Source organism: Lonchura striata, chromosome 1, assembly GCF_046129695.1.
Source record: "Lonchura striata isolate bLonStr1 chromosome 1, bLonStr1.mat, whole genome shotgun sequence".
NCBI lineage: Eukaryota > Metazoa > Chordata > Aves > Passeriformes > Estrildidae > Lonchura > Lonchura striata.
Genome location: NC_134603.1, coordinates 60,651,695 through 60,723,783, shown reverse-complemented (window position 1 = coordinate 60,723,783; position 72,089 = coordinate 60,651,695). Strand labels below are relative to the sequence as shown.

Below are 72,089 nucleotides of genomic sequence, written 5' to 3'. Positions count from 1 at the left end.
TAAAGAAATTGTCTATGGCTCTATCTTTAAGCTCTTGTTCTCTCTATTTTTCTAAATTCATTGATTTTAATATACCCTCTGCTGACTTGAATGCACACTCTGGAGAATATTTTCCTTTTAAAAACAGATAGTATAGAAATTTTAAAAATATTTCTTCTGTTAAGCCCAAGCTATATATTAATGTTAACTTGAGCTGAACAACTGAAAGGATGTGCAAATTGATTTAAAAAGATACCATAATAACTTACATATATAAAAAGGCATTCACTGGTGGATTTATGTCAATAAATTTAATATGATAGTGAAGGCAACAAGAATGCTGAATGTTGAGAGCAAATTGGAATGGAAACAGTATTTCCCTTCTCTATTATGTCTTCCCTCATGAAAGATGATGAGCCAATTTCCGAAGCAATTAAAAGCTATGTTGTCAAGAATATGGCATCCCTTATGGATCTCTGGTAACTGTGCTGCTAGTCTGCCCTTTAATCATGAAATCCTCATCTTTTTAAGCTGCACCTTGCATATAGGTATCCATATTAAATGGCAGTAGTTTCAACCTTGCTATATTACATTTTTGCTCTTTAGAAAACTTCTGCTCATAAACGAATTGCATTTATTTGTTCTGATCTTGTCTTCATTATATTGGCATGTGCAGAGGCTTCATTTATGTGTGCAGGGACAACAACTGAATATATCTAGATGAACATAAATTGTATTTTCTAACTGATGGTTTTTTGGCTTATTTTGGTGGGATTCTTTTTATAATCAGCTTCTAGAGGTGTGGTACTCAAATCCAACTTCTTTATTGCAATTAAGGCCTAGCCACTTCTGCCTAGACTGCAATAATGATGTTGGTTATTCTCCTGTAATAACCCTATTTATAGGCGTCAAAATGGCACTGGTCTTTTTTTTTGAAGAGCTGACATTTGCTGACTGAACAAATAATGGACTTTCAGGATTGCATGTAGTCTGTTGCCATAATTGAAAACTGCATTAAAGATAAAAATCATTTTGTAAGTAAAGGGAAGTCTTTAGGTGTGAAGACATTTTTCATCCCTACTTTGGGAAACTGTCATTCAAGCTCTCCAAATCAGGGTTGTGCCACTCTAGGGATTGATGGCTCCTGTTCTTACTCCCTCAAGGCAAAAGGGTGAAGGCAAAGGATGGGGTCTAATGAATTCCAAGCTGAGGCCAAATTCACCTTCCTGTGAAAACTGTGGTTTAAATATTTTTCAGCAAATTGGATATCAGCCTGAACCTTTCCATATTATTTCTTGCTGTTTTACAAAAAGACATCTTAGCTGAAGCACCAAAAAGACCTGTTTCTGGACACTGAGAGTCATGTATCTCGGCTGAAAGTTGGACTGGTGTGATGAAAGGTTGTAAGTGCCTTGTCTGGTACTTAAATGTCGCCCTAATTTTTAAAGATTTTCTAAAGCCTTCTGAGTTTACATTTTTGTAACAAACTTTCTTACACAACTTTCTGTAAATAACCTATTGTTTTGCATTCCTTGATAGAGGCAGAGAAATTTGATAAACTGGTAGTTTGTCTAGTGTTGTTAGAGAGGTGGCACATCCAATCCACTGTCACCTTTAGAAAACTATAAATGTTGGAGTCAGAGAAAATAAAATTAGTCTCTTTATTGTAACAATGGCAGTAACTGGGTCGTGCTTTCTTGTGTCCTCTAGTGACACTTAAATGCCTGAGGAGGAAGTTCTAGAGGGTGTTTTGGCACGGCAAGAAGAATTTCTGCAGTAGTTATCCATGGTGTCAACATGTTCATACTTTTCTTCAGTTTGGAAATCTTCAAATCACTTTAGTCTGAACACTGGTCTTAAGATAAGGGCAGGAAAGTACAATTGAACAAAGCTGTCACAGGGGAAGCCATCTGGCATTGCTCATTGCCTTGGGGTCTGTGGTGACTATCTTTGCATGTGAATCACTCTCTCTTTTGTATAATTTTGTTATTAATATTGTTTCTGTTACTGTTTATTTCTTAACTCATTGCTGTTTCCAGTGAATTGCTCTTATCACAGCCCCTCGTTTTTTGTGCCTCCAGTTCTCAACTCCATTCTGCTGCAGCAGACGGGGCAAGGGAAGGGGGAGGGAGGGAGTGGCAAGTGGTTTGAAGACTCTCAGTGAGGGCACTGAACTGGGAAGTACTGTTCTTAAACCATGACAACTGCACAAAAATCCTGTGCACATATATCTTTGGCTGTGAGAGAGACTTATCTTCCATTTACTTGTTATTGAGGTTTTTCTCCATTAGTATTCATGAGCTAATAAAGCAAAAGACCACAGTATATATGTATCTTGAATTGCACTACTTGTTACTGCTATGGAATCCACGCAGAATTACATGAGAGGAAGAAAGGGACTTGACCAGCTTTGAATGTGTCCTTCCCACACAACAGAAACCCACAAATATGTGCAATTGATGAGTAGATAAATCAAGTGTTTTGTTGGTCACTGTATTGGCTTCACGTAAGGTGCTCTGCTTGACTGGTACTCAAGAACTTGTGCTGTAATATCTGTTAGGAGTCTGAATTTGTTTCGGACCTTCCAGGGTGCTTGGGACAGTAATTCTACAAAGAAGGAGATACCAGTCCTAGGGAATGGGACTGTTATGTCAGACTGAATGAAAGCACACAGGCTTGAGTTGACTTCTGCTGGCTCGTGGGCACATCAGGCAGGGTGATAGAAATCCTGACTCTGCCAGTGATCTTCTGGTGTTTCCTGGCAAATCACTTTATCTTTCCCTGTAGCTTCAAACAAGGAATAATGTTATCCTGGGCAAAAGTTTCACCTAGAAGAACCAGGAAGCTCATTGTAACAGAAAAGTTTGCGCCTGTGATGTTGTTATAGAAATTACCATAAGCTTTTTGCAGAAAAAAGGTTCCTTGCCTCTAAGCCATCCATTTCCTTTATGTTTTTACACAGTGGTTGATCACAGATTCAAGCTCTTTAATTTTAAAACAAGAGAGGACTGAGTGGCTTCAATGAAGATGCATTCAGTCAGAGACACAAGCGGATAGAAGTGGTGCACAACACAACTGTGTTTCTAAGAGTGTTTTTAAGAGTATTCTTTGTAGGATCAGTTTCTGCTATCAAGGAATCACTAAAAATAGAAGCTAATGATATTTAAATCTATACTTATTGATGAGATTTGTGCAAACATAAGATTGTGTTTTGTCTGTGGTTTTTTTTTTTTTTTTTGGCAAGATTGGTATTGCTCCAGAGAGAGCAATTATGCTAAGCTGTCTCGGTAAGAAACTGACTAGGTCCTGGCCTGAATTTAGGCTAACAGGAGAGAGATTACTGGGCTTCAAATTAGAAATTCCTGAACATGATGCAATAAAGCAGGAAGCTGGCAAAAGCTGCAGCTGATACCATCAGGAATGGCAGAATCACCTGGATTAGAGTATCAAGCTATTTATGGCACAACACTGGGGCCTGTGGGAAGAATAGTAAGTAGGGGTGGTTGATGTCTATTTGGGAAAGAATGAGAATGGTGAAAAAAATGAGAGTGAGAAGGGGAAAAGGGAATATAATAGGTAGCATGCTGTGATTAGTGTTGTCTGGGGATACCTGTTGGGAAGTCTTGTACTTTATCACTGTGGCCTAAACTAGGGCCATAAACCAAACTGTCCTGACCATAGCACATGCAAGAAACCTCCTTCCCTAACGAGGAGGAACAGAGGGAGCGGCATGCTTTCCTTAGGCGGCCAGGGAACACCTAAGTCAGATCAGGCATCAGGGTATGACTTTGCCTATGCCAGGCCTGAGGGCACTGGCATCCTCCTAAAGACTTTCTGCCAACACCCACGTGTGCCAGTGTAAACCCTGTGCAGTGTAATCCAGTAGCAGCTTTTGAGCTTCTTTCTTCATGCTGCTGGTAGAATGAACTTCAGGAACTATATGAGATAGTGGGAAGGACCTCTGATCACCATCTGTTTCTCAATTTGACTAAATATACTCCCCTAAAACTAAAATGGTTCATTAATGTGCCATGTTTGGAAAGCACTGGTTCATCAAAAAAGCTCTGCAAATACTCCTGATAGGAGTGAGACTTAGAAAATATGAGTAGAAGAATCAGATTTGCATTCTTAGAATGAATCTATTGCCTTCTTTCTTTAACCTCAGAAGCCATTGCAATAATCAGTAGAGTGGATGCAAATAAAACCTAGAGTAATCTGAAGCCTGGGCAAATTTGTCATCCCTGTGTTGTCCTCCCAACAAGCCAAAAGGCACAGCTTGAGAGCCAATGGCCCCAACAAACAGAGCTGGTCTTGTGGGGGACAAGTAATAGGGAGGCAACACTTCAGTTTGGAACACTAAATTATCACCAATAGCTGTAAGAGATTTCTTTTTCAGCATTGTTGATTTTTGTTATGTGAATGACCGTGTCTCTTGGAAGGGGAAGTTTCTATAATGGTAACAGGTGTCCATAAAAATGCACTTGATACCTCCTGATGAACTATGTACCTGTCCAGATGGTAGTTTCAAATAATGAGACAGAACTGTCAGCTGTAAATTAACATGCTGTTTGAAAATCTCACTGCTAACAAGGCGTTTTTCACCTGTCTGGAAATGATGGTAAATATGGGGGTGCAGCTGGGTGAAACTCCTGTTTGCCATGTGGCAACACTGTCCTGGCAGATCCTGCTAAACTCTTGGGAAGAAAGCTTGAGCTTGTGGTGACAGCAAGATAAAGTTAGGCACAAACTGATTTGGGATCTCAAATAGTTAATATTGCCAGAGATATCTCTGTTCTGAGTTACTCAAAACTAGACAGCAGAACAAAATTTTCAAGTTTGAGATGGATCATTTGAAAATTAATGCTTATCCTTGTGGATGAAACAGAATGATTTTTCCCTCTCCAAAGGACCTAGCTGGGAGTCATGAAACAGCCCTGTCTGCAGTCACCTGTAGGTTCATAAATGCTATTTACAATCAAGTATTTATAACCTTGTTGCCTAACAGGAACATTTTTCAAGACTTGGAAGATAATACTACTTTCCCTCACCCACAATGACTATGCTTGCTGATATGCCTAGATGCATGGAAAATTTATAAACTTTCACCATCCAGAATTCTGCCACCTCTGGCAAAAACTTGCTGAAATTAATTTTTAAAAAAAAATGTTTCATGTGAATTTTGATTTGTGTTCAATTTTAACAAAGTTTTTAGTTTTCCCTCTCTGCCACATTTTAAAATAAATTATAGAACTTCTCAAAATTTCACTAAGTTAAAGAACTTGACAGTTTTGTGGAGGAATTCTCCCTCCTCCTGTCTTGTTTTGTCACTGTTGTGACAGACTATAATGGCTTGTAGGATAGTGGGAGGCAACTTGGAAGAGCAGTGAACTCAGGGATATTGTGCTTATCCTCTGCGAGCTCTCAAACGATGTCCCAGTAGACTGATGGAATAGTGCTTCTTGTGAGCAAACATTTTCTCTTTTGGAGGTCAGTGTAACCATAAGGCTCCATGATGATTTGTGCAGGAGCAAGTTTTCTGGCAAGAAGGGAGAGCTACAAACTGGTTTATGCATGTCCATCTGAGAAGAATCCACTTGTCAACAGATGAAAACTGTGCCAGAGAGTGTTTGGAGCTGCCAGCTTGGTGTTTGGGGACTAACTGGTGGATTTAACTGTTGAGGTTTAAGGGATGGCTGCTCCCCAGATGTATCAATTCCCAGGGATTTTTGCTTCTGCCTGTAAAGGTAGCAAAGCAGGATTCACATCAGTTCCTTGGCTGCCCCAGGTCACTATCTAGTATTTCATAAAACTGTGTTATGTACTGGACTGACAGGCAGACCCAGGTACTCTGCCACTGTCTGTCCTGTTGGGGTAGCAATCTGTAGCAGGGAGGTACAGAAAAGAAGCATTCAACAAGCTACAGTGATATTTTTGACTCAGCTAAATAAATCTTCCAGAGTTTGTCTGCCACTCATCTTGGAAGAGGTAGAACCAAGGGAGAGCCTGGTAGTGAGTGGGGGCCAGCTGGAAACCACTTCTGGCTTCTCCTGTACCACTGGCACACTTCAGAGTACGAAGTTCCTAAAATAGATACAGGGTGTTCTTGAACATCCCTACTACACTGACCTGCATAATCTGAGAAACTTTTGCCTGAGTTTGGTTGTTGTTATGAAGTTATTTTTTTACTCTGGCTATACATATTGTTGTATCATAAATGCTTTTTTTACCCATGTGCATTCATTTTTGTAGGTGAGACTCTGTCACATCCCTTCATATGAAGGACAATTGTTAGCTCCTAAATTTTGATAGTTAGTGATTGAAATATAAAATATTTGAGTCAAGGATTGAAGTTTTTTTAGAGCAAAGCATTCTCACTGTCTTGTCTTTAAATGTATGGGTTAAAATAAAAATATCAGAGATAGAAAAAATGCATATAAATGGGGAAATGCAGGGAAAAAATATTGGAGACAGATAAGATGTTCTAATGGGCAGGTTTGGTTAGGAAAAAAATGGTTTGTTTGGGAGTTGTGTTTCAGGAGAAGGATGTAATCTGATTGGAAATTCCAAAAGAACTCAAGAGAGCTCAAAGAAGGCTCTGATAGGATGGTGAAAAGGAGAAAGGCCTTGTTCTTTTACAGATCCTTGTATTTATTCTGGCATGAGGTAAGTGGTGGTGGAATCTTAGTGATCTTCGTCCATAAGCCTGACAGGTTTTTTGTTACTTAGCTCTACTGAGTGCTTGTAGAGTGCTGCATGGTGTAGTGGAGAGCTTCAGGAGTAAGTTATGGGAGAGAATATATTTCAGTTCTGAGGGACCATCCTTAAATCCTGTGGGGACAGAAAATTATTCCATCTTTTGGATGCCAAGGAGAGGATACAGAAGCTGAAAACTAGAGATATCAGGGGAGTAATTGTGCTGATCCTTCCTGTATTCCAGAAGTTTTAGATTGGAGGAAGGTCATTGGCTGGATCTTGCCCTGTTTGGCCATGCACAGCTGTGAAGCAATAAAGTCTTGCTCTATTCTGTGTCTTCTTCTAAAAATGTAAGGTAGACCTATTTCCACCAATTCATTTTATGCAAGACACTCCATGTTTGCATAAAATGCAAATGGCTTCCTTTACCACATCTTACTTGTCATGGCAAGGGCATGAGGCTGTTCCCAGAATCTCAGGAATTTGGCATTAACAAACCTGTGATCCAGAAGAAAAGTCTTAGCTAGGGAAATGAGATATGGATGAGGGAGGCTTGAAAGGTTACTTATAAATACCAAAGCATGGCCAGATATTGCCTGCATGTCTGTGTGCATATAAAGAACTGGGAAAACCTAAGACAAGAGTCCTCTACTTGTCATACAGTGGAGGGAAAGGATGGCTTGTACTGTGGTTTCACTGTCACACAGTATCCAAAATAACCTGAAGTTTTAAGCATTGGTCATGTAAATTCCTTATCCCTCTCTAAGAGTACTCAGTGGTCCTTAGGATATTTCCTGCTGGTGTTTGCAGGCATGTCCACTTATCCCTGATGTCTGAACCACAGTTTCCCAGGATCCTTCCTGCCTTTAGGGTAGTTTCTTGGGACTTGATTGCAGTTGCATTTCCCAGAAGCGGTAGAGACCCTTCTCTGGGTGAATTGACTTCTGTGGCCTACTCATGCTCACAGAAGCATAAAACTGCAAGGGAATGGCAGTTTTGGAAAAAAAAAGCAGCAGGCTGATGAGCACTGATCAAAGAGGAGCTTGCTTAGGGCTGCAGGGCTGCCTTCAGTAGGATATAAAGTTAATTGTCATCTGGCCTAAGTTAAATGGATGACCTCATGAGCAATAGTGTGTTTAATCACAAAGCCACTAGAAACATTCTGACATGAGATGGAATTGCTTTGTCAGAATTTGTTCTAAAGGGATTGGGAACAGAAGCAGTGAGGATATAACATAATCTGCCATCAGCAGAGAATAAACCTTGCTGTGTCTCTCTCCTTCCTCACTGATTTGTTGTGAAATGGTAGAAAAAATGTGCTGCCATCTGAAAGGTACAACCTGCCTTGAAAATTTAGATCAATCCCAGTCAGTCCCTAGAAATGGGGACCATCACAAACTTCATTGCAGAACCCCACATAATGTCTGAGATCCTGAGTGATATTTTCAAAATATACCTGAATGAATTACTTACCATTTGTGTGGTGGCTGGAACTCTGAATTAGTTGAAAAACCTAATGATTATCTCCAGTAAAGAGCAAAAAAGGGGAGTAATGGGAAGAGAAGGGAAGGAAAAAGAAAGGAAAAAGGAAAGGGAAAGGAGATATAGTCTTCACAAATCTCTCAAAGAAACTACCATTTTCTTTCTATTATTCTCTTGGAAGAACTGCTCTTGAGTGACTAAGTTAAATAACACAAGCAAAAGATGATGATTCATGCTGCTTTTCCTGATAGTTTCTAGTGTTCAAAAGCCAGTATCACAGCTGCAGCTTTGAATAAATGCGTGGGGAAAGGAATAAAATTATAGTAGGTATGTTAGCGTAATGTTCCCAATGTGCTGCCTGTGTATGTGATTACCTAATATTCCTTACCAGCTGTTTCTTAACATTAGTCATAGTGATCTAAAACAACCACCCTCTCTTCATTTATCTCAGTAAACATTGTTCTTTTTTGAAGAGGTAAGCTGTTTAGGAACAAAAGTTGTTCCCTCCTCCCCTTCAGCTTTTTCGTCTGTATGTCGTAATTGTCTTGAATTGGAAACAGCTATAGCTGACCGTGTAAGTAATAAGCAGTAAGGAAATATTTAAACATGGTAATAGCTATATTTGAGTACCATTATGAATGTGTTTCCTAGTAGAGTCTAGAAAATGCAAGGCTCTGTTCTCATGCCAGGACAAAACTAAGATAAAAGGAGGAAATGTTTTAAATTTCTTGTTTAACACCACACTTCTGTTTTTTCCAAATGTAATCAAGATACCCTCTGTAATTCAGTGTTTATCTTCTCATTTGAAGCTGCTTGTACTGTGCAAACATTTTGATTTTATTTCAAATGTACTTTGTCATAATTCATAACCCCTTCATGCTAGCACTTTCATAAGTGTCTGTCCTACTTACTGATAGTGAGCAGTGCTTTATTACTGCAGAACTCCCACAAAACTCAGTGGGACATATGTTTCCAAATACACAGAGACACATTCCATGGAGACAAGTGTGGCTTGGGGTGAATAGAATCTTCTCAAGGTCTGTCTGAAGAGGAAATCACAGGAGTTCTTGTGAGACTGAGGAGAGGCAGCAAGTGGATCTCCTCACTCTGTGGCTTCAAGAGCACTCTCTAGGGAGGGTAGTGACCTTCACTGACAAGGCAAGCTGCAAACCAAAACCTCTCTGTAGCTGAAACCACAAGACTTGTTCCTTTCTCCAACAGAAGGCCAGAGTCAAGACATGAAATGAAAATGGGTCATAAGCTGATCATAAGCAACCTGGGATGGACCATGTGATCTCTAAGAGAGCTTCTTTGTTTTTGTATTACATCAGTGTGGCCAAGACTGCAATTCTGTCCAGCACTTAAAAGCAATTATTTCTCAATGGTTTGTCTAAGGAAAGACCATATTAGTCTATGTTCTAGTATGTGTTCGGTACTGAAGGGAAAGCAGAAATTTCCTAGCTGATCTTGAGCACAGAACTGACTGACAGGAATTCTTGTCATCTGTCAGCAACAAGAAACCTTTGTGCTCCTCTGCAAAAATAGAGCATTCATGAAAGAGAAATCAATTATATCTGAAAAAGTTTATGAATAAATATTTAGAAGAGGCTATTTAAAACCTCAAACAAAAAGAAACTCAAAGGACTAACCAATGTGGAGAAATAATCAAACTGGACATATATGGAGGGAAAAAAATATCCTATTTTAAAGTTAGAAAATAGTACGAATATCAAAGAAGAGTGTAGAGAAGGGCTCAGCTGGGGTTTGATTAAAGGTCAGTGAGGAGGTGTCAATAACATGTAATGTGCAATGCACATACCTCTTTGTCAACATGTATCTGGTGCAAAATCAAGGTTGATTTCTGCAAAAAAATCCCCACATTTTTTCTTTTATCTTTCTGCTAGTCTACTCAAACTGTGTCTTCTTTTTCTGTAAGCACCATGTTCCTGATCAAACTGATGGACAACACAGAAGAGGATTTTTGGAAGAAAAATCAACAGCTAAGAGAAATTAAAGTATTTTTTTTTCAGTACTTGCTGCTATGTAGTTGATAGCCAAAGCTCTTTATTGAAAGCAGTGATGAAAATGAAGACCCAGAAAATTAAGTGTGCCAATTATAGACAGTAAAGAAGCCTTCAAAAATGGAGCACATTGATCAGTGCCACACATTCTGCCCTTAAAGTTGTTTAATATATGTAGAACACGGGCATGAGGCATTGTTTCTCTTTGTACTTCCTTTTATATGTTTGCTGCAGCATCAGAAAGAGATGTGTCAGCTGAATCATATGTTGGGTTACCTGACAGAGTAAAATTCCAGACACAAAATTCAAATACTGTGTTCAAGTCTTTTTGTGTAGGTAACCAGATGCTATTTAACAAAAAGATGCCACGTAATTATTCACAGGGGAAATATTTGTAGTGAACACATAAGCAATGAAAGCATGCGTTCTCGAATAGTTTGAAAACAATGGTGTAAATGCAATTTATTTCCGAGGAAGTTGAATTCAGCATACTGCCATACCAGCTCACACTCCTGCTGTTGCCTGTACTTTGTGTTTATGAAAAGGAACAGCTGCAACATCTGCTATCATCACAGCACATTTTCAGCACAGCATTAACACACATTTATACCATTTATATGGTCTTTCTCTTCTCCTCACCTCTTTATCTGAGACTACTGCCCATCCTTCAATATAAACATGCTGTGCTTGTGTAACCCAAGCCTCCAGAAGCTGAAAGACATTAGCAATATATCTGGATCTATTGCCAAATCCTTCTTGACTGGGAACATACAGAAGACTCTGGCTGGGAGAACCTCAGCAATTAAAAACATTCAGGGTTCTTGAAAACTAGTACTTTCTTCAATTTAGTTTATCTGATTCAACAAGGATATCCCCCGAAATCAACATGTTACTATTTCTGGGGTGTCAGCAAAGACAGTAACCAATCTCCTGGATTTCCACAAAGCATGTTTTCTTCTTAAACCAGTTGAATCAAACAAGGGATTTAAAAGCTTCTTCATTTTCACTGGTTTGTTCTTTGTTTTTTAAGCTTGGTACTTATCAGGAAGGAACAGTAATCAGCCAGCTAACAAGTAACTCATACACTCAAATTTCATGGTTCTTTCACATTGTTCTCCATATTTATAAATCTGCTGTGAAATTCATCTCTAATTTTAGTAGGGCCTTGTCTGCTAGAAAGATGAAGAAATAGCAAGTGTTTGTCATCAGGCTGTTACAGATGAGAACGGAGTCTGATGACATATCTTTGGTCTCCTTTTTCACTTTCTCTCATGCAGTTTGTGGGTGTTTGGTTTTCACTCAAAGCCTGACAGTTTGATTCACGGTTTATTTGAGCTGACCAGTGCTGTGTAATATCAACCTCCATGCAACACACAGGGTCACACCTGCACATTTAGCTAGCTAGGTCAGTGTTGCTCCACATATCCTCCTTCACTACTCAAACATAACAGGAGTTCATGATCAATACAAGCATAACACAGTTAGAACCCATTCCAAAATGAAACCCCAACATTCAATGATCTATGACAAACTGCTGATGTCTCAGGTGACTGCTTCCCTCCATAAACTCTGGCAGAGTTTAATTTTTGATTGTCATTGACAGTATTGACCATCATTGATAATCATCTAAGATTGCTGTCCATGTTCACCCTACCCAGGTAAAACAGCCAATTAAGAAATTCATATTTTTCTTCCTTATATCATCTGAAGAGGGTATAGTTGAGATGTTTGAACTTGTGTTAGCTTTCAACTGGGGTTACTGGTGTTATCTGTGATTTGTCTTATTATAAATAATCATAGTATCATCTTCACAGAGTAATAGTAATACTCAGAACCTCATATTAAAATAAGATCTTGTTTTTACACTAATCTATACTATTAATATCTGCAAAACCCCTATGACTTTGGTAGTAATTTTCTGAATGAGAGAATAACAGGCTGTTAATGATATACTTCAACCTGTATATCACTGCAAGCTGTTTACTCATTTGTTACTAATTGGTGGCTTGCTACTAAACAATATTGTGTCAGGCATGGTGCATCTAGAGAAAACTCTAACATAAAAACCTTATAGAAATTATATTTCAGGGAAATCTGGGGTGCCCACAGTTACAGCTCCTTTCCTATTCAGTATCTGGAAGTATGTTCTCATCATCCCATGCTTAGATTTTTCACCATAATCCCATGTACAGCAGCAATTTCTCAAAGTCACAGTTTACGTTTAATTTAATAATGAAATGAAAGATAAATAAGGACATGAAGCTTTGTATACTTATAGATCAGGATGGAAGTTTTTGCTTACACTCATTGCTATGTACATTTCTGAACTGATCATGCTACTGTAAGAGCAAAAGCCCTTTCCTGAAGAGTTAGATAAACATCTGTCCTTGTTTCCAGAATGCATGAGGCTTAAGGGGAGAAGAGACAGTCATGGGCTCAAGCAATATTTTAAACAGGCAATAAAAATCAATAGACATTATTGAGTGATTTTAACAAATATTGGATACACAGTTTCCATGTAATAAAAGTAATATGCTGGGAGGGAAAGGCAATAGAGCTAACCTGAGACCTTTGATAACATGGCCACCCACTCAGATAAAGGAGGGGTGAAAGGCTTCTTGGGAACTATTCATGTGTGGGAAAACTTGCCTTTGCTTCCTATGCCACAAGGAGCCATTGTGCTACTTGAGCAAGGACAGTCAAAATGAAACAGAGTGAAGTTGTTCGCTGTCTGGGGGGGTGTCACATGTAGGGTCAGGCCAGAGCGTGTGCACAGCTTCTTCCCTGCCATGTGTCCCAGTGCACATGTGAAATCTCAGCCAGGTTTCTGCAGTGCTTCCAGTAGATGGTAAACTTGTTTAAACTCGACGTACACCCTTCTGTCTGCATTCAAGTTACAGTTAATAGCATGAATTATTGTTTAATCTTCTAAAGGATTTTTTATCATTTTACAGAATGATTGCCACGTGAAATACAGGCAATAAACTATTAATGCTGTCCATGCAGTAGCTGGGAACAGCACTCCTTTAGTTCAAGAAGTTGCAGGATGAAATTCTGTGCCTAGTGTTATACAAAGAGATCAGAACACATGGCACCTGTTGGCCTGAATAACCTATGAAACACCTCAATAAATGTAGCACCTTATACACTAAAAAGACAAATCTCAAACCCAGACACTGAATTTTTTGTCTTTGTTTAATAGCATACAAGAATAAAGAAATGAGAACAAGGATGACAAAAGTAATGACACTGAAAGTAAAACATATAAGAACAAGAGACAATAAAAAGTTATGAGAACATATTAATCACACACAGTCTCACCATCTGTTGACTGCATATATATACCCCATCCTACTACTCCATATGCTACTTGAAGATAAATACATATAATGATGGATAACAAGCAAAAAATAGCACACAAAAGGTCTAACATACACATAGTAAATAAGCATATGGCATAATGACCCCATTTTGGTGTATCTGTGTGACCTCTCAGAATACACAAGCAAGGAAAGGAACTGATCAGCAATTGAGCAAATGTGGCATTACAGAGATCTAATGACTTTAGTCATTGAAGACTCAAAAAACCTCATCCATGGAAGAAGGCTAAACTGAACAAACAGGCTAGGAACATTAAATAATGGGACATAATTCCAACACAGAGCTCTGCCCAGTTTCTGTCACTCCTCTTCCATCATCCTCTCACTCTCTTCCATACACATCCAAATATGAGTGACTTTCGCTGCTCACAAATCCTATTTTGCTCTGTCAGTGGGTGTCGTCAGTGATGGAGTCTCCCATTTAAGGAACTAGAAATCTTTGAAGGTACTTTTCTGTGGAGTGTGGAGCAGAGGAGAGGTGGAGAGTCTGTGCTTCCTCTTTTCCTGAACAGCTGTTCCCTGTGCAAGGTAGAACATTCCTCAGCTAAGAGCAGGGTCCTCTTGCATCAGAGAACAAGGTTGGCCTGTGTAGATCAAGTGGAAGTGCTTGGTGTTCCAGAGGAGCTGGCAACTCTCATTTTTATTTCTCTCCTCTTGCTTCTCCATCCCCAAGTTCTGGGTGGGAATGAAGTTCATTCAACTCTCTGAACATGATGGTTAGCTTTGCATCTAATTTCTGCATTATCTTTGCAGTCCCTGCCAGAAAAGTAGGGCTTTTTCCACCTGTGAACTCTGGGCACCAAGTAGGAGCATCTTCAGCATTTCATTCTGGCTGGAGAAGCTGGATTGACAAACACCCCATGGTCTTTTTCAGATGTTACTTTTGTGTCCTCTAGTCCCATCACTGCTTGTTTGGACAAATATATAGTCCCACTGTGTTTCATAATTTATTGCATGTGTAATTAATGGATGGATAGAGTGTTTAACACTGTCTACATTTCTGTCTCAAATATGTAGAACCAAGGATAGTATTTGTCTTGCAATAAGTGGTAGCAGTTCCTAAATGAATTTTTATTTGAGGATCACCTTGCACCCCAAGGAACTGGACTGTGCCAAACAGATGCAGATCTGATAGCAGCTATCAGTTCCCAGTTCACAATAGCCTTTCTGGTTTGTAAGGAAGCAAGAGGCAGCCTGGTGTGCAAATCTCACTGGTAGAGAGGGACTTCCCTTCTTTTGCACCCTCTTTCCTTCACCTCTGTTTGTGGGCTTCCATGTCATGCAGAAGAGACGAGCCTTTGGCCATTGGTTACTGTGGTTTTCATGGCAGCTGCAAAGATTATTTTGGAAGGCAGTTGACTCTGGCTGGGAACTTTGATCTTTATTTTTTAATGAGTTGTGCTCAGTGTACAACTATTTTTGTATTTCTGCTCCTACAATCCAGAGGTTTCCCCTTGCTTTTTTAGTGGGAATATTTTCAACCCAGCAATGATGTTATGCCTGTGCCTGAAGGAAAGCCACTGAGAACTGCTAATTTAGTGACTGTGCTGTAGGGTTGCTGTCTTGGTGTTGCTGTGAGCTGCATGTCAAGGGACTGACCATTCTCCATTCACTTGCCTGCTCCTACACAAATCATAAAATTGGTGTGTGCTTGGATTCCTCTTCTGGAATATGGAAAAAGAAAAGTCCTGCTGTAGTGATCTACCTATCTCTGTGAGTAGCTCCAACATTTAGAGCAAATGAAGTTGCTACCCTTTTACAGAAGAAGGGAGGGCATTAAATCTGGTTCACTTCCTAACTACTTTTGTGATTAAAAACAGAGAGCTCTTGTTAAGCGTTGTTTACTGTTCTTAGTTATGTTTTCTTTTCTTGCAGCTATGTGATCCTGATGGATACTTATGGTTGCAGTTTCACTCTTTATCACTTCTGTTGTCAGAGCAGTAATATGTGCTCTGCTAGGCAAAATTTTGAGGTGTTTGTCTTTTTGTGGCAGAACAGTGAGCTAAGAGAGTTTTATGAGGGAGTTTCTTAAGAGAATTTTCTATTTGTTGACTACAGGAAACAGATGAAAGATCCAATAAGAGCTTTCATTTCTCTCTGGAAAAGTGACCTTCTTTATGGTTGGGTGCTTGGCTGCCTTCACAGACAGCTCTGCCTTTGCCTCAGACCAGGTCTGTTTGGTGTGCTAGCTGTAGAGTCTGACAGAGACTGGCATTAGCAGGCTTGGCGAGAAGGATGGACAAAGAAAAAACACCCACAAAAAATCCTTTGACATTGTGTACTATAGCCATTGTATACTATAACTATTCCAAAAGGCACCGATCATTATTCACATAGCCTCAAGAAAATAAGACTGACTTTTCCTCTGTGATATTTTTATTTTACTTTGCTATGTTTTTAACAAAAAAGAGTTCATACCTGACATCTGAGCTGCCTATAATGTGCCATCACAGGGTACACGTTATTGACTGTTTTCCTACATGAGGAGATGCACTCAGACCTAGGCTGTGCAAAACTAATGAGTGTAAATGCACATCCTTATCACCTCTCCTAAGGTCCACAGTCCAGTCTTCCCCCACCAATACCCTACCTGAATGTGTGACTGAACCTAAGGTTTTTAGAAAGAATCCACTTATAACATAGTAGTATGTATAGCGTGCAGCACAATGGCCTACTTCTCCTGTTAGGCCTTTAGATTCCAAGTAGAGTATTAACACAAGCAATAAGTAAACATCCCGTGATTATAAGAGAAATTTTTTCAAATGGATCTAGTGTGACGCTTATTAACCAAAACCTTTGAATGACAGAAGAAGCTGGCATCACTTCCCAATTTCTTTTCAGTTAGGAAATGTCTGTGGTCAGAGCATTTTCATCTATCATCAACCCAAGATTCTAGATTAAGAGAAGTGGCTAAAATGGATTTTTATAGATTCAGTGCAAATGCTGCTACTTTGAGGAAGTGAATTTCTGCTACAAGGTGCACTTGCTGTTTGCTATCCAGGTTTCCTGATCTAAATGATTTACTGTTTACTGCCTCCTGAAAGCTGAGAAATTTCATTCTTACAATGAAAACTCCTGGGGAGATGCACTCATTTGTAGAGTGCTTCAGTTCAGATGAACTATATGACTATGTATATAATAGTACCAATGACAGACCTCCTTGGCTGATTTTTTTCCAATGTACACTTGTGTATTTTTTCCTTTTATAAATTTTTTGGCGGGGCACAGTATCTGGGGATTGGGACCTCCAGTTCAAAACGGGAGCAGTAATTCTTGCCTTTGTTTGACTGGTGTTTATAAGAATGATGCTTATTTAACCTTGAGGGCGTTGTCGTGTGATGCCACTTTTGGGTCTGACAGCTTGGGAGATTACTTCCTCTACCACTTATGACTTAGCTGTGCAAATGAAAAAGGGAACTTAGTTTACTTCAGGGAACAACTTGCTTCTAGTTCTGATAAGATTTGGTGTCCTTTCACCTCTAAGTTTACCCAGAGTTCCCAGATATTAACAATGAGGGTAAACTGAGTTTAGATGAGCTGTGTTTTTAATCCTAATATTTAAAAAGTAATGCTGAACAATTTAGGGGTTTTGTTGGTTTGTTTTTGTTTGGCTTTTTTCATTTGGTTTTTGTTTTACGAGTCATCTAGCAATCAAGGAAAAATTTGATATGAAGTGAAAATATTTCAGGTTGGGACCTGTCCTACAGTGTACTTTCTCCCTTTCTCCATTTCTTTTCCTTCTTCAATAGCTTCTTAGACAAGCAAAGGTTTGAGGTCCTAAAGAGGTGTTTCCTATAGAAATAATGAGGCTACATGCAACAAAACAAGGTTATGTGTGCTTTTATTGAGACGTTGACTTTGGTCACCTGGTCTCCTTCTGGACACCAGAATGTCAAAAATAAGAACCTTTTAAAAGCCTCAGCCATGAAAAAAGCTTAATCTTCATCTCTTGCCTAACTGGATTCCAAAATGTGACACAGAAAATATGACTCTGGGTTGATGGAATAGCATCATAGCCTAATTCTCTCATGACACCCAGTCTCAGCTGAAGATTTTCCCTTTACTATCTCCATGCCTGTCCTCTTCCAGTTCAGATAAGGAGGGATTAGTTTTCCAGCCTTTGAGAACAAAGAGTAGAAATGAAGAAAGAAGATGGGACCTGAAGAGAAAGGCTTGTTGCCTCATCTTCACCTTCTGAGGCAAGCCTTGTGCTAGAGTCTCTGCTGCTGGTGCTCTGCATGGCTCTACTGTGGGATATTGACTTACATGAGAGGTGTAAGACCTCTACTATGGGCATGCCAGTATCCCTGTGGCACAGACCACATCTGTTCTTCTTTAAAATATTTTGCATCTTTTTTTTGAGTTCTGTTGAGAAGTTGAATAACTACATCTCTACTCGGTGCTCTATGTAGAAAAGAAGCATTAAGTCTCAGCTAAAGGACAGCAATGAATGTAATTTTGAGACCATATGTGACAGATAATTTCCTCTCCAGGCAGATCAGGAGCGTGTATCAGCTGTGCTGTGTAATATGCTAGGCCTATATATAGGTGCTATAGAAAGATATTCTTGCCTTTTCACTTCAAGAAGGCTGCAGGTTAGGCCCAAATTTCTGTTAACAGAAACCACACATTGTGTAATTTATAACCTCAGAAAACCCTCTGGAGTATTTGCTATGAACCCAAGCTATTTTTTATTTCAATTAAGTTTCAGTGCATAACTCTTACAGCAAAGTACAAGTCTAGGAGTTATTGACACTCTGTGGAAAACATAGTAGTCACCAAAAAATTTGTGGTGCCCTTCTTGAATTCTTAATCAGTAGGATCATGACCATGATCTGCAGTTTGTGCATTTTCAGAAAGGGGTACTACACACAATAATGTTTTCTGTCATGGTTTAAGTCCATGTTTGCAAGTCCATGTTTCATAAGCAACTTGAAATCCTGGATCTCTCAGAGGGTTTCACCCTTATACACAAAAATTACAACCCTTGTTTGAAAGTGATGGCACGTAACAGTCTGTTTTGGACACGGACAGGGTTTCAATTTTCCCTGATTTGTGATATAAACAAATAGCAAGTGGATTTGGAATGTGTGTTTTGAATAGATCAGCCGAAGAGTAGAGATGGCTGCTCTTTCTGGCATATTTTCTTAACTTTTGCGATTCCTACAGTAGAGGAGGCAGGGCTTCTGCTGAAGCAGGCACTGCAAGCTCCACTAATGAATGGAAAGTGATGTTTGACCATGTGATAGGAGAACAGCACTTTTCCATGTTTGTCTGATTATCGAAGAGCTGGAATCAGCATTGACGAAGATAATGTGATGTCACTCTTTAATCTGGCAAGCCTGCAAAACCACTTCCTCCTTGTGTAGGCTGGAGGTCTCATGATTGCCATTTCACTCTAAAGCATTCATTGAAAGTGATGTAAGACAGAAGAGCTTTGACTCGCTCCTGTTTTTTAAATGAATGAATGCTATTGTGAAATTCCTTGCAGCTATATTGGGAAATACATTGGTTATTCAACAGAATATAGTTATTATCAAACAAAAAGAAAAAACCCTGAAAAGATTAGCTTCTTCAAAAAGTTTAGATTTCTTTTTGAGCTTTAGCTTTGACTTAATTTAATATAGATAAATAGGCAAGGCATCAAATTAAAATTCTTGTTCTGAAATACCAGAGCCTGGATATTGCCAGGATTTAAAGAAGCTGGTAATCATAAAGATGTGGGAGAGGTGGGTATTTATACCATAAGGATCCTATCTGTAACTTTATCTTAATATAGTTTTCATAGGTCCCCTGGAATAAAACACTTTGAGATTCATATTTATTGAGATTTCTAGATGGAAGACCTTGCAGATTACTCCTGTCAGGGTTTTGTACAGCTGTGATTCATGATGTGGGGTACATGCTTTTAAAAGCAGTAGTCCCAGGCTACTGCTGATAGTCAGGGGTCAGCTAGGGATAACAGTGAGGTTTCTTAAGTCCTTTTACATTGCACAGTGCCACAGCTGTTGAACGAAAGCTGCTACTGCAGTATATATGCATTATAATGTGCATATATAATTAATATTTTCACGTGCATTTCACTCCTAGTGGAATGCACTCATAACAGGCAGAAAGTCTTCTAACTGTCCTCTTGTGCTGTTCTCATTCTCCAGTCCTGCTCTCTCTCTTACCAGTGAGGACTGTGGACCCCTTAGCTTCACCATAACATAGAAAGTGAAACTGATTTTTTGGGAGGCCTTTGGAATGTTATGCACTGCAAATATTAATTTCTGTTTCCTTATTAAAATAGCTTATTTTGCTAATTAGGATGAAAGTATAAAGCAAAACAATAAACGTAAATCCTGAAATTTTGTTTGGAGAATAGATAAAAAGGATGGGAAAACCTCCAAACTATTTTTCCAACATGTGTTTGCACTAGATCCATAAAAGACCAGTAAAGCAAATGTTGGTTGCCGTTTGAACCAAATGATGAAAGATGCCATAGTTGTAGATAACCTAATTAATTAATTTTTCTATTCATGTATTTTGAGGAATGTAGTTTGAAATTGTAATTTGCATTCTTCAGGATCTTCTGTCACATCATATCATAAAGCAAAGAATGAATTGTCTCTTTAAAAGATAGCTGGAAAATATGAAATCTGTAAAGGTCAGTTATTCTAGGGCATTATCCTATGGGGGAAAGAAGTATGATAGCTACTTATATGATAGATACTTAATAGCTGGACTAGGTGATCCTTGTGGTCCCTTCTAAGTAATTTCATTCTGTGACTCTATGATACTTTTGTTGAAGGAATCAGGGGAATTGAAGCAGAAGAATTATATCCTGGTTAATAAGAGTATAAACTAATCTTCATTTTTCATTTGCTTAGATTGCTGAACTAAAAAAAATATCAATTATTGGCATAGCCCTGTTCAATTCAGGCTTCTGTGAAAGCAAGCAGCAAGAGGTTCTATGAGCAGTATGTATGCCACAGCTGTCACAGAATAGGAAAATCCCTCTTTAAAGTATTCTTTATTATGTGTGACATGAAACAGAAGCATGCCTGCACAGGCGCTGGGACAGAATGTGACAGGGGGTGTGATGGCAAGGTATGGCAAACACGGGGCTGGAGGGCGCGGCCGAGCCCGGTGCGGTCACATCGTGCGCGCTGCTCTTACTCTGCTGGGGCTCGACACTGGCTGAAGGGCACCTGGGGGGACACGCTGCTTGGAGGAGTGGACAGTGTCAAAGTGCTCTTCTGATGGCTCAGGGAGAAAGGAAAACACAGGCACATCTACAAGGCAAGGATTTATAGCAGTGGTTTGTTTTGAAGCTTCACCCTGTGTTCAGAGAGGCTGCCCATCAGTTTCATAATTTTCAAAGTCACTGGCTTCTGTGACACCATGATGAACCTAAGGCTTGCTTTTCTTAAAGAAAACTGAGGAGTCTGAGAAATGTGTAAATTCTATTATTCAAACTCCTGGCCAACACCTCTCAGATATTTAAATTTGGATTCTTTCCCTGTCTTTAGTGTCACCAGTGGCACAACTGAAAGTGCCAACAGAAACAACTTTTGAACCCCAGACCAAGCCATTACTTGGCAATTCATCTTGTGGAGTTATGCAAGGTCTGTGACGCTGAACAACTGCCAGCACATTCCTGAGGTACTGCTGATGATGCCCTTGAAAAAAGCTTATTCTTTCATCAACTTGGTGCTAAAATCACAGCAAAGGAATGTATGTTCAGGACATTTCAGGATGGATGTATCAGGGTCCAGGAGGAGTGGTGTGCTGCAGAGTGCCTGGCTGATGCAGAGAAGCGGGAGCAGCCTAGGCAGCTTTTTATTAAATAAAGAATGTAAAGGCTTTCTTCACTTCATATATAGTACTTGGACTGTAAGACAAAAACATGCCTTGGGAGGCAGGATAGGTATAAGATGATGCCCTTAAAAATCTAAAAGCATTAAACAAAGGTCCTTTAATGTTCTTTTTCCAAGTTTCTCTGATGATACAGCTTTCTTCTGCATTCATACCTTGTTCAACTTCTGGCAAAATGTCATTTTAAAAGATACCTGTGTACCATGGAGACTCATAAATTTAGGGATCCACACACAAATAGTGTTTGTTGTCTTCCTAAACAGCTGAACAACCTCTTCTTCTATGTCCTTCACTGATTATTTCTGAGTGGTTTCTCAGCCCTTGAAATTTCTAGCTCTGGACACACAAACCAGGCAAATTTTTAACTGCACAAAATGTGAGATACCCATATATGACCAAGTGAATTCACCTGGAGAAGATCATAGAAACCAATCTTTGTAAGCACAAAGAGAAGTCTGTCTTGCTCACTCTTTGAAAGATCTGAAGAATCAGTTCAGACCATGTAAGAACTCTAAAATCAGCATGCGAGGGAGTTTCAGGTGCAGTTGCCTGGCTCTTATTTTCTTTTTTCTCTCCCATCCCCACAGCAATGACAGCACCACTGAGTGGACCATTGAAAACTAAGCAGCAAGATGCACTGTGTGAGGAGGTCCTCCCACTGATCATAGCTACAAGTCTAGCAGTTTGGCAGTTTCTGCAGGAGAATCTGCCCCCATCCTGCCTATGGAAGTCTTTAAATTCCTCATCTTGTGATGTTCTAACTGTAGGGAAATTTCCCCTCAACATGTTGGAAATACAAAGAGCTTTGCAATTGTCTAGTGACCAAAACTGATTTATATATCTGTTCTTGTCCCCTCACCTCATACCTTCATTACCATGGGATGCATCAGAATATGTTATATTTAAAACTATTGTTTTTTATCTCTTTTTGCATATCTAAACCAGGTCATTGTGATGTTGTAGTTAAAAGTTTAGTGTCACTCTGGAGCTGTAGAGGAAGAAGGCTAAGAATCTGAATGCTTTGGGATCTGCTCTTCTAGCACATGTCTGAATGACTCACTAAGGCTAATTTTAAATGCTGGTGGCATACTCTGTCATGTTGGCTTATTTTAGTATTATTCTTTAACCCTGAACCTGGGGCCAGTTTTACAACTGGCCTGATCTATGTCCTGCTCTTGTCTGATGGCTGGTGTTAAAAGTTCAGATCACTGTGGTCTGCACTGATTGTTTTGCTGCAAAATTCTCTAATAAAAGTCTTGAGAGTCCAAGATAATTCCAAATCTCAAAAAGAGGTCAGATGATGAGCTTGTGCATGCCAATATTGTAGTTGACAGAGTTATGATGATTTTTACAAGGGAACAGAATATCCAGCAACACTGGGAGTAGAAGATGTATTAATTCTTGACCTTTCCACTTGTTGTGCTCATGTTCTTTCAGAGAAATCTGAAAGGTCCCTGACCTACAACAGTTCCCAGTTTTGATCTGTTTTTAGGAAAGCCATTACAGAATGCTGCTTCTTTCCAAATTTATTTTCTTTATCTCTTTTCTATGTTTCTCTTAGGGCTTCTATATGGTGGTTGTCTTGCAAACATTAATAGAATAATCTTGACAATTCCCTGTGAAAAGACTTCAGCAGATATTTATATATCTGTCACAGAAGTCTGATTCTTTGAGTGATTGGAGTTATTCTGAATTCTTTTGTTGATTGAGAGAGTAGAATTGTTTTAATGTTTAGTATATATCCCAAAGCAGACATTTTTGCATTTCAATAGGAACAAGAATGCAGAGGGACATACTGTCTTGTTCATTGTGACACAGGAAGCCAGTGGAAACACACAATTTGTAGCCAGATCTCTGTTCTGCCCTAGGATTTTTCTCCTGACTTTCTAATACCTAGTGTCTGAAGGCCAGATGTTAGGACTCTAAGAAATGGAAAGCTGTCACAATTTATTACTATGGAACATATTTGATAAACTGACTGACCACTGTTTCCTTCAGTCCAGGAGTGGTCATCGTCTTCTACTGTCATCTGTCAGATGTCAGTTATAGTAGCTTGACTTGCAAGACAGGAAAAGTGAGCTACAAGGCTTTCCTAAGGAGAAAAGAGCTGAGACCCTGCATAGCACTACTCTTCCAGACACTGCCTAGTTTTAACTTGCAGTGGGGACTGAAGTCTGTCCTGTCTGGTATCAGTCACTGACTGGGGTGTGGGTCTGTGCTCTGTAGCAGGGATATTGAGTATGAGAACAGTGTCTCCTCAGGAAGTATTGGGGGACACTGCCATCTACTGTCTCCCTTACCTGAAATGACAGTTTGGTTATCGACTTTAGAGAAGAGTTTCTTCTCCTGCTGCCACAATTTTTTAAAAATAGGTATTTTCAATTTTTGAGTTTACTTCTTGTACATCTCTCCTAAATGTGGAGGGATCCTTTTTGAGGTGCAGTAGAGAGAATATGAAGCTGGGATTCAGAGAGAAGAGATTCTGTTTCTATCTCCACCACTTGGCATATCGGAAGACCTTAGGCAAGTTCCTCTGCCCCTATTTTCATCCTGCTGAGTTGAATGATGCTGATCTGCCCTATAAACTGCATTAGTGTTTTAGCAGCAGGTCACCATAATTAATACTCTTTTTAATACTTATAGATTTGTACTAGTCCAGAGGAGGAGTAATTCTAGTCTGGGAAATCCACGCATAGGTGTGAGGGAGGTCATTGCCACATCATTTCTTTTTGAGAAAAGTAGCCAGCATGCTCTTTTCTTTCCCCATGGTGATGAGGACTGTAGCATGACGTGTTATAACACTTCTTTTTTATCCTTCATTGGTCTCTGTACCTTTCCCTTGGACAGGGCATAGACAGATTCTCCATCCTCATCCATCCAGTGGGAGCAGCATATGTACAGCAGTTGAGGGGAGCACGTGGTTCCACAATCACAATATCAAAAAGTGTTTGCAAGACAGCACAGCCACCCCAATGGACTTAGATTAGTCATACTGCTCACTACAAAACCAATACAAAGAATGCTGGGTTCAGTTGTAATTTTCTATTCATAATTAATTGATAATTAACAGCAACAAACGGCACTGCTGTCCCACTCACTTAATGTCTTCAATATTGAAGGCTCTGAATCAAATTTTTAATGTGTTTGTCTCAAAATACACTTGTGTGAAACAGCTATAACTCAACATCGTGCTCATCTTGTGGAATTTATTATCTTGGGTAGTAAAGCTAGGCATTAATGATAAGGAATAAATAAAATTGTAACTCCTTGTAGAGGGTTTAGTAATTTTGGTGGGTTTAACTTCTGGACAATAGTTATCACTGGGCAGTAAATTATTTAGATCAAGTCCTAAGGACCAAAAGGCAGAAAAACTCAGAGCAAGCATTTAAAGACATTCTCTTCTCTTCTTCCTCCACAGGCACATGCAGCTGGTGAGGGCTAGATGCATTGCTTTTCTCTGCTGGTTAAACTATATTTGCAAACCTGAGTGTTTACAATTAGTCAGCTGCAAGGGTGCTCTGGGCATGTGCCATTGTCTGACAAAGTCTTCACCTGGCTAGAAATTAACTTTTATACCTCATTTATAGCAAATAATAGGTACAAAATACCAGGTCACAAGGGTTTCCTGGTGCTCAGATAGAAATTATGTATTTCATTGTGTGTCCATTGCTCTTGTCCTGTCTCTGGGCTATAGTGACAACTATCTGGCTCCCTCATTGTTCTTCTGATCAAATATTTACATCTTTCATAAGATCCCCCTTGAGCCTTCTCTTTGGGCTTAATAGTCCCAGCTGTCTCAGCTTTTCCTCAGTCCCATAATCATTTTTTCTACTTTTTTCTGGACTTGCTATTGTAAATTTGTATTTTTCTGTACTGGGAAGTCCAGAGCTGGATGCAGTTGTCCAGATGTGGCCCCACCAGTACTGAGCAGAGAAGAAGGATCATCTTCCTCTTCCCATTCCTAATGCAGATGATTGTGTCATACAGTCCTGGGAGAGACCCCTCCAGATGACAGCGACAAGTAGCTGTGGTTCAGTGCCATTGTGCTGGATATGTTTGTTTGAACTCCATGTGTTTGGAAAAGGCAACCATGAAATCTCTTACCTTGATCACTGTGATAAAACTCCTCTCTGGCTATCACTTTTCCATGGACAAGGTTTCTTAGAATTTCAACACAAAATTCACATTTTTCTCATTTCTCACTTTTTTTCGTCTGTCTAACCCACCTGGGTGTTTAAAGATTACATTTGTATTTTCAGATGTATTATGGAAGAAGCAGACAAGTAATGAGAAGTGTGAGGGTTCTGAATACAATTATTTTTTCAGTGTAAGAAGCATAGAAGATTTATAGAACTAGAAAAACATAATGTCCTGCATACTTATCTGTTTCCTTGTCAGATTATAACATCTTAATGAATCCTATAGGCCATCCAGAATACTATTTTTTTGCATCTCAGGACTTCTTCTCGAACTACGGTGTCTCTCTCTCACACCTTCCCACTCTCTCCTTCTCTGTCCCTTCTCTCCTTCGTCTTCTGTAGGCAATTTATTCTTCTGACCATGACTAGCCTAGAGATCAGTCCCATATGCTCCTTTTGTTACTCTTGCTTGCTCTTTCCTTAATTTCTAATGCCTTAATTCTTTCTGTGGTCTTTCTGTGGTCTTTCTGTGGTTCTAGAACTAAAAATCTCAAGTGAGTTAAAAAAAAATTCCCTTAAAGACACCTTGTCTTTCTGCATATGCTAGTGAATTGTGTGTCTTCTAGAGAAAGATTTGTAGCTATGACTCTCCCATCTCCTTAGCCCAGACCATGAAAATCACTTGTACAGCTGTCTTCTAACCACTTTCTGCATCCCAAGATCTACTGTCTTCACAGAACTACTCCTGTGACCTTTGCTTCATCTCTGGTGCAATACAGTGCATCAAAAAAGAGTTTATGTAAAGCTAATAACTGATGATCAGATTCATGAAATCAAATTGTGGTCTTAAAAACAGTGAAATTATTATGGCCGACCTGTAGAGAGTGCAAGGGGGGGAAAGGGACAGATTTTATCTATGATAGATTAAGACATGTCTGTGGACACCAGCAAAGTAATTTTCAACCTCTGTCAGTAAATACTGCTTTTCTGTTTATTGCATCTTTAAGGAGAATGTTACCTGAAGATAAAACATGAGGCAGCTTTACTTATAGAAAATGAAACCTTTCATTTTATGTTAAGACTGCAGAATTTATAATAAATAAAGTGGTAGGTGACATTTTTTTGCTGGGTAGAGCCATATTTGGGATCAAAAGTAGATGAGTAGAATTTAGTTGCTGAACTGGGCAATTGTGATAGCATCTTGAGGGTCTTCCTGTACCTTGTGGAATTATCAATACAGACAGGGAAGAAATGCTCTCTTAAATGCCCTCTCTTAAACCTGCACTGTAAAACAGACCTGACTCCCCTGGGAGCTTCCTTGTTTTGGTGACATAAAGTCCAAGTGTTGACCCAAAAGTAACAGCTACTGAGAGTATTTTATAGGATTCAGACCATTTTAAGATGTTTGGTTTTTAGTCAGATTAAGTCTCTTACTACACTTACAAAAGAACTATGAAGTATTACAAAACTCAACTGTGAAGCAAACTGGAAAACACCTGATATCATACATAATAAATCATGTGATGTTTCCATCACTATGCAAGATTATTTGAAGAATTACTCCTCTCATCCCTTGAAGTGGTTTGCGGCATGTACCGCTGTGATGTAGGAAGTAGTTTAACCAATGAGCTGGTTATATCCTCAGGCGTTTGGGTCTGAATGAACAGAGGGCAAAATCCTCTTTGTTGAGTCCAGATAATCCACCCAAGGAAAGGGCCTCAGCTCTGGAGCAGGATGCATCCAGATCATGAGGACTCTGACACAGCAAAGTTAAGAGTGGATATGTTTGGTTCACTGTAGTACCATTCAGCACAAAGTGAGAAAGTGAAGTATCACTCATAAGATACCAAGAAAGGATTGTGCATAATGAAACTTCTACAATGAGGCACAAGGTGAAAGAGGAAGATGCCATTAAGAATAAGCTAGTCAGCTTGCAAAAAAAAAAAAAAAAAAAGAGATCAATAAAGCCTGAGGCATGGAATATAGAAGACTATACTGATCCTCAGAGCAGTTAGTACAGATGAACTTAGCAAGTCAGTATCTATGAAGAAAGCCCTAATTGTCTTAATTTACAATGACAACAGCAAAACAAAAACAAAAACAAAAAAAACCAATCAAAGAACTATTTGAGGCAGTCTTCACATCAATCAATAGCCATGTAGCTACTGCATGAAATGCATGGTCAAATATTAGCCATTTCTGCATATCCTTACTCATGGTAGCCCGTGAAATATTGTTCAATTTGCTTTTAATGGAGGATGTCCTACTGTTCAGAGCAACATTTTACAGTTTAGTATAGATAAATCTGCTCCCTTTCTGTCTTAGAGGTAGGAGGACCTGTTGATTTCAAAAGTGCAGCCATTGAAGACTGAAATTTGTTTTCACTGTAAAATTTGCAAGATACATGGATCATGCTGGCAATCAGGAGTTGTGATTTTTTGTCCCCTAAATACGAATCTTTTCCAAAATTTCTTGTCACTGATGATTCAGGACAAAGAGAAATGAACTTATTAATGCTTTTCAAGCAAAAACCTAAGTAGTTTCAATGTAACTACAGTCACCTGAATAACAAGAGTGGCCCTTTATGACAGTGTTTTGCTCTGCAAATAAATATCCACTATGCTGACACTTTTATAATGTAGCAAGTAGGCATCCAGAAATACTGACTTCTCAGTACTCAGTCAAAAGCTCTATAACTGCTTCTGCTGGGGACTGCCATTGTTTTAGTCTCAAGGTTAGTCTTGGCATAGCCATAATAACAACTGTGTGTTTTAAACCCAGTCCCGGAGTTGTTTGCTGCCTGCTTTTTCATAAAAAACCAAGTTCCATAGCCAAGAAACCAACATATATTGGAATTTAGGCAGCTTTCTGTAACACCAGCCCTGCTCTCCCCTACAACAGTTGGGCCCTTGTTGTTGAAGGTAAAGCTGGGTGTCTGTGCCTTCAGCTCAGCTGTGAACAGCAGTTAACCATCATTGCATTTCCCCTTTGCTTTGCCTTCAGATACAGGCGGAATGCTCCTCACATTGACACAGATCATAGAGTCTCTGTCAGAAGTGATAAGCTCAGCATCCAAACCCCTCCTGAGCCATAAAGAATGACATACAAGCCTGTTGGTCCTGTCGGCTGATCTCTAAGAATAGCTGCACCAGTGTCCCTCTTCTGCAGCCAGACTCTTATTAAAGACATGCTCAATCACAGGAAAGATGAATCTTCCTGAAGGGTGCATGATAGCATTTCCCCTGACAGGTCTTACTCTCTAAGCATATTTTTGATTTAATGGCTGCTCTCTATCAAACTCTGAAACATGGTATTTTGAGTTTATCTGGTATTCTGACCTGGGCTTCAGATCGGGATGAGTAGGAATGTGACAGCATTCTGCTTTTACTGGAGGAAAAAAAGGAAGAAAAGAATGTGTAGGCTACTTTGTCCTCCTTGCAGCTTTTCTTCATTTAGTTATGACTCTTCTGATAAGTCTTAATTTGCCACTTTATGGACTGGGCTTATGTTTGAGGAAGTACTAAAGAAATAGGAACTTGAACCTCTGTCCCCATCCCACCAACAGAAAAAGCCCAGAGAAAATGAAATTGATCCATCTGTTGTTCAGTGTGCTCTTTTTCCCTTGACATGCATGATTCAACTGAATAACAAATACCAGTTTGTGAAAGAGTAAAGGAAACAATCAGGAAGGCAAATTGACAGAGTGATATGTAGTGTCAAATGAAGTTTATCCTGAAGTCTATCTGTACATGCTGTTCCTCTGCTTTTTTTACTTGGACTGATAGGTCAGCTCATGGCTTCTCTCTCCCACTGCTAGCATGTCTCAGCATTGCACCACCAGATAGAGGTGGATGGCAGAGAGGGAGAACTGAAAACAAGGTGGTGTGTTAGTTTCTCTTCATGGCCTGACTTGTGTGCAGATAATAAATGGAAAAGTCCTGGACTCATAAAATTATGAAGACACTGGATCAAATCCAATTCTTGTTACACAAAGGACTGTGTATTATGAAGTTCAAAAATGGAGGCCAGTTAAATATTCCTTCTGAAAGTTCTTAGAAGACTAGGGAATTAATATTTTGTCTTTGGTATACCTGTTTTCCTGATTAATGACTGGCAATACCATTGGACCATTCAGGTGGCGACAGAGCCACCACCAGAATAGAGCACCTATGTGTTTGTTCCTCTTTTTCTCTGTACACAGGCTATGTGTGGGTGTATCTGTCACATCCCTGCACATTAACAGGCTATCAGAATTCTTTCTGTGTTCAAACTGATAAAACTCCCTATGAAGCAGTCTGTAAACTGGTCTCTTTCAAAAAATTAGTCTGAAAATATCTTCAAAATCTTTCCTTTAGGATGATGCAGCCTTGTGTCATCAGGAGTACAGGAGCACCCACAGAAGCCAGCTTTGCAAAATAATTCTTACAAATTCCTGAAAGGCTTCCAAAAACTGACGTAATTTGCTTAGATCTGTGCTAGGAGAGGTAAATTAGTACATCTCATTGGAAATGCTGTTTATGCTTCAGTCCTTCGTAAAGACTTAAAAATATTGTTCATACTTTTAACTGACCATTGCTAGGGAGTCAGCAGTTTTTCAGGAGCTGGAATTAATCATGGTATATTAACACTGCAACATTGTCTCCTGCTGGCCACTGGCAGAAACAGAGTCAATTCTTTGGCATGCCAAATCCCACCAGATCCCAGCCCATTTCCTGCATTTCAAGAGCATGCTAGGAGTGTATTGCCTTGAACTCTCAAAGAAAATGAAATATCTGCCAAGAAATACCCTCCCTTCCTACATGATGCTTTAATGATGAAGCAGTGAAAAGGAGATAAATGGTTTTTGTGGTTTTGAGGGTTTTTGGCTACTCATATAGACCATTTTGCTTTCATGTTCAACCAGAAGAGAGGAAAGAAATAAGATTTATTTTTAGCCCACTTCTTTGAATGCAATAATTGGTGGCTGTGACAAACTCCCTGGGGAGCCTTGAGTTTGAGCATCTGCTCCCCACAATCTTTTCACAGAGACAGCCAGAGAGCCTCCTTGGTTACTGCTGTCCTCCAGAAGACACTTACGCATCTCCAGACTCATGTGGTCCCAAACTAAGATTTCTGTTTGTTTCCTTCAAAAGAAAGCCAGGAATGTCAAAACAGGCCAAAGTGCTTTAAATACTTGAGCAGAACCACTGTTCAATTGGGGTGCCAGTGTAATACAACTTAACTTATATTCTATATACTTGAGTAAGAAATGTATTGTCAGTACTTACCTAGCTTGAAATGACTCTTAACTCATTATTTTAAGGTAAATGCAAATAAAAATGTTCAGAGAAGACAATGTAATTACAAACATTGCAAACATTCTCTTGCTTGAGAATGCCAAGATCATAAAATAACAACAAAAGGCATGATAACAGGGTGACTAATCCTTATTGCTTTTTTTTCTAGACATATTTGAGCAGTGAGTAAAAAAATCTGCAACACTTCCATGCTTTTCCTCATGTCTTAGGCCAAATTGAAAAATCAGAATAAGAGAAGATGGCTTTCTCGAGCGCTATTTTGACATTGCATTTATTCTCAGTTTCTTTCATTTGTCGGGACTGACATTGTTCAGAGCTGGGAGATCCATGCCTTGGTCTCAGAGTGACAGGTTGTATTTTATCTTTGAGTGCATGGTGAAATTATGCAATTGTTTTAGAGAGAACATAAATGTAGAGGTAGAATAAAAGGGCCCAGAGGTCCAAAGTCTGCACAGACTAACACCTGTTTGCCTTAGAGATTTAAATTAAGATTGAATTTCTTTCTTGTGCTAAATTCATCTCTCTTATGTGCAAGAAACTTTCACTTAAGCAATTTTGAGTTATGCAGATCTAGCAAAACAAAATATGGCTTTTTGAGAAGAAGTGCCAAGTTTTATTTAATTTGAAACCCCACTGACTTCATTTGTGCTACACAAGTAAAGGAAAGCATTTTTAAACCCAGAAACTTATTGGTGAATTCATTATAATTTGGAATACTTACACGCTGTTACTTGCTCTTCCAATGGAAGACTTTTTCAACCACTCCACCAGAAAGTATTTCAATGGGTTAAGGCTATAAACAGCTCAGCTTTAAAATCCTTCCTGCTTCTGTGAAGAGTAAAATCAGTAGAGGAAACTCTATATAAATCAGAAGTGATGGTGGACTGAGTTTTACTTGAAAAAAAAAGTAGAAAGGATGAATTTACATCCCTAGTTCAGAGAGTTCTCTGAACTAAAATATTTTAATGGGGCCTAGTGGGGCCTTCTCAGACATCCTTTCAAACTGAACTAAGTTGAGTAATTGCAAACAAAGGCTGCAGCAAAATGTGAATTTACTGAGATTTAAAAAAATCTGATCAGTGTTCAGTATCCATGAAATCTAGCCTCTAATCTTTTAACATTGGTCCTATGCACTCTAAGCTTTTGCAGGAAAACTGGGTTCCCACATTTAACCATTAAAGTTAGGCAGTGATCTCGGCAGCTTCTGCCTTGTTGCTGCAGCTATCATCTTAAAAGCTGTATCAAAAAAGCTGTAGTGAGGTGCTGAAAATAATGCTCTCCTCTTTCTAAAGGCTGGTTGAACCGCCAGGTACTTGAGTAACACAGGCAAAGTGCTGGTAACACATGCTAGTGACATGCACATCTGCTATTAGGTATACTCTTATGGAAGTTATTTGGCTTGATTAAGGACTTTTCAACCATATTTCAACAGCTACTGAAAGTCTGGAAAGGGAAGATGAGTTTCCAAGTAGTTTAAATGAATGGATCAAGTTGTGAAGATTTGCCCATCTCCTAAAGACAGACAGTAAGGTAAAATGGGTGTGATAGAAAATTATATTGCATCATTATTCTATTTATTAACTATATTAAATCTTACTCCCCAACCTGTGTGTGTTATAGGAGCTATGAGCAGGTGTGGAGTTCAGTGCATATATCTGGCAACCAGTGGCTGGTGTCCTGTAGCTATGTAGGACAAATACAGTAGCTCCTGTAAACTTTGCCTAGTTGCATGTGCCTGGGACTTTTTCTCAAGTAGACAAAGAGTGAAACAACATTATATAGGAGAAATATGGTCAATCTACTGGGCAATGTTTTTTGTTCTGGACTCTGAACTGCAGCTTGTATCACATCAGACTGTAATTTGCTTTCATAACCATGGTTGTCTTCTTGTCCAAATCAGCACTAGCAAGAAAGGAAGGAATGGATGTGATTTTTACAGCCTTGATTGCAACATGCTTTTTGAAAAGGAAAGGTATACACAGAGTTAAACTATGCTTTCACTTTTTCCAAATTCTAAACTTTGCCCAAAGGCTTAGTCATTACTTGAGAGGCCACACAGGCCTCTGGGCAGCATGAGAATGGCAGGTGACTTGGCAAGCCTTCCAAGCAAAAAAGCAATATTCACAGGGCTCATGATAACGTGACTGTTTCAAATCATCCAGCCCATTGTTTGAGATTCTTAAATCACTTTGTAGAACTTAACTGAAAGAGAATTTAGCCCTGAAAACTCAATGGAAGAGAAGTGCTTTGCTGTAGTTTTTCCTTTGCAGATCAGTTCTGAGGGGAAAAAAAAAGCCTCCTAGTTGAACAACATTGCTAAAATTATTTTCTATTTTGAGCATGTGTTTAAGCTAATCCTTTTGTTCCATTCAGAGCTCATCCGGTGATGCAGTGCTCCCTTTTTTAGTTCTCAGAATTGTTGCCCATAGCTAATCTATGCTCATATCTAAGCCTTTAGTGTTTATACCCTCTTTACGTGGACACCTCCAATTTCAGCCAACTGGACTGGACTTTGTGAAACTCTAAATGAATGGAGTAAACAAAGCTCTGATGACAAGACATCTCATAGGACATGCAGCTAGCAGGAAACCATGAATCATGAAGAAAAGAGTATACAACCTCATCTCTGGTCTAATTTATGCCATAGCCCTGCAGTGGTTTGAGCCTCTGCATAAGGATACACAAACTCTCAGATCCTTATAAATTTTCCTTATGCTTGTTAAAAGAACATTCTTCTTCTTTCACAGTGAGCAGCTAGCATCATCCTGAAGTTGCTCTGATCTCGATAGATTTCTATGCCTAAAATATAAAAAATTATTTAAGAAAAAAAGGTACTTTTTGTTTTATGCTATATTCTTTTAGATGGCTTCAGCACCTACTCACATTCCATGTATTATGTAAGATCAGTTCTTAAAATTACCTTTCCAAGAAATACTTTCATTTCTCAACTGCTTTGTACTGCCCCACTGTTCCAACCTTTGTGGCCTTAGCTCCCATTTCACTATTTCTCCCACTTACGACACAGTCATCTAAAAATAAAAGAAGGAAAAAACCCTCTAGATTATGACTACTTTACTGTTATCTCCAGGCATTAACTTGTTTCCTATCTTGCCCTATGTGGCAGCATGCAGCAACAAAATCTCAGCCTTTAGGAACAAGTAATATAACTCTATGCCTCCCGGAAATAAAGGTCTGTGTTTTGGAGCCACTGAAAAGGTTTGATGAAAGTGAAAGGGTCCTTCTAATTTTCTAGTCCTTGGGATTTTGCTGTATGAGAAAAATACTACAGGAATCTGTGAAAATGCAAGTAATGTTATACCAGTCATCCATCATCTCACATATTACAAATTGTCCACAACTCTTGGAATTTTCCAGTAAATATTTAAGTAATTTGGAGTTATTTCCAAAGTACAGGAGCCTGTCTCTTAATCAATCCCCATAAAATCTTGAAGACTTTTATATTTCTCCAATTTCCAAATGTTTTTAATTGCAGTGCCTTTGTAGCACCATAAAACATCCAACCCTGCTATGCAGGGAGTGACTTGGAGTATCCAAGGATCCACCACAGGTAGGAAGATACACTTTGTTTTAGCAGTACTGACAGCTTCAACCCTTTTGTCTCAGAGACTAGGTGCAACTCAGATAACAGGATGCACAATCCTAGACCATGCACAATCTGTTTTGGGACAGGCCATGGGAGCAGTGTCAGAGCTATTCCCTTGGGTGCTCTTCCATTAGCAAAGGGCACACTGAGATCTTATTCTGTATCTTATAATACCCAGAAATACTCAAAGGCAATCCCTCCTGGATGGGCTTCCAAATAGCTTGCTGTGGTCTTCTTGGTATATCTCTTGCCAGCTGAGACCTACATCAGTAATTTCTCTTACTGGTCCTGTCAATTGTTAAATATTTATAAAAATAGTCTTAGAAAAATGTAAGACTACTCAGTGGTTAAGGTAAGCCCTTTGGAAATGGGTCAGGTTCTTATGGTAAGGATAAGAGTAAAAAGAAGGCATCAATTCAGTCTTCCTTCCTGAAGGCTTTGTTTTTAATACTAATGCAATTTACCAAGTGATGCCTTAGGGAACATTGTACTCATATTGTGAAAAGTAATGGCTTATGCTTGACACAGCACTTCACATGCTCACTATGACCCAGCCTTTCCTTTTACTGAATGTTGTTAAAAATAAGCAAACAAATTAAGACTACACATCTTTAACATAATGAAAAATACAAAAGAAATGCAGTACTGAAGATTCAAATGAATTTTATAATAGATATGTAGACAAAAAGCTATTATTTAATACATAATGACTATATATATATATATATATATATATATATATATATATATATATATAATAAATTCATGACAAAAAGTCTCGAAAGTGGATATATTCCAAATCCCATGCTTTACAAATAGATTAATTTGGAAATTTTAAAAACTTCCTGAGAAATTTCAACAGTACTAACACTCAGTAGGAGCACTTGGAGAAGCAGAAACGATAGTCAAGTGCCTGAAAAGGATCTCTGCATGATATCCTGAAATAAGCACAGTATCTTAATACTACCATCTATTTGTATGCATATAATTTGATATCTATATGTGTAACCAAGAAAATAGGCACCTATATGATTGAGAAGTGTCCTTTTTCTTTCCTTCTTATAGGTTTTGGACTCCAGTTACATCGAATTTACTGTTAACATTCACAGACTCTACCCTTTCATCTCCGCAAGCTGCTTGTGCTGATGCTGTCAGCTGCCACTGCTTTTATGCTCACTGTAAATACTAGAAAGATCTTTCACTCTCCAAAAAATAGTTCTGTTTTGGATCTTTAAGAGGTAGAAAAAAGCTTTTACAACAGTTACTGACATCTGTTTCAGCATGTCCATATTACCTAGCCTCAAAAAATTTCCTATTTTACCAGTGAAAATATTATTTCAAAATTTCCTCATTTACTAGAGAAGATACTGTTTAAAGATGTAGATAAATTTTAGGAGAATACAACAACTTATATTTTCTTACAATAGAGAAAATGTTCTGCATGTTTCCATCTTTTTGTAAGGCTCAATAAATTGAGGATGAATATAAATCCTAGGTTTTACCCCAGGAAAGATTCCTTCCATCTTCAAACAAAAACAAATCAGAGTATTTAAAAAAAATAATATTCAGGGCACATATTGACACAGCCAGAAATTTGTATCATATAAAAGCACTGCTCGGAAAACTTATAGAGATGCTAAAACAAGACCATAAAATATTTAAATTTGAAAATGTATGAAATTATTCCTCCCCATGGTTCTGGTTCATTTTGTTTGTTTGTGTTTATTTTTGATTTTTCTTTTTCTTTCAGAAATCTCTTTCAGAAAGAAAGAAAAAAACCCCTATTTTTCTTTCAGAAGAAAGGAGACACCTCCTCTTATTTTTATTTGGTAGAATCTGGAGGCAGAAAAAATACATTCTGCATCAGAATGTTTATTTGCATGTCTTGTTCCCTCCTTCCTCCCCAATTCAATGCATGAATTTTTGATAATTTTCTGCTGTACTGCTCATCACTGGCAATTTTGTGAGCAGGTGAAATGTGCTATTCTCAGGTGTGCCTGCTTCAGTCACCTGCCCCTTAGAATACACTTTAACAAACCATTTATTTTGTAGGGATAAGTAGATAGCCTAAGCAAACCCCAAAGGATGCAATCAATGGGAAGACTCCCACTGGATGCACCAGCAGTGGCTGCTCTCTGGCCACGCTTAGGCCTTGCATGAAGCACTTAAGCACTTCAGAAATGTGTTACTGGGAAGCACAGAAAAGTCTCCCAACAGCTGAACACTAAGGGCAAAAGAAAACTGTGGTTTTGAGGAAAAGTAGTGTCTGAGGAAACAGCTGATGGCAGGGTGTGATGCTCTTACCCTGAAGCCAATAGATCTTCTGTCATTTACTTCAAGAGATGCTGGACCATGACTTGGAGTTTGGTCCTTGTGCTGATCCATTGATTTCTATAATTTGCATGATGACTGATGGGGAATTTCTCTCCTGAAGGGACAGCACAGAAGTGCTCTTTGTGCTCTCACAGCATCCATTTTTCTGCCTGTCCCTCTTTGCTTTCTAGCTGCCATAGTCTCCCTGTGGTGGATGTTCACGCTTTTTTCCCAAGGCTGCTCTTAACCCCTGCCTATCCACAAGTCCAGGGGTGCAGAGAGAGCACACAGAGCTCAGTGGGGTGGGTGATGCAGAGCAGGCTGTGCTGGCAGCCTCCCCATGGACTGCCTCTTCAGTCGTGTGCCACAGCTTCACTGGCTCTCTTGTACACGACTGATCTCAGCAACAGGGCTATGAAAATGCCTGCTGATGCTATCTTGTAACAGAATAGATTGGCATGTCTTCCATAATTAAAAGGGGCCGTATTTAATAAATACTTTTCAATTCCAGGCTTATCCTCTAGATCAGAAAAATATCACTGGGGTTTTTGACAATATCCAGGTAAAATTTGAACTCTTATTTAGAAGAATAAAGCAATATAAGCATGCAAATATGAAGAGGCGGGTAGTTGTCATTTGCCCTGTCCTGCAGAAAACACTACAGGTAAGTGATCACAGTGGGAAAATGCAACTTTGTATTCAGTGTGATCTGCTTAGGAAGAGGTCTCAAATACTTCAAATACATCCTCTTAGCTTGTTTAGGGTTTGGTTTTTGTTTTCCTTTTTTTTTTGTCAGATGACGAAGATGTCAGCCACACACTCGGCTGTCTCTTGGTGCCGGTGGTATCACTGCTAATTTCAGGCTTCAGCATGGTAACGTCACTTCTGCATGGTTCCAGGAGAGCTGAAGTAAACACTCCCATGCAGTGCTCTGAGAGCCCACATACAGTGGCTCATGCTTGTTCTGCCAACAGAGCTGTTTCATCCCAGACACTATATTGTCTGCATAAATAAACTGTAACAGGAATTCATACACCAGCAATTCGTCAGAGATTTTATTTCTATTTTTGCAGCTTGCTGTAATTATTTCCTCATAGGGAAGCTGATTCCGCTTATATGGACTTTTCTTGAGATGGAGCATCTTTTCTGTACTTTTTCTTACACTTGTTATAAAGAAAGATTCATCATCTCTAAATTTATAGCATCTAGACATGTTCCCACTTGCAGCACCCAGACAGACAGTTATTCACTTAGCTCTTCTCAACACCCATTTTGAAAAAAAATTAAGAACTAATATTTTCTTTTAGTAAATTACCACTTTCTTTTTCATCAACAGCTTTTTTGATCTTATGACTTTACAAATCCAAGTTTTTCTTGCCAAATTCCAAGAGCCTTTCTGAACTTGTTTATTCTCCTGTGCAAATGCTACTATCAGCCTGTTTGTGACCAAAGTGTAATAAACTCCTAAAAAATAAAATATGCATTTAATTAGTCAAATTAATGTGTAGCTTTTAACATGAACATACATAAATGCATGTATTTTCAATTAATAGAACCTTGTAAAATTCATGTGATCAGGCTTGTCTCTAGGCTTTGCTTTCATACTTTGTAAAATTAATTCTTGGTGATAGTTTCTGGAAGCTAAATAGTTTCTCGTTCACAAGCTGATGCTGCAGATCTTTGAGGAGTTTTCTGTGTAGGGAAGATGAAATTTCTGAGTTGAAGGGGGAATGTGGCAAGGTCTCTTTTTCTTATGCACTGTGATTTTCCAGCTCACTGTTCTGGTGGAAGGCATAAGAGATTGCTGGTAATACGTAGGGATGTGAAAAAGCTTACAACAGTGGGAGGAAGTAAGTGAAGCAGGAGGTTCTCTTTGCATCAGATCTGACCAGGTCTAAATCTGTCCTCTGACTTGTCTGCATGTTCAGAATGTAGTATTTGCACGCAAATTTGTCCTGTCATCAGGGGAAGAGTGATGGCCCTGTCCATGCTTGCCACAGAGCCTCCTTTGCACTCCCGACACGAGGCCAGCCCAGGGTTAAATGCAGGTGGCTCCATGGCATGACATGAGCTGTTCTGTCACACAGCTGACCTGGAGGTGGTCAGCATAATGGCATCCCTGAGGATGAACACTGAGCTCTTCACTGAGGAGAGCCAGTCAGCATGGCAGGGTCAAAAGGCAACTAAGGACAGGCCTTCCAAGTGACATGGCTTGGTCAGCAGCGGAGGGTGCATGGAGCCCCCAGCCAAGAGGGAAGGGCCAGAGGAGGTCAGTCAGAGCCAGTATGGCATGTTGGTGTGCCTGGGGCCCAGGTGCTCAACTGGGGGCATGAGCTTCAGTTCTTGACCATGATGGAGGACCTTGTGAGATTGAAGAGGAAGTACAGGTCTTGAGTTAATAATCTCACATACTATTGACTGAATGTTTTAGTCTTTGAGTCATTTTATCTCAAGTCTTTGGTATTAAGCCGATGGGTCACTGTGGGGAAACCAAAGTTTTGTGAAACCAGGCACTCTGCCCATTGCTCATGTCCACCCGATCATTGGTGTGTGCTAGGTTCTACCTTGTGGTCAGTAAGTCTGACTCTTCCAGGAGCCTGGTGCCGTCTTCACAGGCCAGCTCTGTCATCCATGACTTTGTCAGACCCCTGGCTACCAAAACCGTCTTTTCTACCCTACTCTTGACTTTCACCTTCTTCCTGCAATGATGTATCTACTGAAATGCATTTGGAAATAAGGTGAAGGGTCAGAAAAAGGGGGAAAAAACGAGAAAGATGAAAATGGAGAGGCAAGAAAATTATCATGGAAACATGGATCTCAGTTTCCTCCTGCTAGACACTAACAAAAAGCTTTGAGGTGTTAGACCACATATTTTTCACATGGGATCACTCTGCTAAAGCTGCTGATCACCTGCTTTTAGCTGTGAGGTTGACTCTCATGCCTAAATGCCCACTCTGCCAATTCCATCATCAAGGCAAAATACTTCACCTGCTGTAATTAAATCTCATGATTTTTTAAGCTTGTCTTCTGATTTTTGGAGCCTGACTCATGGTTTCTGTGGAAAACTTAGGCTTGGCAAATGCTGAAAGCAGTGGGAGTATTTGCAGCTTGAAGGCACTGTTCAGCGAGAGGAAGGGTGGAGGAATCTGCCCCTCAGCAATTAGTAGACTCGCTTTCTACGAAAGGACGTGTCATTTGGTAGGTTATTTTAGCATGCTGTACAGATGCAGATTATTTTTTAGAATTTTTAATTGGTGATACCATAGCAACTTTATACAATGAAAAACAGTCCAGGCCAGATTGTGCCTGACAACCACCCGCCTGTTTGGGGGTGGCAGAAAGCTGTACCGACCCAGGAGGACTTTGAGAAGCTCTTGACGCTCTGAGTCCTGGTGAGGAAGGCTGTCAGATAGATGCAATGGGCTCTCAACCCCACAGCTAGAGGGAGTTGTACCTAGTCCATTGCCTTGTCACCTTACAGTCTTTTCCTCAACATTTTGGATTGAACAAGATGTTATAGCTAAATCCCTGAGATGCCAGACAATGATTTAAATTTCAGGGCTCTGATGCCTCAGCAAGGAGCAGGGAAGAGTGTCACATCACTACTTTGATGTAGGCTTTCTCTCCTTAGCCCTTTGGTGTTCTCTTCTTATCTAAAGGACTGAGTCTCATACACATAGATCTCAATAAAGAGATAAAAGGGCCACACTCAACTCTGTGTAGTATTGTGCTCTCATACACAAAGTCTTTGTCTTTTTGCCATGTCTAAGACATGGATATGTGTGTGTAGGTATCTATATGACTCTGAGACATTCTAAACTCACTGAAAAGAATGGAAATGGACAGTGCTGGACTGGTTGAGTAAGCTAAGGATCACCATAAAGAGGCTGAAAGTGTGAAGTGGACGGTATTGATGTGAGTGTGTAAATGAAAGGGAAGGATCTTGACTAAAAGATGGAGAATAGATGAATCATAAGAGCATTGCGGCTCCCAGCCTACCTAGGGAAGCTGGAGGGCAGACAAAGACTTTAACTGAGAAATCCAACACACAGTAATGGGATAAGAAGAGAATCAGGGAAGTGGAGGGTCTTTCAGAAGAAAGCAAGATGTGATGCTCAAGGCCAGGTTGGATGGTATCCTGAGAAACCCAGTCTAGCAGGAGGTGTCCATACCCATGTTGAGGCAGTTGATCTAGATGGCCTTTAAAGGTCCCTTTCAACTCAATAGACTACATGATCTCTACACTGTGATATGTAGTTAGGATAGAAGAAGATCACAGCAGTGCTGTCTATATACTGTTTATTGTGGACACATATTGCACCAAAAACTGTCTCTTAGTGAATATAAAGTCTTTACCTGGAGGCAAAATTCAACACATGATTAAATTGCACCACATATATGGAGAATAGTGACTACTGGGGAGGAATATAATAACAAGAGAGATATTTTCCAAATTGTGCAGAAGATTGAATGCAAAGGACTGAGAGTGATCCAGGTAGTGAAGACATGAGGGAAGTCTCCCAAAAGAGGCTTTTAAAAACCTGACACCACAGATTTCCCCCTCTCTGTATGGAAGGAAAATGAGAGGCATGGAAACAAAATAATTTACCTTGATAACATCAGACTTCCCTTTGGATGGCCTCCATCAGCCCCTCTGTTGAACACAAATATGTGTGTGAGAAGGGGGTTTGAAGGAAGAACAAGTCCAACACTTGGAAGCTGTCTGTTTCCTTCCCAATGTAAATTCATAGAAATGCTAACATGGAGTATCACCATGCTCAATACTCATGCTCAAATGTTTCCCACGCTTATGGATAGCCCTAAATCCTTGGTCATTCCCTAGAGATATGCACAAACTGGCTTGAAAAATACAGATGAATGTTGCTGAGTATCCTTTTATTCAAATAACTTCTCATCGGATTTTCAATGGGAGAAAGAAAGTCTGACTGTGGGAAATGATACACTTTTGAAACTATGGGCAGAATTTATCATGAGCTAATGCTATTGCAGTAGAAAAAGAGCTGAAAACATCCCCTGGAATTTTTTAATAACAATTTCTTAATGGGTTTCTTCTTTGAAGATTGAAGAACATGCAGTGTCTGTGTATACGTATGTTATTATTAATCTATAGAAATTTAGCATTAATGAACAATTTAAAGAAGTCTACCAAACACTAATTGGATGTATTTTTATAAGTTTTGCTGCCTGTGGAGTTCTACATTTTGAATAGAGCTTTATGAAGCATGGAAGTGTTTCTTTTTAAATTAGGGAGATATTAAATTCTGATCCTGATTTTGCCAATGTGATCAATTAATCACCCCTGCTGCAATATCACGATTTAAAACATTTGTGGTGGTCACCTATTTTTCAGAATGCATTCATTATAAGAAGCTGAGTTTTTCACTCAAAATTTTTTTTTTTAATGAGATGCTAAATAGGAAATGAAACCAAAGCTTATGTATTTACTTCTTCATAATGCTGTGCTTCCCAAATTCTTTCTCTGCTTTATTAAACCTCAGATAACTGTTCCCCTTCCCAAGTAATCTCAGTTTGGTTGAAATCTTTATATCAGTTTATGATAACAGATTATGGTAACAGAATGTAACCATTTTTTGAAGAACTGTATCACTTCATCTTTCATAAATACTAATTAAACAACTCAGGCTTACGTCAGTGCCAAGATTCATGTCAGCAGTTAGTGCAACTTGTTATTGTAAGATTAGTTCTGACACATTCCTTCCAGCACAGCAAGCAGTGGGATCCTTTGCAGCACTGGGAAGAAGTCATCTCTCTAGAGACTGCCGGTAGGTATCCAATAGGAAGGAAGACTGCTTTCTTTAACAAGATTAAAAACTCTCTGCTGACATACTCCCTAACTGAATCATCCTGAACTGTAAGTCTCACCACGCAGAAGGAACGAGCTGGCTCATCACCCAGGCTTCTCCCTTTGCAGCACTCAGGCCCTTTGTATTATAATGTCTGCACACTGTGCCCGATGGGACTGGCTTCAGGAGCCATCCCTGCTCTGGTCAGGGATCATTCACAGCTGCAATAATTGGCAACGATTTCTTGACTACAAGAACATTGAGTGAGGCTTGCTCCTCTGAGCAATTTCTTGCTGTGAAAGAGATGTAAGGGAGAGAAGTGACCTTATTCTGTCCAGCTGGCACGTACAGCTGCTGATTCAGGGCCATTCCCTGGGCTCTGCTTGAAGGGGTGCTGGTGATATTGTCACTGTCTAAATGTTACTGTTTGAGCTGAGCAACAGGAAAACATTGGAATTTTAAAAGCTGTGTAATTTTAAGGCATATCCTCAGTAGTGGTAATTCTCAAGAGAATTGCTTTCATTGTTCAGATTCACAGGTGTTAGGGTGCCTATTGAATATAATTTCTTTTTACTCTGAATGCTGGTGAAGATGCAGATTATGGTGACAGGGAGATAGGGATAGACAGACTGCTTGCCCAGCAGTGCACTGTGGGTTCACAGAATTCTGGCTAGTATTGTGTCATGTTTCACAATAGGTTAAGACTCAGATTTTTCAGAGTGGTGGAAGTATTTTGTGGTGTGTCCAGCTGGCATATGCCATGAATATGTGGCAACTGCAGCAATAAGTAAATAAACTTAAAGGGCAGAATATATATATATAGGCCTGTGTGCCTAGTGAGACTCAGTGATTACGGCATGCACATGAAATTGGATTTTAATACCATTGTAATTCTGAAAACTTAGGTCCTCTCATGGACTGAGGCATAAACTATCATTACTGTGTATGATAGATAGTATTCCCTCTTTTTCTTTTTAATTTAATTTTTCCTAATCAGATACCATTTATAGGACAGGCACTGCATATCCTCAATCAGAAAGTTATTAAGTAGGTAAGCCTTCTTTATCCTCCTGTTGCTGCTCTGACCTCAAATGAGTACATGAAGCTTTGCTCTCAGTTTGGGTAGTTAAGACAAGGTCAGACCTCAGCATTAATGAGAAAAACAAAATCATCATGACCCAAAGTGCTCTGACTGATCCAGGAGCCTCATCAGATTATACCATGCCAGAAGGTGCATTTACACCCTGCAATCTGTAATCAAGTGACACTTGGAATCAAGTGCATAATTCAGAAACTGTCTTTGGCAGTGTGTCTAAACACATATTGGAAAATAAGCAGTTATGATCAAATGACAAGATATGTGTCTTTCAGGTGGTGTATGTATAGTGCTGTTCTGAGCATGCTAGTGCATAGAAAGAGTTATAAACATGAGAGATGGCAGAACAATTTTCAGCTTCTTTCTTCATCAGAACCATTTTCAGTTTCTGAACTTCAAGGGGGAAACCAAAGTATTTTTACAGAAAGCAAAGCTGTGAAGTGTGATGTTACTTTTTGGCTTTGTCACATGTGCTCCATGAGTGACAGATTAATCTAAGCAGTGTCTTGTTTGAAGAACCTAAGCCTGCACAACTGCTGAGGCTGAACAAAACTTGGCCTCAGAGATAGATACATGAAGGCTTTGAGTTTTCTAAACCTCCCAAACTGGAGGGTGCTTCTTAGCAACAGTTTATGAAATGAGCAGAGAGATACAGTGGTCCTGGCTGGGTGCATCAATCATCATCTTTGTCATTATCCATCCAAAACAGAGGGGTGTAGTGATACTCTTTGCTGAGTTTAAATCTGCAAGTGTGGAACAAAGTTATGCCATACAAAAGTCCTCTTGTTTTTGGGGTTTTTTCCTGAAAAATGCTGAATCCCTACTCTGAAGAGAACTTTCCATTATTAAATACATTAGATAGAGAAGAAAATCTTTATTAAGGTTTTTATGAACAGCAAGGGACCACAGTTATTTAATATGCCTTTTTAAGGAAAGGTCTCAAACATTGTCATAAAGGGCACCTGGATATTTGTTTTTTTAAGATAGAGAGAAATAATTTTAGTCTGTTTAAGCTGACACTAAGACTCCAGTCAAGAACTCATATTGCACTGGCATATGTGGGGCTGCATCTGGAGACAAACAAAATTTGGGGAATATTTTGTAACTCTTTGAAAACTATTCAGAGATTTTAATGTATATGTTTCTTTGATTTATTTACTCTGAGCTCTGCATATTATAGCTTGGACAGCATGTCTTTACATGCAGGATATATAATATCCCAGAGACATGGGAGGGAGAGTGCTAGAGAAAGGCTCTTATACTAAAGAAAAAGGGAATGGAAAATAGAAATTAGTCACATTAATATATAGGAAATAAGTGGCAAAATTAATGATGATGCAGACATTGCTGAGATGAAATTTGAAGTTTATTCCTTCAGGCATTTTTTGAGTTCTGAATGTATAAATGTTTTGTGTAGAACACATGGAAGAAATAAAGCTTTATTTCTACTTGCATAACTCAAAAACTGTTGAGTTTATAGGAAAGGAAAAAGAAGAAAATGAAAAAAGTAAGGAGAAAAGCAAATTTGGCTGAGATCAATCATGAAAGATTTACATTCAAAAGAAATAATTTTGTTTTGTTTTGGTAGAGTATATTAGAAGGAGTTGTGAGCGACTGAAAAGGGGGATCTGAATGGGAACCAGAACACTACCTTGACAGATAATCAGCTACTCAGACACTCAGGTTTATTAAATCTCATAAGCATGAAATTTAAAGAGTATGATTTATTCTGTCCTTATGCTTAAATTATCTGCATTTCTAAATGCATAATATGCATATACTGTAATGCTGGGGTGGTAAATCAGAGTCCTTTTGAAGTGTATACCACTGTTTAGTATGGCCCTTATACATGACAGCTATTCAGTTGAGTATTACTGAAAGCTGACAAAATAACTGGACTTGCACCGGAAGGAAAGAATTTATTCTCTCCCCAGAGCAGAGATTGTTGTTAACTATTCCAGAACAGTAACTGTTAAAGCATTCAGTGTCAGAGATACTCTAATGAAGACAGAAGGTTTTTATAGGCTTGGCTAGTCCCCATGGAAACAGCCTTTTTACTGGGTTACCATAGGAATTGTCAAAGCCTTTGTAAGCCTCCCTTAATAGCGCATATACGCTTTCCAGGCAGACTGGAATATCTGCTAGAGGATACACCTCCTGTTTTTAAATATAAATACAAACAGATTTTGTTTTGGAGTGGTACTCATCTCTGTTTAACTAGCTCTGCTATTCTTTACGTTAGAGTTACATTAAACATTGGAGTCACCTGTGGTACAGGAGAATGTGTGACGGCTGGATGGGTTTATGAACAAGGCAAGCCATGTATGCTTGTGCCTAACCTGCAGGGAACCACCAGCAGAAATACCATTCCGTACAGCGCTTCTGGCACAGCCCACAACATGTTAAAACATTAGCCCTCCACCTTCTTGTGGACATTGCAGAGCTTTAGTCAGTCTGAAGCTTTGCTGGACAAAAGTTATACAACAGGAAACAAATAAGCAAGAAATGTAGCCAAAGGAAACAAAGAGAATACTCTGCTGAATGGAACTACCAGAAAGCAAGCCATGGGATGACTTCAGCTCTCTAAGTCTTTCAAGACAGTTGCTGTTTTGACTTCTAAATAATGTTCCTTGAAGCCATTACCTGGGCACAGGATGAGTAATTTCTTTGATAACTAATGAGGAATTGCATTTTCACACTCTTGATCCTGAGGCTTTGTAAAAACAGGGAAGTAGAGTGGGGAGCTGCAGGTTGTGAGGGAACCATGCACCTACTTGCTTGTCTTGTCGTTGTGAGCTTAATTTTATTCAAAGGACCTTTATAAATGAAGGGGAAAAAAAGAATTTTGGTTTTGTTTAAACTCCTGGGATTAACACAGTGTTCTCCATACAGGGGATTGACATTAATAAGACTACTTGTTAAGGAAATCTAGCCAATATCTTCAGGGCTTGTTATTTGTCCAAACAAATACTAGCTTCAAGGCTTTCTTCTGTACAGCCTGACATGCTTTTATATTCCACTTTCCAGTTGGCTAAATTTCATTATGCAGTTTGGGCATATAAATCAGTGGAGCTGAATTGAAAGACTTGGTTTCTACAGGATGACACCAGCAGAGAATTTGGCCCTTGAGTTTGAGTTACCAAGGTACCAGCTCTCATACATGTAAAGATTTCCATGAAAAGCAGTGGGACTGCTTGCATGTTTTAGTTAGGCATGTAGGCATTCCTTGCCTTACCAGAGAAACTATTCTGATTGGACAAAACCAAAGTTTTGGATTTAACTGAAAATGTATTTGTTTTAAAATGGATAATTGGAACTACAGATGTGAAAACTGCTATATATTGTGGTAAGTTTGCACAGATGGTATAGCAAGGCATGCATCATGTATTACTCCTTTCCAGAATTGGTAGAAAGGCAGTATATTTTTCCAGAAAAATATTTGAATGAAGCCAGAAATGTCTTTGATTTCCCAAGTGACTGAGATGCCACTATTAAGGACATTTCTGGACACCCGAGCCCAAAGATGATCTCTCTAGTTACTCAAAAAATAGTTAGTGAAAATCTGAGGATTGCAGTCATCCAGAAGCAATCACTGAGATCTATTTACAGGGAAAGGGGATAAGAAAAAAAGAAAAGGAGAAGATTTGTGGAGGAGTTAATAAGGATTCTTCTGTGCATTGATAATTTAAAGGCTGCTTTAACTGTCCTTTGCCAGTTATGAGTTGCTCTTACAGAGAAGTTGATCTCATAGTTTTGGTTCCATTTTAGGAGCTGACAGAGATGTCAAAGATGATATCTGGAGCAGCAAGAGGCAGGATTATATTGGGTGTGACAGTGTGAGTGCTCTCCAATGTGTTCTCCCACCAAAAATGTAGAATGCTTACTATTTTTGGAGGTCTGATTCCCCATGCCATGCACTGTCATGCCAGAGACAAGGATAGTTGCAGGAGTACCTGAAATGAAGGTCTAAAAATAAAGCCATGAGTAAATCATTGTAAGGTTCAACTAGTCATGTGTCCACCAAATGGAACAATGCAGTTGTAATCTCAGGCATTTTGTTCTTTGACCATGAAAACAAAGAGGATGATGTAGCCCACACAACATACCTGAATTCACTATAAATACATTTTCCCTGAAAGGTCTTGTAAGAATTGCTCTACCTGTAGGCTTTCTCTAAGAAGCGCACTCAGTATACAAACTGCCCCTGTTTACCCTGTTTGCTTCCACTAAAATATCCTTACTGGTTCACCCAGAGAAACTGTGGGTGCCCCATCTCTGGAAATGTTTGAGGCCTGATGGTCTTCGAAGTCCCTTCCAACCCAAACCATTCTATGGTTTATGTTGCAGAAACCATCATTAAAGCTTTTTGGGGTGAGAAGTCCCTTGTGATTTTTGTATTGAGATTTTGTGGCTGAAAGTTTTTGTCGAGTGTGTCAGGTTGTGAAGAAACTGCTGCACCCACTGCAGCCTTCCAACAAAATAGCCATTATGTTCTGTATGTTTTTATGTTTGCATAAGAAATCACTGACAATCAAATTGTATCCTTGAGCAAAACATGACATTTGAACAGTTTGCTTGGCCTGCAGGGCATGCACCACATCTGCTCTATTACTGAAGGTGCTAAAATGGGTGGGATAGATTAAGCATATTTGGCAATTTTATGGTAAAAGGAGCTCATTCTAAACTCCACTTGTAGGTTAGCTGCTGACAGACACACCATCTCAGTGGGAAAAAAATTTGGCATAGCATTTATCTTCTGGTGTCTGTGTCTATCTGCCCTTAGTTCCACTTGTCTTCCCATTCCTTTGTCTCCTCCCCATTTTGTCTTCTCCAGAGCCATAGGGCTGAAACACACAGCCCCCTGTAGTTCTCTCTCTGGTGTGGGCTTTTTTTTTTTTTTTTTTGCATCAGATGTTTATCCATGGACAAACATTTCATTTCCTCATGATTATGGGCATACATATGCACCACAATGTGTCTTTCTCCTTCTAGCAATTCTCAGGAGCACATAGACATACTAACTTACACAGACAACATCTGCTGTAAATCCTGACCAGTGAAATCACCTCTCCTAGTTGCCAGAAAGTACCTATAAGGAAGAAGTAGATGACGATTTCTTCAGGAAGAAGCCTCATGTTCACAGGCTCTGTTGCTCACAAGGGAACTTCAGCCACCACAATAACTTCTGGAGGGACAACAGAGAAAGGCATAAATGATCCAGTGGTCCAGGAGATCTGTGGTGTTCACTAAGGACAATTTTCTAACCCAGGAGGCACTCCTCTGCACTTTGTTCTTACAAAGAAGAAATAGTTGGTTGAGGATGTAAAGTACAGGGAAGCTTCTCCTCAGTGTCTCCCTGTGAAAGAAGAAGCAATGGGCACAAATTGCAGTACAAGAAACTCTTTTTTTTTTTTTTTTTTTACTGTGGGGATGGTCAATCACTTGACCAGAAAGTTTGTGGAATCTCCATCTTGGGAGGAATACAAAATATAACTGGAAAGAGATGGGACCAAACTGTTCTGACTGCTTTGAGCAGGGGGGAAGCAGTAGAATGACTCATGTGAGAGCAAAAGAGAAAAGGAAAAATTTAGATTGTATTGGATCCAGCGTAGCAGCAAAAGGAAGCACATACCAATTTCAAAGTAAAAGCAGAAGAACAGTAAAATAGAGAAAATCAAGAATGTCCTAGCCTACTGTCCATCTTTTCTAAGCAATAAAACATTAGACAGCAGCTCTTTTCCAAAGGGAAATGTGGCACACCTGGGTTGGAAGTTGGTAGTGAGAAGGGGCCTGCCCAGGGATAGTACTTTCTGTCTGTGCTGTATCCTGTCAGCTGTAAATTCCTGTACTGCTCCTGACATGTTCCTCACCTGCCATATATGCTGAAAGGACTGGTAGGACTTCATGCTTCTTCCCTGCTCCTCACACCTCTCTCTTGCTTTGGAGATGCCACGAGCTTAGGGCCCCATGGTCGCATCCCCTCCCTCATCGGGACCTGATGGTGTTGTCCAGGTGGCCCCATATCTGCAGGACTGCAGAGGCACAGAGCAGTCACACGTGGTGCAGCCCTAGAGGAACTTATTCCCTTTGCATCTGTGTCTGCACATGTCTCTTCAAACTCCTATGACAGTGCCTTTTTGCAGTCTTAAAATCTTTGTATTCTGCTTATATCGGCTGGGTATGTCAGGCCTGAGCTGGTTTAGTGTTCATGTGTACTTTTTAACTTGAGGGAGGATATGTCTTAAACAAAGAAAACCAAAAAACAGCTGAACGTGATTATATCCCTGTTTGGAAAAGCCCAGGCAACCATCCCTAGGGTAACAAGGAAGAGAGGTCACTGAAGAAATACTGCAACTTACAGCAAGAATGGGAGGAGGGTTTAGATATCTGAAGCACAGGAGATGTTGACAAGGAAGACTGAAGGCTCTTTAAAGGCAAAAGAAATTGTGTCAAGGAATTCTGCCTGTTTCATCACAGGTACTTTTCTGAAAAATCTAAAGCAGTGCAACAGGGAAGGGCTCAGGGTGACACCAGCACTGGCATCTTGTGTGCCTGGGGGAAGTGATCAGGGTTAAATGCAGTTAAAGAAACTGTGTAGTGTTTTTCTTGCTGCAAATGAAAAGTTAATGCCAATTATAAGGCAGTAGAAAGGCAGGAAAGTAGCTTGTTTTAAAAGATTTAACTTATGGAGAATGAGGTGAAGACTCTAACCCAGACAGAAGCCCAGAACTGAGAGTCAAAGTGAAGTGAGGTCTAAGATCCTTTGAGTTCATTCAGTTTTGTTTGTCTGAGATATTTCAGCAGCTCAGCAGCCAGTGGAGCAGCCTTAGGTGCAAATGGACATAAGTCTTTATTGATTTTTGTGGAACTGTTCGTGTGAATATACTCACTAAAGGACGCATGCTTGGAAATCATTGCTTCATTCAGTTAATGCCTATTTCTTGAGTATTAAGAAATGAAATATCAGAAATACCAAGCAAATAAAATGTATGTGGCACGAGGGGAAGGACAGTTGAGCTGGAGGTCAGGGTCTGATGTAAAGAGGCAGGGAACTGTGTGTGCCAAAGGAGCTGCTGAATGGAACTGTGCCAGGAAAGACACAAGAGAATTTATGCTGTACAGGCAAAAATGATCTTTCTTTCTGCCCACAGTTAGTCTGTTAACAGCTTGCAAGATCACAGTAGACATGAGGAAGAAATAATTTTAAAAGATCCCAGAAACACTGAGTTGAAAGCAAAGAAGTGAATGTTTATGAGAAACATTTATGAGAATATTAACTGTTGGCAACGTAGGCATCCCTTTCAAGTTGAATGGGAGGAATAGGGTTTAAAATTATAAGGAACCCTTTAAAAATTCATGCCAAGATACAGCCTAATGGGAGCAACAGGGTACTGAAAAATATTTCTGAGAGTATTGGTTGCATCCTTGTTTCATGTGTGTAAATTAAATTAAAAATTGTATTTAGTAGGAATGATAAAGAAGACATCAGGTGAAAAATGCACTCACACAAATCTGTCAACAGTCATTTATTTACTATTAATTGGTCAAATAATGAAGCCCTAGTGAAATATTTTCTCAGGTTTTATTTCCTTTGTTATGGAAATATTGACTGAGTAAGGAAAATTGAAATAAGAAATAATTACTTATGGAAAAGTGCCTGCAGTCTCTGTCTGTATGGACATTATATTGTCTATATGGACTTTATAAATATACCTCGTGTATGGTGATTGGAAAATTTATTTTCCAGAAAAGGAAAATATTGCTAAGAGCCATAGAAGATACCGATCTTATAATTTCAACCTTTTTCTTTATTTTTCTTATCCTGATCTGTAGTAGTGGCATTGCAGAATGGAGATTTAAGAGAAAATCTTGGAAAAAGCAACAAAACTGTAAGTTATTCATTGTAAAAACAATATGAATAAGTTGAAACTATTTAGCTCCCATACTTCACAACAGAGGAAAAAACACACCATGGTCTTTTAAAAGACTTTATAACTTTTCATGTACATATGTGTATAATTTTCCAGATACATGCTTTTTTTTCCTCAGCAGAATTGCCATATCTGACACTATGAGCCTGAGAACAGGCAGCAAAAGACTCACTAAAGTCTGCACCTTGTAGTCAGCACTTTGTGTTGTAAAAGACTTTCTGAAAATGCTTACTTTTCTAACATATTCAAGTTAACCTTTTGACTTGAATGTTTTAGGATCTGTGTTACTCATGTTCTATAAGAAATGGCTGCTAAACATATTTTATGTACATACTCCTGCACCCCTACTGCAAAGGATTCTATTGAGATCCTTACCCCTTAAGAAGCATTAAACCTGCTTTTTCAATTTTAATAAATGGTGTCACTATATATTGTTTAATAGATGGTTTCACTTGAGCATTTTGAATAATTCACACAGAAACTAAGTTAGAAGAATGAGAAATCAAAGATCATTTTTGTGTCAAAAATCAATTTCTTCTTAGTCTTTTGTGTGCAAAGTATGTGAATGAGTTTTGAGATTGAAATTATCTTCTACCTCCTGAGCAAAGATTAATAAAATGGATTTTAATTGGGGATTTTGCTAAGCATTTAAGTAGAAAAATGTGAGTAAATGGAGGAAAAAAAAAAATCTAGAACTGGATTTTCTAACTAGACTGATACCAATCACTGCAAATCTAAATATTCACTGCCTCAGTTTTTAGCTTATCAGCATTAAAGATACACATTAGAAAGTCATGTGCACTTCAGCATCTGGTAGCCTGTGTGTTTTATATTTGAGAACAATATTCCTGACATACAATCCTAATAAAGCTACATCTCATATAACTGGTAGATGTTTTGTGTCTTTACTGGTCTTGGATATGCATTATTGCATCCAATCCTTTTATTTTGCACTAAAATATTATGGGCTCACTCTCATTTGTATTTCTGTTCCTTTTTAAGTGTCTGGTTTTGTAAAAGAGCTGCAGATTTGGCAGGGGCTTTCATAGATATGTAAGCCTTTATGAGTTCATAATGACTTATAGAGCCCAATATGTGAATGATGCAGAACAAAAGGCAGTGGTTCATTTACTGTCATTTCCTACACTTGCCTCTGCTCTGCAATGTGGTTGTGAAACATTTCATATTCACAATAATGTGTTTTGCTTGCATTTTGCAGTCATCTTCCACATGTGTAAATGGAGCAACAGGTGTAAGATTCCTATGTTTTCAAACTTTATCCCTTCCCACGGATGAAATTGTAAAACATAATAGAAGATGAGGGTATACATACAGACAAGAAAATGTCTGTGCTTATGTTTTTTAAGATATTACGTATTAAAAATGCACACACGTTTAACAAGCCCAGTCTTTTTGATATGAAGATGACTTTAGACAGAGAAAATTATAGATGTAGAAATGCTGTCGTATGCACTCAAATACAGGCTTGGCATAGCACCACATAAAAAATTAACAAATGTTGTTCATAATGCTTGTTGCAATTAGAGATTGGATTTAACTGCAGTGAGTGACATGACCAGATGACATCAGGGGAAAATAAAATCACTTTTGTCAATACTCTTGTTTTCTATCTTGCTACTTGTCATTAAAAAGTCAATATTAAGTCAAAAGTTTCTGTTTAATAGTATGCAAGATCATATGCCCAGTACCCAGCATCTTCTGAAACCTGTATCTCAGTTGTAAATGTGTGTTCACTTATTCAGAATATTTATGAATAGTGGTCACCAGTGTAGTTCTTCCTGTCACCATTCAGTTCTTCCTGTCATACCTATTCAGATCTGTAGATTTGTAGATGCTCTTCTGCTTGAATAAACTGGTGTAGTTCATGCAAAATTACACATAACTGAGCCCAAATAACACATGTTTTGCTTTAGTTTCCTGTTTGGGCTCAGTTCTGACTAAAGTTTTCTGCTTGTGCCTGTTACAGTTCACTGTGTGTAAATGGTATATATGATGTATATCTATCCTCAGTCTTAGTACTCCTGTGAGACTCTTATTTCTGATATAGTCATACAAAAAACTAAAATTTCCCACCAACAAAGCATTTAAGACCATAGACAGCTACTAAGTGAATTAGTTAAAGAGATTCCCTGTAAGTATTTACCATTCAGTTTTCAAGAATTCTTTGCAGGAAATTTTGTGTCTTGGGGTAAAGGCAGAGATCTTTACAGCAAGTCACTGTACCAAAGGAAGTGGGGAGAAAAAAAGAAAATTTATGGCCTTATAAATTCTCTTATGAGTTGAATGAAGAAGAAAGGAGGGAATTATTGTCTACTTAAAAAACTTAATAAATCTGAAAGGACTAAAACAAAATCAAAAAAAGGTTTCAAAAGTAGATCACCTTTCAAACGCTAATGTGATCATGAGACTCAAGAGCAGCATAAAAATAATAAAAAATAAAAATAATGGTAACATGGTTAACTGAAGCTGGGTGGGAACCACAAACATTTCATGGGTAATTAATATCTTTCTGGTAGAACACTTTGGGACTGGTTTGGAACATTTTTAAAGATAATGGTTTAAAAGGTCCCCATTAACTTCATTATGTATTTTTTTTTTCCTGAAGAGGTTATTTTTATAAAGTAAAAACATCCAAATTCTCCCTTGTAAACATGCAATATATTAAATGACCTATAAAAGGAGTAGATGCTGCTTCAAGGTATGGTCCAGAGAAAAAACTAATGGATAAAGGACTGTTTCAGGGGAAGCACAAGGAGAACCTATCCATTTGAGACATTCCTCTGAGAATGGTTTCTCTGCTTTTCCTCCTTATTCTGCCTTGGTGATATCACAGAATCACAAGGTTGGAAGAAACCTTCAAGATCATCGAGTCCAACCTGTTCCCTGACGCCTCAACTAAACCATGGCACTGAGTGCCACATCCAGTCTTTTTTTAAACACATCCAGGGATGGTGACTCCACCACCTCCCCAGGCAGACAATTCCAGTACTTTATCACCCTTTGTGTGAAAAACCTTTTCCTAATATCCAACCTATATTTCCCTTGACACAGCTTGAGACTGTGCCCTCTCATTCTGTCGGTTGCTGCCTGGTGAAGGAGACCAATCCCCACCTGACCACAACGACCCCTCAGGGAGTTGTAGAGAGTGATGAGGTCACCTCTGAGTCTCCTTTCTCCAGGCTAAACACCCCCAGCTCCCTCAGCTGTTCCTCACAGGGTTTGTGCTCCAAGCCCCTCACCAGCCTCGTTGCCTCCTCTGGATGCGCTCAAGCATCTCAGTGTCCTTCCCAAACTGAGGGGCCAGAACTGGACACAGCACTCAAGGTGGGGCCTCACCAGTGCTGAGTACAGGGGAAGGATGACCTCCCTGCTCCTGCTGGCCACACCATTCCTGAACAGGCCAGGATGCCACTGGCCTTCTTGGCCACCAGGGCACACTGCTGGCTCATGTTCAGCTGCTGTCACCAGCACCCCCAGGTCATTTCTGCCTGGGCACTGTCCAGCCACACCTTCCCCAGCCTAAAATGCTGCAGGGGTTATTGTGGCCAAAATGCAGGACTCGGCACTTGGAGTTATTAAATTCCATCTTATTGGATTCCACCCATCCATCCAACTGTTCCAGGTCCCTCTGCAGAGCCATCCTACCTTCCAACAGATCGACACACACTCCCAGCTTAGTGTCATCTGAAAATTTGCTAATGAAAGACTCAATCCCCTCATCCATGTCATCAATAAAAATACTGAACAGAACTGACCCCAGCACAGACCCCTGAGGGACACCACTGGTGACTGTCCCCAGCTGGATGCAGCACCATTCATCACCCCTCTCTGGCCCGGCCATCCAGCCAGTTCCTAACCCAGCAAAGAGTGTTCGTGTCCAAGCCATGGGCTGCCAGCTTCTCCAGGAGAAGCTGGAGCTGTGGGAGACAGTGTCAAAGACCTTGCTGAAGTCCAAATAGACAACATCCACTGCCTTTCCTGCATCCACCAGATGGGTCACCTGGTCATAAAAGGAGACTAGGTTGGTCAGACACGACCTCCCCCTCCTAAACCCATGCTGACTAGCCGGATACCCTGGCCATCCTGTAAGTGCTGCATGATGACACTCAGTATAAATTGCTCCATTATCTTGCCAGGTACTGAGGTCAGGCTGACCGGTCTATAATTGCCAGGATCCTCCTTCCCACCCTTTTTGTGAATGGGTATCACACTGGCCAGCTTCCAGTCATCTGGAACCTCAGCAGTGAGCCAGGACTGTTGGTAAATGATGGAGAGTGGCTTCACAAGCTCATCTGCCAGCTCCCTCATCATCATGGGATGGATCCCATCTGGTCCCATAGATTTATGAATATCCAAGCATCTCAGCAGTTCTCTGACTGCCTCCTCTTGGATAATGGGGGGACCATTCTGTTCCCTGGCACCATCAACCAAGCCAGGAGGACAGTTGTCCTGGGGCCAATCTGTCTTCCCACTAAAGGCTGAGGCAAAGAAGGCATTAAGTACTCTGCCTTCTCCTCATCTGCAGTTACTCAGTTCCCTCCCTCATCCAGTAAAGAGCAAATGCTAGTCTTACCGTTCCTTTTACCGTTAATATATTTGTAAAAGCATTTTTTATTATCCTTAACAGAAGTCACCATTTTAAGTTCAAACTGAGCTTTAGCCTCTCTAATTTTTTTTCCTACATGCTCTACCAGCCCTCTTGAATATTTCCTGAGAAACCTGACCCTCCTTCCAAAGACGATACATCCTCCTTTTATTCTTAAGTTCCTTCAAAACCTCCTTGCCCATCCAAGCTGGGCATTTACCTTCTCATCTTTTGGCACACATGGACAGTCTGTTCCTGTGCCCTCAAGATCTCTGTTTTGAAGCTCACCCACCTTTCCTGAACTCTTTTGTTTTTAAGGGCAGCTTCCCAAGGAACTCTCTGAATAAATCTCCTAAGTAGACCAAAGTCTGCCCTCCGGAAGTCCAGTGTAAGATTCTTCTTGGTGTTCCTCCTCATCACACAGATATCGAGAACTCTGTAATTTCATGATCACTCTGTCCTAGGTGGCCTCCAACCACTACATCGCCCACCAGCCCATCTCTATTTGAAAACAGCAGGTCTAACATAGTCCCTCCCCTGGTGGGCTCACCCACCAGATGGAACAAAAAGTTGTCCTCCATAGACTCTAAAAATTTCCTGGACTGCCTCTTTTCTGCTGTATTAAGTTTCCAGCAGATGTCTGGTAGGTTAAAGTCACCTGCAAGATCAAGTGATGATGATCCTGAAACAGTAGCTAGCTGGTTGTAGAATGAGTTGTCCATCTCTTCTTCCTGTTTGGGTGGATGATAACAGACTCCCAGTAGGATGTCAGCCTTGTTGGCCTTCCCCTGAATTCTTATCCATAGGCATCCAACTCCATCTTCATAAGTTGCAATACCTATGGTGTAAAAGCCTCCTTAATATAAAGGGCCACCCCTCCACCTCTTCTCCTTTCCTGTCTCTTCTGAAGAGCTTGTAGCCATCCAGTGCAGTGCTCCAACTATGTGAGTCATCCCACCACGTTTCTGTGATGGCGACTACATCATAGCTCTGCTGCTGCAACCATGGCCTCCAGCTCTTCCTGTTTGTTACCCATGCTGTGTGCATTGGTATACATGCACCTCAGCTGGACCACTTCCAGACAGCCCAGATGCATCCTCTTCCCCCTTCAGACCTAGTTTAAAGCCCTCTCAACAAGGTCTGCCAGTTCATGGGCTAAAACCCTTCGGCCCTTAACAGAGAGATCTATCCCATCTGGTTCCAGTAGAGCAGGTGACGTAAAAGTTGCCCCATGATCAAAGAATCCTAAATTTTGCTGATTACATCAACCCTTGAGCCACTTGTTAATGATGTGAGTTCTATTTATTTTATCATTTTTCTCTGCCACCAAAGGGACTGAGCAGAAAACTATCTGTGCCACTGTCCTATTGACCATTTGACCCAGTGCCCTAAAGTCCCTTTTAATCACCTCGATATTCCTCTTTTCAATCTCATCACTGCCAGCCTGGAGTATCAGCAGTGTATAACCAGAGGACTGAATCAGCTTAGGAAGTCACTCAGTGATATTTTGTACCTGGGCCCCAGGGAGGCAGCAGACTTTTCTGGGGGATGGGTCTGGTCTACATACAGGGCCCTCTGTTCCCCTCAGAAGGGAATCACCCACTATGATTACCCTTTTTTTCTTCTTGATGTTAGAGGTGGTGATCCTCTTGCAGGTGATTCATAACTGGGAGACTCACTGGGCAGACCACTTTCTTCTACATCTTTCTTCAACATCATCTGGCTGGCTCTCTAGATCCAGTGCTTCATACCTATTCTGAAGTGGCACGTGGCTAGGGGATGGAGGTCTGGAGGAATATTTATTATTCCCTCCCTGAGCAAGGACCTGTTCTCCTTATTCTACCAGATGCCCTTCTCTTTCCTGGGAGTGAGAGTCATATAAGTCCTCCGGCTCTTGGTGGGCCTCCCTTAAAGATGTAAGGGCTGAACTCCATCAGTCTATTTCCCTTTCACTATCCCTGATACTCCTTAATCTTTCAACTTCCTCCCTAAGCTCAGCTACCAGCAAAAGGAGGTCATTCACCTGTTCACACTGTAGGCAGGCCTCCTCCACAAACACCAAACACCCCCTGAAACCATGGATAAGATCAGACACTCCAAGCAGGAATGAGTCTGTACAGACTTTTTGGAGGGCTCCACTTGGTCACATATGCTTGTACCAGCCACAATTTTCAACAGTATTAAAACCATTATTAGCAGAAAGCCCAAAATCAATCAGCCAACAGAAACAACTAAACAACACGCAGAACACCTTACTAGCAAGAAGACCAGCAAACCTGCCTTCTTGCCCTGCCTGAGTGAACTGTGGTGCAAACTGCTGTGACCACGACCCTGTTTGCCCGCCCCAGTTCGCCAAGCTCCCCAGAGGCCTCTTACAATCAGTTACTCAGGAATGAAGGAAGCTCCACCTCCCGTTCCTGAATGGCTCTTCATGAGCAGCGACTCACCTGCTCAGCGCTCTGATAATCAGTCACGCAGGAAGAAAGGAAGCAATGAACATAGCAATGTAATTCCACCTTAAAAAGGCCAGCATTCTCAACAGATATCTTGTCAGTGCAACAGGATGTGTGCATGTGTGGGGGGTTGCCTGGGACAGAGCAGTGATTCTATAACTTGTCAGTGAAGGGGCTCGGAAATTTTGAGCAGAATGTTTTTCAGAAAATGCCAATTAATTCAGTTGTAAATGTTATGTGGGAATGTGTCAGGATTGACTATACTTTGTTTGTTTTGCTTTCAATCAAAACAAAGCATTCTGATAACTTTTTTATAATCTTGTCATGACAGAATATTTGAATGTTTCATTTCGGAAGACATTTCATTCAGGATTGTGTTCAGTATTATAAATTGGGAAAAAGAAAGAGTCAGAATTAAAACTTTTCATCTAAGTTTACCTTAGGTGAATTTACAAAATAGTCCTACTATTTACTTTCCCTCAGTTTAGGACAGGTGAAATTTTAATGTGTCAGGAAATGAAAATTCTACTTTCATGAAAAGTATCTGACAGAAGTCTATCTCTCATTGTTTAAAAATTAAAGTTTTACAGTTTTCAAAACAAATTAAACATGTATTTAAATAAGTAGAAATTAGCTAGAAATAATTTTTGGAATTGTTTATTTACATATTAAAAAAAATTGGGGTTTTTATGTATTAAGTTACTGAAAAGATTTTTCTAAATGTCCAAACCAATATTTGAATATTTGAGTCCTGTCACTGGGCACTACTGAGAACAGCCTGGTTTTATTCATTGCCTCCCATCAGGTGTCACATTTATGAGGTTCTTACCTGATTCTTCTCCAGGCAGAAGACTCTCAGCTCTCCTCATATGAGATGCTTCAGTCCCTCAGTCATCTCCACAGTATTGGTAGAAATACTCACCTCAACAGTATTGGGTAGAAATAAAAGGTAAGACCCTTCAATATGCTGGTAATGCTCTTCCCAATGTAGCCCAGAATGCTGTTGGTCAAGGCTGTCACTATGTTTATTATTGGCTGGCGTTCAACTTGTTGCCCATCAGCATCCCAAGCTCTTTCTCTATGGAGCTGTTCCTCAGGAACTCAGTGTGTACTGGTGCATGGGGTTATTGCTCTGCGTTGGCAGAACTTGGCATTTCCCTTTTCATATTCTTCTCTGCTCAGTTCCACCCTGTGTTGATGTTTGCTTCCTTCAATTTTATATCTCTGAACTTGCTGAGGGTTCACTGCCCCATTGTCGAGGTTTTTAATGTAGAGGTTAAACAATATTGGCCTCCCTGTTGATCCCTGGGGTACACCACCAGTGAGGTGCCTCCAACTGCACTTTGTGCTACTGATCACCACCACCCTGGGCTTGGCTGTTCAGCCACATTCAATCCACCTTGCTGTCAATCTACCAAACCCGGACAATGTCACCTTGTCTGCAAGATTGTTATAGGAGTCTGTGCCAAATGCCTTAATAAAGTTGAAGCAAACAACAGTCATTGTTCTTCCCATCATCTGACAAGATGATTTCATTGTGGGAGGATATCTACTTGGTTAAGCATGACTTCCACTAGGTAAAGCCATATGGACTTCTTCTGATCACCTTGTCCTTCATGTGTTTGGAAAAGGCTTCCAGAATTAGTTGCTCCATGATTTTCAAAGGGACTCCTGTGAGGCTGACTGGCCTGCAGTTCCCTAGATTTTCCTTTTTGTGCCTCCTGAAATAACATTTAGTTTCTTTGAAGATAGGAGTATAGCAGATAGGAGCACTTTTTTCATATTTCCTTTGCTTTCACATTTTCCCTTCTGCCATGAACGGACACATAGCATTCCTGTATTCATTTATTCCCTTACTAGGTGCACAAGCAAGGTTTTGGATTTTGTTGCCAGTGTATGTCCAGAGGTTATTTAACTTTTATTACAGACAAGAGAAAGAGAGCCAAAGGCTTCTTTCTTCCCAAATAAAGAAGTTCTCTGGACTCTTCAATCTTCATGACTGAGCCTACAACTGACCTGGATTGTCTTTCTGGCTGGGCTTAAGAGCTACTTTAAGAAAAGTGACTTTAACTAAATCCTGTATTGTAACTGCTCTGTCAGGAGTTTGGTGACATATGCAGCCTAAAAACAACAAGGTTTTTAAACTTAAGATAAAGACAAGTAATAAAGAGTTTGTTGCTCCGTTTAGCACTGTTGCCCACATGCTGGCTCTGAACCAATCTATCAGCAATCTGTCTAAGGCTGAAGTCTTTGTCAAGGATAGGAAACAATATAAAGATGTAGAAAACTCCTGCTCATGTGGAAACTTATAAACACACAAAATCGTGACACCAGAATACAACTGTTGAGATAAAGGAACAACATTAACCCCAGTATTAGGTTCAGTAACAGTGAAGCATGATTTAATGGAAATTTTTACTTAAATGGTTATGGGAAAATTAGGAAAGAAAAAAAAAATAGCTGAAAATAGAATTGTTGTCTTCTAGAGACCACCAGGCTAGATAAGAATAATAAAATATTCCAGATCAACTCATTTGGTACTTAAACCACACAGTTCTTCCTCCCATGGGGAAATTTTAAATATGTGGACATCTGCTGGATTACAAGCATTCAAACTTCATTCATTAAAGTGCAGTTCTAATATTTAAAGCAGATAAGTGAGAATGATATCTAAGACCTTCATATTTGGTGATCTCTCAAAGGTCAAGCTATTAGATTATTTCTGCTTACTGGTTAAAAGATGCGTCTGTAATACCAGTACACAACCTTATTTCCTAAAGGTAGCCTGAATTTTCCGCTTATTTGCTATTGCCATGAGAATATTCTCTGCATGGTACATTCACACTCTAAACTTTTCTAGGCATTTTAAAGTAGTCAGAAAGTAGAAAACATCACTGTTGGGGAGAAGAAGGAGAAATAGAAACAGATTCTTACTTGTTCTTGCTATCTTTGATCCTTTGAGGCTCATTTTTTCTGTACCTTTACCACCTCTGATCACTACAATCCATAGAGGGGACATAGCTAAAACAACCCCTTTGGCTCTTGCCCTTAGCAGCTGATTTCTTGTTACCTTATTCTAGAAGTCACAGACTGAACCTAACAGTATGAAAAGCAGCCATAAGTAATTGTTTTGTGGAGAGCTGCTACATAGTCTCCAGAAGAGAATAATGAAGAAATTTTAATTCTACACTATAGACCTAAACTGGATCTTAAAAAGAATGTACTTAGGAGTGAACTGTGAAAAAATCACAGTGTTAACATATGTTGAGGGAAATTAATTAAAATAAAGGGGATTATTCTTGATTCTACCATACATTCTGCTTGTTAATTTAACCAGCTAGAAGGGCAAAGTTATTTTTTAAGTATATACTGTTCTCATAAGCTTTGAGTTACTGTATGCAAAATCTACCCATGAAAAGTGCTATAATATATCCTCAAATATGGATTGGAAGGGGTAGCTATAGTGTCCAGGTAAATAATGCCCAATTATTGCTCCCATCAGTCAAAATAGCTATGTAAAACCTACTTGGGAAGGAAAGGGAAGATTTGTAAAATCACCATTTATCATCCTAGATCACATTTTTGATATATGAGGTGTATTAGTTTTGTGCTATCCAAAAAATGCTCCTAAATGTTTTAAAGTATAATTAGACAATATTGTAGTATTAAAAAAATATTCTGAAGAGGTATATTCTAGCAGTCTTCTTCCTTCCAGAAGGCAGTAGGCACTTGCTGAGTCATTATTGAAAGGACTTCAATTTTCCATTTAGGAATTTAGGAGTAAATAAAAGAAAGTAAACTAGTCCTTATTCTCCTGTACAATGTCAGAGATGCTGTGCTTCATTTATTTTGCATACCTTATCTGTTGAGACATTTCTGAAATGTGTTTACTAAATTTGTTGTATTAATGAATTTCGTTCATTAAAATATTTTAACTACATAATCTAGTCTTACAAAGGTAATTAAACATATTGTTACAAGCCTCAAAGGTCTACAAGAGCAGAATTCCAAGCAAAATCACATTGTTGTTAATACTATTAAAAAAAAATTGATTGCTTTTCTCCTTCTTCATTGAGAAATATGAAAGAATATCCAATTATATGTTGTGTCCATTCTTTGCTCCCCTCCCTGTTTTTACATAAGATGGGCTATACCCTCATAGTGGAGAAGCCAAGGAGTCTGGTCTCTGATATTGAAGGCTGCCTTCATTAGCTGCAGAAATTGGAGGATGTACAAGGAGACTGGGGGTGGGGCAGTCTAGAAAACAAAAGTTCCTCTTTGAATGCTGTTCAGATAATTGAATTTTATTTGTCGTAGACATGCGAGAATTCCCTAAATCAATTGTTTTATGCATGATCACTTAAAAGTTGTTCTGCTACCACTTTACACTTTTGCCTGTGGATGGCACGGAATCAACGGGATCCTAATGTTGGATACATAAAATGCTGCATATCGTTAAGTACTCTTAAAAACCCAACTATGAGGCATCCCAAAATGGACATCCATATTTTTGTCTTTAATTGCCCTTTGTTTCTGCTGTATCACCACAGCCTGGGGATAGCCAACCTTGTGTCTTCACAGGAATGCTACAAACATAAATTGACATTTTCAAATAACTTTCATTCAGAAGCTGCAGGGATGAATGCCATTAGGAAGTTTATGGAAAATTAATTGCAAAATGTTGCAGATTTCCTTACTTACTGACTGATTCAGTTTTGAACTGAGGTAGGAATCCTGAAGGAAGATGGTACAAAATTAATTAGTTCTCTTACCAAGTGCTATATGAAAGCACAATGGGAGTCAGTTAAAGTTGCACAGCAATTTTAATTTTATACATTACATACTTCCTAAAAAGTTTACTCTGCAAATTTATTATTCTCCTAGTGCAGTTATTTGGTGGTTTGCTGCACTATGTAAGCATTCTTATAGTGCTTTATATGATGTAATTTATACTTCATGTGTAACTGGTTCTTTTTTCTTACCTCTATTACACTCAATAACAATGACAACTACTACTGTCATGTTCTTTAGGTCACATCTTGGAAGGCCATGTGGCCATTTCCCTTTATAAAAATCTGTTTATTGTGGATCATCATCAACTCCTGCAATACACATGTAAAATACTGTGGCATGAAGTTTTGCAAATGTGTACATAAAATGTTGTTTCCATAAACTTTAGCATAAAAAGATGTTTGTAAGCAATTTTTATTTTAAAAAAAGAACAAAGTGACAATTTAAAGATCTAATGTGTTAAAGCAAGCTTATAGAGAAGAGAGCGGAAATGATTTAATGAAAAAACTTTTCCCTCAGTTTTCTTTTGTTCACCTGACATACAGAATCATATATTCCACAGAGAATCAGAATCTTACCTTCATCTTGTACTGTCTTTGTTCATCAAGCACAGCCCTTTTTGTGACTCCAGTTCAACAGGGAACTTCATGCATAGTAACATTTAATAACTAAGGAAGCTAGTCAAATTTAATGATGCCACTAATGGATGTAAAATTCAAGTATGTGCCTAAACACTATGTTCTGGACATTACCTAACACTTACACACAGTGCTTGATTAATATGCAAAATTTCAGTCATAGATAAATGGAAGAGCTTTTACATGTGCAAAGCTTTGATAAGAAGAGGTAAAATTGCAATGCTCATATGTAAGATACACAATATAGAAAGATAACTAAATGAGTATTCTATTTGCAACAAATCCCATCCCTGTGGGTGATGTTGTACTGGACCTTTACATCTGAAAAGAAGCAAGAATGATACACTGAGCTAAAGCTGAGTCTACTTTTTAAGAAAGATAGTGATTCCACTTGCACCTGTTCTCAAGAGTTTGATTTCAATCTTCAGGAATACAGCACACTTCAAGTCCAATAAAGTTATTTTTTAAAATGATATATATTGTGTCATTATCTTATACACAACAAAACAGATGCAAAAGTTAGTAAGGCTGTTAGCTGGATTTTTTGTTTTGTTTTGTTTTGTTTTGTTTTGTTTTGTTTTGGTTTGGTTTGGTTTTTTTTTTTTTTGTTTGTTTTTTTTTTTTTTTTTTTTTGTTTTTGTTTTGTTTTTTTTTTATTTTTGGTTGGTTGGTTTGGTTTGGTTTGGTTTGGTTTGGTTTGGTTTTTTGTGTTTTTTTTTTTTTTTTTTTTTCCTGGAGAAATGCTGCCATGACACAAAAAAATCATATAGATTTCATCTGCACAGAAGGTGAATGTTCTAGCATGCAGAAAATTTTCCATGCTGCTATGACACAGCCAGGGGCACAAAGGTAGCTCTGTTATACCTGTGTATCCAGTGTTGCTTCTGGCATATCCTTTGCTATAAAGTCCATAAACTCCCTTTCAGTGCTTTTTTACAGAGCTACACTTTAGCTTAACTCTGATTTGTATCCCACTAATGGGTTTTCCTTTCAGGATTTTCTTTGGAATTTAACATCTATCTATCTATCTATCTATCTATCTATCTATCTATCTATCTATCTATCTATCTAATCTGTGTATTTTTAAATGGATAACATATAAAGCAACAAATAGTTAAATTCTGGCAGCTCTTAGCACTCAATTAGGAATACATCCTATTCAATATCAGCATTTTTCTGAAGTATTTCTTTACAAGGAATGTGTACCTGTGACGGATTTCCACACTTTTCCCAATTTAACCACACTGCACCTTCTGAGATATCAGCACCTTGGTCCTCTGTTACAGTGTTCTTCAGCTGTGAGGTTTTTAGATGCAATCTTTTTCATGGAGTCTTTTTCTCTTTTGAGATGTGATGTGTTATAATTCTCTTCCTGAGAAAGACTTTAATAAAGTTTTTAATACTGTGGGTTTGTTTAGTAGCTCTTGACACCATTTACCCATTGCTTGCTTTATTTCTTTTCTGTTTGAAAAATCCTTCATTGTTTTTCCTAGGATGTCTCTAAACTTTCCTGCTGAAATCCTATTAAGCTGCTAAAATTTTATTATTTCTCTATCAGTACCCACTTCAATATGCTTTAAAGTACTACATGCATACTTCCTTTTCCCTTGACTCACGCTGCTTTTTTTTTCTGCTCTGTCTTTCATTACACATAGGATTTTTGCCTGTTCTTGTCATTTTTGGAGGTATTTTGGAGAAAGTAGTTTTTCTTTGTTTGGTTTTCTTTCTTTCCCTTCATTCTAGTTATTCTTACTTCTCCAGATTTCTATATGGTTTGTATTTAAACCAGATACTATTCTGACAGGTTTTGTGCTGCCACATGAAGGAAAGCTATAGAAACAGTGCTTTTTGGTAGACCTAAATTTTAGAACAATATTTAGTACTAAATATTGTTCTTGAGGTAAATTTGAATTTGCTTAAACAATACGTCTACTCATCCACTAACTGTCTCATTTGCTTCTGAATTCAAAGATATATTTATGAACTGTGTTTTTATTTTGAATACTTTATGAGGACTGTGATTTAAAGGCATTGCTGCTATTTAATCCTTTCTGTTGCTTTCTTCATGAATTGGTAGTTTCTTGTTATGTATTTAATTGCCATTTAATTTGTAAGTTCTTTTCCAACCACTTTATGAAGCCCCCTTTCTTTTGTTAATTGCTTTGTAATGAGAAGCATGTGAAAGAAAACATAAAGGTCATCATGTAGTTGAAAAATGCTCTTGACACATCTTGGCCTCTTTTATGACTGCTGGACTGTTGCCATTTGCTTCAAGGGTGGTGTGAACAGGGTCTGGAGGGTAATGTTCTTCTCTCATCACTGCAGTATGAATACACCTCCAAGTCAAAAGACTAATATCTGATCCATGTGTTTTCTTATTCTCTCAAATAGCCACAATCAAAACACTGGCTTTAAATGCATTCATTTCATTGCACGGCATGCTTTACAAGTTCTGGTTGTTGTGAACCAAGGGTAAGCTTTTAGTGCTTGCCTGGCTCTCTGTAAATTCCCATTTCATTTAAGCACATGACTTGATAGTTTTGGTGGTCGTGAGCAGCAAAGATACACAAGCATCTGAGGCCTTGGAGGGATAAAGTTTAAAAGATAAAGTTTAAAAGAGATTCACAAAAGCCTGGTGTTTCAAAACAGGCATCAGTTTTCAGAAGGAGCTTGGTGCGTCCAACTTGCACAACCAAACATGCCAGTATTTTAGGGGAATGTAATCCCTCAAGTGCAGAGTAAAAGGTAGTTGTTGGCTGCATGCCCTGCTGATGAATTTTCTTTTAATTGTATTCCAGAATAATAATTCTGGACTTGTCACATTTCAAGTTATATACTGGGACATGATGGGGGCACAGTATTCCAAGCCTGTGGACATTTGTAGCCCTGTCAACTTCAGTAGGGCCACAAGAATTTTTCAAGTATAATCTGGTGCGTGAAATTCACACAGCATGACCACAGATCCATTAAAAAAATATCAATGAGAAATTTATGATTTTTGAAAATTAATGTGAATATAGAAGATGTTGAGTAGGTAGGTTTTCTTACAGCAAATGCAAAATTAAGTGGGACATCACCCATTTTAGCTACTTATGATAGTCCATTGGCCACTTAAAGCTTCAGCTTTCTTTCATTCAGGTGTATTCAATTATCCTTTTTATTTTTTTTTTAGGTTAACAAATATATGTTTGTCAGGCTTTCTGAGCTATACTTACTACCTTCCATAAATATTCAATTATAGTATAGCAACTTATTTTTTTAAATGGCTTGCAGCACATCTAGTAAAGTATTATTCTTGGGTTTGGAATAATGACTAGCTTAAGAATAATTTAGCAAATATAAATAAAAATAGTAAATGAATATGGTTCTGCTTTTCAAAGGACTTAAGTGTCCTGCTTGTTTCCTGCTGCAGTAAGATATCATTCATAGATACCTTAAATTTTTTGAAGTTCATTTTAGTACTAAAAAAATCCCAGAAAACTATATTAAGAATGATTTTATGCATGTTGTGACTTAGGAACAAATCTGATTTAAAATACTTTTTCATGGCTATTGGAAAGGATCTTCTGTGCCCTCCTTGGAGAAGCCAAATCTTTCATCTGGGATTTAATTATTCAAACAAACAAAGAAACAAAAAAGCTTTATTTTGGGTGAGTTAGAATGTTGCTCTATGATATAGTCAGAAAAATGTTCTCAAACAACCATTGCAGAAAAACATAATTATGCTCACAGAGTCATTAGAGATGAATGAGGAATGAGTGGACAGAATGTGTTGCTTGATAAATTTAGCTCTGTCTCTGACTGCCGCTTGTTTGTGAGCTGCTTTGGTCTTCCTTGAATCCGTTTGTTACTCTAAATTAGCCTCCAGTCATGGTGGCAGCTCTTGTGTGTTCCCATGGCCCTGGGAGCAATGCCAAACATGTTCTGCTGCAAGCAGAGCCTTCTGAACAGGCTGGAGGAGATGGGCCAGAGTCAGGATCCGGTCGTCTTAGCTCAGCCTTTGGGCAAACCTGAATATCCATCTTCTTTTGATATAAAGCCAAAGAAATATTACTGATGTATGATAATACAGGTACATTACCCAGGTATAGAAAACAGACTGAGAATGTGGAGTCTCAATCTCATCAAAGGCAAAAATCTCAGCCAAATATGGTGGAGCAACTATCTCTAAAGCATATCCTAATCTCAGGAGCATGGAAAAAAAATGGAATTTCTGAGTACGAAAATCTGCTTGTGCAGTTACTGTCTTTGAAACAAGCAGTGAGCAAACTTGCTACCAGCATGTGTGTTCTCACTGAAGAAACACAAACTGATTCTACAGAGAACTTGAAGGAGCCCATACCCGCTCTCAGCACTGACATTAAAATGATCCTTACACTAAGGCATTATTGTAGGAAAATAAGAAAGAACTCTACCTGTAACACAGCTGCCTACAGTGGGATCAGAATAGTCAGCTCATTGTACTCACAATGGTATTTGCAAGAATATGTTAATATTCAGAAATGGAATTCCTACCTACTAGGTAAGAATTCCACGAGCTGCCTTAAGACAACAGATTAACACAGAGCCTAAGGGAACCCAGTTGTGACTCAGGCCACTGTTGGGCAAGAGAAAAAGAGCTCCTTTAGAGACGTGAAAATAGCAGACAAGGCACAGCTAAAACAGAGAATCCAAAACAGGCAGGATGAAGAACATTGTGAAGAACACAATGATGTTGGTCACCTAGAGCTGGCTTTAAAAAAGCATTGGTTGAAGTATAGAGACAGCATTGATATTATAGCTCTGTTACAAGATATACAGTCGTATTAAGAAAATAGTTTTAATGATCATCATTGTGGTGAAGTGGGTAGAGACACAAATTCAGAGACATTTTCTAGGCAGCAGAAGCACTTGTGAAAGCAATATTTTTAAAGAGAGCATAAGAAAGCAACCAGGTAATAAAAGTACAACAAAATTTCCAATGAACTATTAAAACGTAAGAAGGTATAAATTAAGTCTAAGTTATTTCTATGTCAGGAATTTTTAAAAAATACAATTGATGCAAAGTAGTATTTTACTAGGTACAGGAACTTTTTACCTCACAAGATCCCATCTGATTTTTACAATTGTATATGTGCTTAAGAGTTACATAGAGTTTTTAGTAAGAAAATATGAAGGTCTAACAAAAACCCAAGTTTTTAAATATTTTTGGTTTGTTAACTACTTGAGAAGAAATGGAAATGCGTGATTTTGCAAGAAGATAGGTGATGATATAGCTCAAGAGAGTACTGTGGTCACAATGAAAAATTTGAACTCCCAGGAAAAGTACTACTTTGTCATTGTAGAATGTAACAAGCCTAATTTGTTATGAAGTGATGCTATTCAGAGGCTACAACTGACCAAAAAGAAATTGTAATGAAGAGGTTACTGGCCCCCTCTCTGAAGTAACAAGTGATGGGACAAGAGAAAATATCCTCAGGTTGCACCAGGAGAGATTTCGAATGGATATTATGAATGCTTTTTTCACTGGAATAATTCACTGAAAGGGTTGTTAAACATTGGAACAGGCTGTCCAGGGAAGTGGTGGACTCACCAATTCTGGAAGTAGTGAAAAGATGTGGGTGTGGCACTGAGACACATTGTTTAGTTGTGGACTTGGCAGTGCTAGATGAACAGTTGGCCTTCATGATCTTGCCAGTCTTTTCCAACCTAAATGATTCTATGATTCTCTGCCATGATAAGGTAGGAAGTAATTATTATAATGGGATGGGGAAAAGTGCCATGGTAATTGCAAAAATCTGTCCTTGTTTTAGGTTGCCTTTATTGACTTCTAATTTGTACTGATATGTGCTGGTGGTCAATTTACCATGACTTATGTGAAAAATAGGATATAAATGACTGTTTAAAAGCTGTGCTTAAGTGGCAAGAAACTCCAAATAAATTCAAAACTATGAGTGGATGCTGAGCAAGATTGCTTAGTAATAATCTGATAATACCAAGAAATCAAACAGTGTAATACTTGGAGACATTTCTTGCTAATAATGCCTTGTGGATGATGTGCAGCAGAAGCATGATTTTTCTCTAATGAGCATATTTAGGCACCAACAACCACTGGGGAGAAGCAATGCTGCATGTCTGTATCTTGGTCTATACATTTTTTATCAGGATTTATGATGAGCACATACAATAAGGATGAGAAACACCTGCTGTTGAGACACACTTTTTTGTGATGAAGGACAGCTGATATATTAAAATAAATCTTCGATAAAGATTTCAGGGAGGGTTAATGAAGATTAATACCTGTGAAATACCTGATTTCTGATCATTTATGTGGGCTGAAGTGCTGTGGTATTAGAATAAAAGCTAATTGAATATCTTGTGGTGGGCTTTTTATGTATTTTTTAAATGTGTGGCGCTCACCATAGTAAAAAAAGTATAACACAGAGTGAACCAAGCCTGAGAGGTTTAATGTGAGATACCTGCAAGAGGAAGAATTTGCCTGGTAGTTGTTAGAGTGGTCCAGGATGACTAGCACCCTTTCTGCTTCACTGTCAGCCCTGATTACTATTATTTTTAAGTATGTGATACAGAGAATTTAATAACATTTTTGATCCTAGATGTGGACCCAGCTGAAGGAAGAAGATGACAGTAGTTATATCCAGCTAAGGAAAAATCTGTGAACCATGCTGCCTGTGTGTATGGCCAGTATCTGCACACTAAAGCTGCTCTTCAATTTTCACTGAATTTGCTATTTTGCAAAGCAAGTTCCTAGAATACACTTGAATAGATGTGGAAAACAAAACCAGACCCCACAGGGTCATACAAGGTAAAGTTAATGGATTTTTCTCTCAGATATTTGCACTATTTTACTTCTTTTGCTCTAATTTATTTTTGATTTTCTCTCTCTTTCTGGGCCTTGAACTTCACTTACTCAGTATGGAGGTTACAACTTCTTGATAAATCCAATTAATTTGTGAACAGTTGGCATCTACAGAACACACACTACATCTTTATATAAAACCTCTTTTAAAATAGTTGTTATCGTTGTATATGTAGCAACAGCCAGTGTCTGAAGGTGAATTTTTTGGTAGGACCATTGTGCACAAACAGAAATAAGATCTATTAGAATTACATTTCCATTCATTTTAACTTTTTTAAAAATGAAAAATATCCAATAGATTAATACCAATTCCACATGTTTGTCTAAGCCAAGTAAGCCATCAGATTTCTGAATTACTGAAAACTAGTTAATTTATTTTAAACTCATACTACTTTTAGTTATATGATTCCAGATTAATCTGAGGGAAGAGACTCTGGAAAAAAGGACTCACATGATTTCGGATAAGCGATGACAAGTGGCCAAGAATGTTTGCTGTAGATATAAAGACATCTGCTTGTAGAGGACAGTAGATCATAGATAACATGTATACAGTTCAACTTAGAATTCAACTATTAGGGAGCATTTGAAGCCAATGAGTTTTTATATGAAACAAAGAAGGAACCAGTAAAGTCCTGGTTTTAGACTTGAAAGAATCTTTCATACTCACTCTGCTTTAGCCAGTCTAATGCACTAACAAGGAATATGTGTGTTTTTATTTCTTTTTAAAGAAATAAAATTTAAAAAAAAATTAAAAGAGCTATTTTTCAGGCAAATATTTCTTGATTTCTTTTGATAATGGAAAATATCACCTGAAATTAATGATCTACTAATTTTTCACTGAAAAGACAAAAAAATTATTTAAATTATATTTAACTGTGAATGTATGCTGTTACATTTGCTACATATGTACTATTACACTTAAGTAATATTTTCAATCTCTATTTTCCCTGGTGGCATACTTTTCTTACATCTGGTATTAATACACTTGTGTGAGAATTTTCTTAAAGATTCGCACAATTCTATTCCCTGTGGTTAACCCCTATGTTGTGGATAAAATAAGCTATGCATCATTTACCAGACACACTGAGTAAATCAGTAATTAATGGAATTCAGAGTTCATCT

The 72,089-nt window shown here is 38.9% G+C and overlaps 1 long non-coding RNA gene across 1 annotated transcript; it reads left to right on the top strand.

The window, feature by feature from the left end:
* The first annotated feature begins 50,121 nt into the window (after positions 1-50,121).
* Positions 50,122-70,727, top strand: LOC110469742 (uncharacterized). Its single transcript, XR_002465311.2, has 3 exons — positions 50,122-50,166; positions 51,523-51,578; positions 70,705-70,727. It is a non-coding gene; the product is annotated as an uncharacterized LOC110469742 (long non-coding RNA).
* Positions 70,728-72,089: the final 1,362 nt, after the last annotated feature.